The 72,089-nt window shown below is 44.3% G+C and overlaps 1 non-coding gene across 1 annotated transcript; it reads right to left on the bottom strand.

Annotated features, from left to right (window-relative positions):
- Nucleotides 1-21,571: 21,571 nt before the first annotated feature.
- On the bottom strand, nucleotides 21,572-35,053 carry LOC123726706 (uncharacterized). The gene is made up of 7 exons (XR_014380377.1): nucleotides 34,855-35,053; nucleotides 28,548-28,649; nucleotides 28,254-28,286; nucleotides 26,083-26,118; nucleotides 23,586-23,718; nucleotides 23,240-23,481; nucleotides 21,572-21,884 (listed from the first exon to the last, which is right to left on the bottom strand). It is a non-coding gene; the product is annotated as an uncharacterized LOC123726706 (transcript).
- Between the last annotated feature and the right edge of the window lie 37,036 nt (nucleotides 35,054-72,089).

The raw sequence follows: 72,089 nt of genomic DNA, 5'->3' as shown, positions 1-72,089 counted from the left end.
GCATTCAGATTCTAATGATCTTTAATGTCATTGCAGTCACTTACACGCCTGTCTGTTTATGCTTCAAATATACAACATTGCACATATCTGAGTGGACTTTATTTTTCTGGGATACATGTGAAGTGTCCTGGGGTAAGATACTGTATGAAGTGCTCTCCTCAGGTGATAAAGTATATTTCTGTTATATAAACAGGGGATTCCATCAAAGACAGAACAAGGAAATACTGCAGAGAAGGTAAAACAGTTTAAATTCCAAATGAATCATCCTAAATGTTTATTATTATTTTCAGGGCAAAAATGGACACTCAATGGAAAGAGAAATAAAGTTGTCAACATTGCTTCATTTCATTTGTACAGTATGAATTTGGCGATATGATTGCCTTCCCACGTCTACCTGTTCAGACATGCAATGGAAAAAAATATTTATACAAACACTATGCCATTTACGTGGGTGAAATGAAATTCCCTGAAATAAGTAAAGAAGATGATCAGGATATATTTCATATTACAGGTAAAAGTTTATTTTTACAAACAAAGTATTTATATATATACTTTTTGCTGACAGGTTTAGGTCTAGAACCTTTTTCTGAATCTTTTGTTTCCATGTCAATATGAAAAACTCAATTTAACTGATTCCTGGAGTACTAGTGTGAGGTTTTTCCATTCTTAAAAGGGTTATTTTATCATTTGCATATAATTTGCATCGTTATCACAGTTTCTGCTCTGTATTGAAAGCGCTCTTGAAAACTCGACTGCTGACATGCAACATTTTGGGGATTCTATTAAGAGTGGACAAATGAACAAAATGCTAAAAGATCGTGTTTGACTATAATATCCCTTTAACCCTATTTCTTTGACAGCTGTCTTCTTGCAGAATGTTGTGGAGTTTGGCTTCTCTAATTGCATATTTGGCAAGCTAAGTGATGACAAGTCCGAACATTACAAAGAGAATTATCTTGATAATGAGGGCGTTCCAAAGAGGGATGACGCTGAAATAATTAGGGATATTTCAAAACTCTACAACAATTGTGGAAGATGGGATCCTGCAAAAAACAATTGTGAACAAATTTCCACACACCTCCACTATGGTGAAAAACACTTTGAACAGGTAATGTAATTTGATTCCTAATTGAATTCCTAGCATAAGTAATTGCTATTGGAATTAATCATTTCATTATGACAAAAGTACTGTGTTGGGTGGACACAAAATGTGTATACCTGAAGTTGGCAGAGGGGTATTCCAAAACTAGAGATTAGGGACGATTCGAGGAGTCATACAAAAAAAATGTGCCCACCTCCCCAACGTTAAAAATATTCTAGCATGATCCTCCCCTTGAACTGCACATTGTTTTGCATACCCTCCCCCCTCATAGAATGAACTCAAAATATTATTCACGACCACAAATGACAATAACTGTGGCTACCCTGTGTTTATAAAAGTGGATATTGAGTTTACCACTTCAGCATGCTTTTTGTGGCACAGTCGATGCCACGCAGGGCTACAGATCAGAAGGTTGAGGGTTCGCCGACCACCACAGACGAGCTCACTCTCCCTGCCGGTTTCATTACACCACGATCTGCAGGCTGCAGACAATCATCAGCAAGGGAGAAATCAGATTTTCAACATTTTGATACTATATTTATAATTCTATAAAATATAGCCTATGCAACACATTTTCTATCAACAGGTTTCTGTGCCAATAAGCAAATCATTCCGACTTCGTGCTCTTCAATATCATGGTTTGCATTTTCAGCAACACCACAATAGACTGTCAATCTAAACACACAGAAAATACATCCCTCCCTAGCTTGTAGGCCTCCCAAGTATTGAAGGCTTGGCTTGACAATCTCCGAATGTCATTAAACCTTTTGGTGTTTTGTAACAGATGTCTCTTTCTATTCATCAAATAGCTGCTGCACAGTTTGTATTCTGGAATAATATTTTGGACGAACGTGCACAGACCTTTGAAGGAGCATAATCAGATTTAAACATTGACTACCTGGTTGTGTTTGTCACATACAAAAGTTAATACATTTTTAACATTAAATGATAAATATTTAGACTATATTGAAGCGTTAGGTTCTAGGTGCACGAGGAATAGCCGCTTTGCTGAATAACTGTGCCTGCTGGGATCATATGTGGACACATTATTATAGGACGACTTGGGAGAATGATGCTCCACAACAGAAAACACATCTCAGAATCGAAAGTAAAAATACAGCCAGACTGGCCTGCTACTGTCCCTTTCCACCATAGAAACTGTCTCGAGTCGACCCACAACTGATCCAAATGGAATGAATGAAATGAAACATTCAACTCATTGCTTGTCTCACTGTTATTTTCTGCACAATGATGCACCTGGCCTCTCTGCTGCCTATCAGCTATACCTACTGTATTTGTTCTTGTGGATTCATACTGAAAATGTGTGCAGTTTGAAATTATTTGATGTGTGGTATGATTGATTGATTGTTAGACAAACGATCCACCTACCACTACTGTCACTATTAATAGTGGATATAAGGCAGCATAGACAGTTAGACTGGAAGAGTATTGGCCTGTGGTATAGTAATAGTAAGCACTGCGGGAAAAGCGTAGTTCATAAGGGAAGTACCATAACACCTTGATATAGGGGAGGAGCATGCAAGCAGATGAGAAAATGTGGATAGGATAGAATAAATTATATAGTAAAACCTGAAAAGAGCGAATGTAAAACATTGAAACTCACTTCCTCCAAACCTCTCAGATGTTCTCTCTCTCTTCCATCCTCTCTGTCTCTGTATGAAGTGAGTTCTAAACCTCTCAGATATTCTCTCTCTCTTCCATCCTCTCTGTCTCTGTATGAAGTGAGTTCTAAACCTCTCAGATGTTCTCTCTCTCTTCCATCCTCTCTGTCTCTGTATGAAGTGAGGTCTAAACCTCTCAGATGTTCTCTCTCTCTTCCATCCTCTCTGTCTCTGTATGAAGTGAGGTCTAAACCTCTCAGATGTTCTCTCTCTCTTCCATCCTCTCTGTCTCTGTATGAAGTGAGGTCTAAACCTCTCAGATGTTCTCTCTCTCTTCCATCCTCTCTGTCTCTGTATGAAGTGAGGTCTAAACCTCTCAGATGTTCTCTCTCTCTTCCATCCTCTCTGTCTCTGTATGAAGTGAGGTCTAAACCTCTCAGATGTTCTCTCTCTCTTCCATCCTCTCTGTCTCTGTATGAAGTGAGTTCTAAACCTCTCAGATGTTCTCTCTCTCTTCCATCCTCTCTGTCTCTGTATGAAGTGAGTTCTAAACCTCTCAGATGTTCTCTCTCTCTTCCATCCTCTCTGTCTCTGTATGAAGTGAGGTCTAAACCTCTCAGATGTTCTCTCTCTCTTCCATCCTCTCTGTCTCTGTATGAAGTGAGGTCTAAACCTCTCAGATGTTCTCTCTCTCTTCCATCCTCTCTGTCTCTGTATGAAGTGAGTTCTAAACCTCTCAGATGTTCTCTCTCTCTTCCATCCTCTCTGTCTCTGTATGAAGTGAGTTCTAAACCTCTCAGATGTTCTCTCTCTCTTCCATCCTCTCTGTCTCTGTATGAAGTGAGGTCTAAACCTCTCAGATATTCTCTCTCTCTTCCATCCTCTCTGTCTCTGTATGAAGTGAGTTCTAAACCTCTCAGATGTTCTCTCTCTCTTCCATCCTCTCTGTCTCTGTATGAAGTGAGGTCTTCATAATAATAAAACATGAGCAAGAATTCTGTTTTCTGTCTGTTTTATTGTCTGTTGACTGCATCCACACCTATGTTTTAGAGAGAGACTGTACACTGCTGATAGAAGCAGAATATATTAAGGCTTTACTTTAGGGAAGAATCTACTCATAGTCTATAAAGGGTTTGTCAATTAACTGTTAAGCTTTTAGAAATAAGGGGTTATCCAGTGTTACTAAGTTTATGGTCACATCATTTCAGTTGTGAATGTAGAAAGGTTTAGAAAGTACTATATTGGTAATATGGTGTTTCCATAGAAATATAATCAACTAAAACTGACTGGATAATATTTCTATGTGTGTTTTACTGTAAGATGAGGAAATGTTGGTGACTTTACTGTCAGCAGCATGTGGACATGATTATCACTGATGTAATAGTTGAATCCCAACACTAGATGGCAGACAATGTACAACATAAAGACCTTTGGACTAGTCTAGTGTATTACAGTAGCCTACTCCTCTTTAACCTCTCTGGGGTAGGGGGCGGTATTTTGACATCCGGATGAAAAGCGTGCCCAAAGTAAACTGCCTGCTACTCAGGCCCAGAAGCTAGGATATTCATATAATTGGTAGATTTGGATAGAAAACACTAAGTTTCTAAAACTGTTAAAATAATGTCTAGTATAACAGAACTGAAATGGCAGGCGAAACCCCGAGGACAAACCATCCCCCCCAAAAAATTCAGCATAACACTGATTTCAATGGCTGACACTTTTATTATAGGGCGAAATCCTCCCTGATTGCGGTTCCTAGGGCTTCCACTAGATGTCAACAGTCTTGAGAAAGAGTTTCAGGCTGGGGTTTTTTTTAAATGAGGGAGAAGTTGTAGTTTTTCTAAGTGGCTCCCATTTTGGCTGTAGTGTTTCCAAGCGCGTGGAGGAAAGCACATTCTTTGTTATTTATCTCCGGTAATGAACATACTATTCTCTGTCTTAAATTGTATCATTTATTTGCGTATTAAGGTACCTAAGGTTTGATTATAAACATTGATTGCCTTGTTTGGATACGTTTATTGGTAACGTTTGGGATTTATTATATATGCATTTTGAAGAAGGGAAATCGGTGGATTATTGACTGAAGCGCTCCAGCTAAACTGAGTTTTTATGGATATAAAGAAGGACTTTATCGAACAAAAGGACCATTTGTAATGTAACAGACCTTTTGGAGTGCCAACAGAAGAAGATCTTCAAAGGTAAGGCATATATTATATCGCTATTTCTGACTTTCGTGTCACAACTGCCTGGTTGAAAATGATTTGTCATGCATTTGTATGTGGTGCGCTGTCCTCAGATAATCGCATGGTTTGCTTTCGCCGTAAAGCCTTGGCTGGATTAACAAGAAGTTAAGCTTTATTTTGATGTATTGCACTTGTGATTTTATGAAAGTTAAATATTTTTAATACTGTATTTTGAATTTGGCGCTCTGCAATTTCACCGGATGTTGGCCAGGTGGGACGCTACCGTCCCACGTATCCTAGAGAGGTTTTAAAAACCTATTGTCTAGAGTCAGTGCATCAATCTAAGTAACATAATAAAAAATGTCAGTTTTAAACTAGAAATATCAGTAGTTTTGCATGGGCTGCGCCTCAATCTACTGCATCCGCCTATGGCGGCCTTCCACATATGTGTACCAGTCAAAAGTTTAGAACACCTACTCATTCAAGGATTTTTTTTATTGTTATTATATTCTACATTGTAGAATAATAGTGAAGACATCAACTATGAAGTAACACATATGGAATCATGTAGTAACCAAAAAAGTGTTATACAAATAAATATATTTTAGTAGTCACCCCTAGTAGCCACCCTTTGCCTTAATGACAGCTTTGCACACTCTTGGCATTCTCTCAAACAGCTTCATGAGGTAGTCACCTGGAATGCATTTCAATTAACAGGTGTGCCTTGTTAAAAGTTAATTTGTGGAATTTCTTTCCTCTTAATGCGTTTGAGCCAATCAGTTGTGTTGTGACAAGGTAGGGGTGGTATACAGAAGATATCCCTATTTTGTAAAATACCAAGTCCATATTATGGCAAGAACAGCTCAAATAAGCAAAGAGAAACGACAGTCCATCATTACTTTATGACACGAATGTCCGTCAATACGGAAAATTTCAAGAACTTTTAAAGTGCAGTGGCAAAAACCATGAAGCGCTATGATGAAACTGTCTCTCATGAGGACCGCCACAGGAAAGGAAGACCCAGAGTTACCTCTGCTGCAGATAAGTTCATTCGAGTTACCAGCCTCAGAAATTGCAGCCCAAATATATGCTTCACAGAGTTCAAGTAACAGATAAATCTCAACATCAACTGTTTAGAGGATACTGCTAAATCAGGCCTTCATCAAATCAAACCGGTGCAAAGAAACTATTACTAAAGGACACCAATGTCACGAATCCCACCGAAGGTTGCTCCCCTGCCTGCTCGGGCGGCGCTCGGCGGTCGTCGTCACCGGCCTACTAGCCACCACTGATCCCTTTTTCCTTTTCGTTTGGTATGTCTTATTGTTTGCACCTGTTCCTCATTTGGGTCTTTTGATTTTGGTTATTTAAGCCTGGTTAGACCGCCCAAGTTTGTGCGGGATTATTTAGCGTCAGGTTGTGTTTTGTATTTGGATGTGCTGGCGATCTACTATTGTTATATTTTATGCATGCTGTGCACCTGTTCTGGGCACTTTGCATTTTTCCACGCCGGTTGTGTTGGCGTTCGATCGTGTTGTGTTTTATTTAATAAACACACAGTTCTTTACCTCTGCTCTCTGCGCCTGACTCCTACCACCACTCCTAGCAACTATTGACAGAATCCCGCACAAACCTGGGCGGGCTAACCAGGCTTACATAACCAAAATCAAAAGACCCAAATGAGGAACAGGTGCAAACAATAAGACATACCAAACGAAAAGGAAAAAGGGATCAGCGGTGGCTAGTAGGCCGGTGACGACGACTGCCGAGCGCCGCCCGAGCAGGCAGGGGAGCCACCTTCGGTGGGATTCGTGACAACCAATGAGAAGAAGAGACTTGTTTGGGCCAAGAAACATGAGTTATGAACATTAGACTGGTGGAAATCTGTCCTTTTATCTGATTATTCAAATTTGAGATTTTTGATTCCAACCTCCGTGTCTTTGTGAGACGCAGAGTAGGTGAACAGATGATCTCTGCATTTGTGTGGTTCCCACCATGAAGCATGGAGGAGGATGTGTGATTGTGTGGGGGTGCTTTGCTGGTTACACTGTCAGTGATTTATTTCGAATTCAAGGCACACTTAACCAGCATGGCTACCACAGGATTCTGCAGTGATACATCATCCCATCTGGTAACACTTTTTTGGTTACTACATGATTCCATATGTGTTATTTCATAGTTTTGATGTCTTCACTATTGTTCTACAATGTATAAAATAGTCAAAATAAAGAAAAACCCTGGAATGAGTACTGTAGATGTGTCCAAACTTTTAACTGGTACTGTATATATTTATGCCTAAAAGGGTCCTAAATTTCAAAGTTAAATAGCTAAATGATCCATGGAAAACCACATGATAACTATTTCTATGATCTAGGTGCTTTCTGATTCTAAATCAAAACGCTGACCCCTACCTTCCTTTATCCTATTCAATGAAAATACCACCTAGCAGTGGAAAAGATGGAGTTATGACCGTATTGGTTAAAACCACCAATTGTGCACCGCCCTTTGGGACTCCCAATCACAGCAGGTTGTAGGGAGTTTTCTAGGGAGTTTCTCCAGCCACTGTGCTTCTACACCTGCATTGCTTGATGTTTGGGGTTTTAGGCTGGGTTTCTGTACAGCACTTTGTGACATCAGCTGATGTAAGAAGGGCTTTATAAATACATTTGATTGATTGAATTTGATTGATACAGCCTGGGATCAAACCAGGGATTGTAGTGACACCTCTAGCACTGAGATGCAGTGCCTTAGACTGCTGCGCCACTTGGGAGCCCCAGATCAGATGGTGATGTCATGGAATAATCAGATCAGATTGGGATGTCATGCTGTGGGCCAAAAACCCCAACCTACCTGAACAGGCTGAAATTGAAGGGTTAGCAGATGTTACTGTGAGTGTAGCGAAGTGCTTGTGCTTCTAGTTCCGACAGTGCAGTAATATCTAACAAGTAATCTAACAAATTCACAATGACTACCTTATACACACAAATGTAAAGGGATGAATAAGAATATATACATATAAATATATGGTTGAGCGATGGCCGTGCGGCATAGGCAAGATGCAGTAGATGGTATAGAATTATAGAATACAGTATATACATATGAGATGAGTAATATAGTATATGTAGACATTATTAAAGTGGTGTTATTTAAAGTGATTAGTGATACCTTTATTAAATCCATTTATTAAATATATTAAAGTGGGCAGAGATTTGAGTCTGTATGTTGGCAGCAGCCACTCTATGTGCTAGTGATGGCTGTTTAACAGTCTGATGGCCTTGAGACAGAAGCTGTTTTTCAGTCTCTCGGTCACAGCTTTGATGCACATGTACTGACCTCGCGTTATGGATGATAGCGGGGTGAACAGGCAGTGACTCGGGTGGTTGATGTCCTTGATGATCTTTTTGGCCTTCCTGTGACATATCGGGTGCTGTAGGTGTCCTGGAGGGCAAGTAGTTTGCCCCCGGTGATGCGTTGTGCAGACCACACTACAAGGAGAGCCTTGCGGTTGTGGGGGGAGCAATTGCCGTACCAGGCGGTGATACAGCCCAACAGGATGCTTTTGAATGTGTATCTGTAAAAGTTTGAGTGTTTTAGGTGACAAGCCAAATTTTGTTGCGCCTTCTTCACCACGCTGTCTGTGTGGGTGGACTATTTCAGTTTGTCCGTGATGTGTACGCCGAGGAACTTAAAACTTTCCACCTTCTCCACTACTGTCCCGTCGATGTGGATGGGGGGATGCTCCCTCTGCTGTTTCCTGAAGTCCACAATCATCTCCTTTGTTTTGTTGACGTTGAGTGTGAGGATATTAGTGTGAGGTTGATTAGTGTAATGTTAGCTAGCTACATAGCTACATAGTTGTCTCTGTATCAAAGATAAAAGGTAAAGGTTACCGCAGCCACTGCTAGCTAGCCAACTCTACAGCTAGCAGTACTGTATCATTTTTAGTCAATAAGATTTCTGCAATGTAAGCTTAACTTTCTGAACTTTCGAGTTGTGTAGTCCACTTGTGTAGCTAGCAGGACTGACTTTGTGTTAGCTAGCCAACGTTTAATTACTTCTGCGTTATGAAAGGAACTAGACACAGACACAAATGGTCCATTGTTAGTTTGTTGTAACCAAGTATTGGTGCTAACCGTGTGTTATTGGATGCTAGCATGCTAGTTAGCTACGGTGTCATAGGACACGGTGCACTGGGTGGGTTTCACGGAAGAATACTGTACCAAGTTACCTAGCTGAATAAACTAAGTTTGAGCCTATTCCTGGAAACATTGAACCACTGTAGTTTACATCAATTATAATTTCTAAAGTGGAAGTTGGAAAAGTTATATTTGAGTGTTTCAGTGAATGGTTAGTGAGGGAGGCCCTGCTCTCTCGCTTCACCAGTTGTTTAGTTAATTTTCATTCCAATCTCCTTTGCGTTAGCATAGCCTCTCCTGTAGCCTGTCAACTATGTGTCTGTCTATCCCTGTTCTCTCCTCTCTGCACAGGCCACACAAACGCTTCACACCGCATGGCCGCTGCCACTCTAACCTGGTGGTCCCAGCGCGCAGGACCCACGTGGAATTCCAGGTCTCCGGCAGCCTCTGGAACTGCCGGTCTGCGGCCAACAAGGCAGAGTTCATCTCAGCCTATGCTACCCTCCAGTCCCTCGACTTCTTGGCGCTGACGGAAACATGGATTACCACAGAAAACACTGCTACTCATACTGCTCTCTCCTCATCTGACCACGTGTTCTCGCATACCCCGAGAGCATCTGGTCAGCGGGGTGGTGGCACTGGAATCCTCATCTCTCCCAAGTGGACATTCTCTCTTTCTCCCCTGACCCATCTGTCTATCTCCTCCTTTGAATTCCATGGTGTCACAGTCACGAGCCCATTCAAGCTTAACATCCTTATCATGTATCGCTCTCCAGGTTCCCTTGGAGAGTTCATCAATGAGCTTGACGCCTTGATAAGTTCCTTTCCTGAGGATGGCTCACCCCTCACAATTCTGGGTGACTTTAACCTCCCCACATCTACCTTTGACTCATTTCTCTCTGCCTCCTTATTTCCACTCCTCTCCTCTTTTGACCTCACCCTCTCACCTTCCCCCCCTACTCACAAGGCAGGCAATACGCTTGACCTCATCTTTACTAGATGCTGTTCTTCTACTAATCTCACTGCAACTCCCCTCAAAGTCTCCGACCACTACCTTGTATCCTTTTCCCTCTCGCTCTCATCCAACACTACTCACTCTGCCCCTACTCAGATGGTATTGTGCCGTCGCAACCTTTGCTCTCTCTCTCCTGCTGCTCTCTCCTCTTCCATCCTATCATCTCTTCCCTCTGCTCAAACCTTCTCCAACCAATCTCCTGATTCTGCCTCCTCAACCCTCCTCTCCTCCCTTTCTGCATCCTTTGACTCTCTATGTCCCCTATCCTCCCGGCCGGCTCGGTCCTCCCCTCCTGATCCGTGGCTTGACGACTCATTGCGAGCTCACAGAACAGGCCTCCGGGCAGCCGAGCGGAAATGGAGGAAAACTAGCCTCCCTGCGGACCTGGCATCTTTTCACTCCCTCCTATCCACATTTTCTTCCTCTGTTTCTGCTGCTAAAGCCACTTTCTACCACTCTAAATTCCAAGCATCTGCCTCTAACCTTAGGAAGCTCTTTGCCACCTTCTCCTCCCTCCTGAATCCTCCTCCCCCCTCTGCCCCCTCCTCCCTCTCTGCGGATGACTTTGTCAACCATTTTGAAAAGAAGGTTGACAACTTCCGATCCTCATTTGTTAAGTCAAACGACACCACTGGTCCTGCTCACATTGCCCTACCCTATGCTTTGACCTCTTTCTCCCCTCTCTCTCCAGATGAAATCTTGCGACTTGTGACGGCCGGCCGCCCAACAACCTGCCCGCTTGACCCTATCCCCTCCTCTCTTCTCCAGACCATTTCCGGAGACCTTCTCCCTTACCTCACCTCGCTCATTAACTCATCCTTGACCGCTGGCTACGTCCCTTCTGTCTTCAAGAGAGCGAGAGTTGCACCCCTTCTCAAAAAACCTACACTCGGTCCCTCCGATGTCAACAAATACAGACCAGTATCCCTTCTTTCTTTTCTCTCCAAAACTCTTGAGCGTGCCGTCCTTGGCCAGCTCTCTTGCTATCTCTCTCAGAATTACCTTCTTGATCCAAATCAGTCAGGTTTCAAGACTGGTCATTCAACTGAGACTGCTCTTCTCTGTGTCACGGAGGCTCTCCGCACTGCTAAAGCTAACTCTCTCTCCTCTGCTCTCATCCTTCTAGACCTATCTGCTGCCTTTGATACTGTGAACCATCAGATCCTCCTCTCCACCCTCTCCGAGTTGGGCATCTCTGGCGCGGCTCACTCTTGGATTGTGTCCTACCTGACAGGTCGCTCCTACCAGGTGGTGTGGCGAGAATCCGTCTCCGCACCACGTGCTCTCACCACTGGTGTCCCCCAGGGCTCAGTTCTAGGCCCTCTCCTATTCTCGCTATACACCAAGTCACTTGGCTCTGTCATATCCTCACATGGTCTCTCCTATCATTGCTACGCAGACGACACACAATTAATCTTCTCCTTTCCCCCTTCTGATAACCAGGTGGCGAATCGCATCTCTGCATGTCTGGCAGACATATCAGTGTGGATGACGGATCACCACCTCAAGCTGAACCTCGGCAAGACGGAGCTGCTCTTCCTCCCGGGGAAGGACTGCCCGTTCCATGATCTTGCCATCACGGTTGACAACTCCATTGTGTCCTCCTCCCAGAGTGCTAAGAGCCTTGGCGTGACCCTGGACAACACCCTGTCGTTCTCCGCTAACATCAAGGCGGTGACACGATCCTGTAGGTTCATGCTCTACAACATTCGCAGAGTACGACCCTGCCTCACACAGGAAGTGGCGCAGGTCCTAATCCAGGCACTTGTCATCTCCCGTCTGGATTACTGCAACTCGCTGTTGGCGGGGCTCCCTGCCTGTGCCATTAAACCCCTACAACTCATCCAGAACGTCGCAGCCCGTCTGGTGTTCAAACTTCCCAAGTTCTCTCACGTCGCCCCGCTCCTTCGCACACTCCACTGGCTTCCAGTTGAAGCTCGCATCTGCTACAAGACTATGGTGTTTGCCTACGGAGCTGTGAGGGGAACGGCACCTCCGTACCTTCAGGCTCTGATCAGTCCCTACACCCAAAGAAGGGCACTGCGTTCATCCACCTCTGGCCTGCTCGCCTCCCTACCTCTGCGGAAGCACACTTCCCGCTCAGCCCAGTCAAAACTGTTCGCTGCTCTGGGACCCCAATGGTGGAACAAGCTCCCTCACGACGCCAGGACAGCGGAGTCAATCACCACCTTCGTGCGCGCTGGGACCACCAGGTTAGAGTGGCAGCGGCCACGCGGTGTGAAGCGTTTGTATGGCCTGTGCAGAGGGGAGAGAACAGGGATAGACAGACACATAGTTGACAGGCTACTGAAGAGGCTACGTTAATGCAAAGGAGATGTTCAGAACGTTAGCTTACGTTGCAAAAATCTTTTGACTAAAATGATTAAAATGATACAGTACTGCTGGCTGGTGAAGTAGGCTAGCTAGCAGTGGCTGCGTTGTTGACTTTGTTTGAAAGTGTAGCTGGCTAGGTAACCTCGATAGTTTCAGTGCTACACCTTATCATGATACAAAGGCAGCTATGTAGCTAGCTAGCACAACACTAATCAAGACGTTCCTTTGTAATGTATTTAGTTTCTACAATGCTGCTCGTCGGTAATAGTTGGCTAGGTTTGGAAATGGCGTCACGGGGGACGAAAATAGCTGGCCAGCTAACCTCGATAATTACTCTAAACTACACAATTATCAAACTATGACAAACTATGACAAAGACAACTTATTGACTAAAATGACTAAAGTGATACAGTACTGCTGGCTGGTAAAGTAGGCTAGCTAGCAGTGGCCGCGTTGTTGACTTTGTTTGAAAGTGTAGCTGGCCAGGCAACCTCGATAGCTTCAGTGCTACACCTTACAAGGCAACTATGTAGCTAGCTAAACCAAGCCAACCTGGCTAGCTAACCTCGATAATTACTCTAAACTACACAATTATCTTAGATACAAAGACAGCAAAGACAACTATGTAGCTAGCTAACACTACACTAATCAGATCGTTCCGTTGTAATGTATTAGTTTCTACAGTGCTGCTAGTCGGTAGAAGTTGGCTAGCTCGCTAGCAGTTGTTGACTAAGTAGGAGAACGGTGGCGTGGCGGACGAAGATAGCTGGCTAGCTAACCTCGATAATTACTCTAAACTACACAATTATCAAACTATGACAAACTATGACAAAGACAACTTATTGACTAAAATGACTAAAATGATACAGTACTGCTGGCTGGTAAAGTAGGCTAGCTAGCAGTGGCCGCGTTGTTGACTTTGTTTGAAAGTGTAGCTGGCCAGGTAACCTCAATAGCTTCAGTGCTACACCTTACAAGGCAACTATGTAGCTAGCTAACACTAGCTAACCTGGCTAGCTAACCTCGATAATTACTCTAAACTACACAATTATCTTAGATACAAAGACAGCAAAGACAACCATGTAGCTAGGTAACACTACACTAATCAAATCGTTCCGTTGTAATGTATTAGTTTCTCCAGTGCTGCTAGTCGGTAGAAGTTGGCTAGCTCGCTAGCAGTTGTTGACTAAGTAGGAGAACGGTGGCGCGGCGGACGAAGATAGCTAGCCAGCTAACCTCGATAATTACTCTAAACTACACAATTATCTTTGATACAAAGACAGCTAAGTAGCTAGCTAAAAAATTGCTCAGATCAAACAAATCAAACCGTTGTAATGTAGTGTAGTGTAATGTAGTGAGATGTAATATTACCTGCGGGGCGGAATGCAGCACGACCACTCGCACCAAACCCGGAAGCACAATGGACGACAGAGAGAGGGGGACCCTCCACCTCAGTGAAGACCACCAGATGGACGACAGAGAGAGGGGGACCCTCCACCTCAGTGAAGACCCCCAGGAAACAAAATCTCCACTTCACTGACACTCAACACTGGGGCACCACAAGGGTGCGTGCTCAGCCCCTTCCTGTACTCCCTGTACACCCATGACTGCGTGGCAATGAAAAGCCTCCAACTCAATCATCACGTTTGCAGACGACACAACAGTAGTGAGCTTGATTAACAACAACCACGAGACAGCCTACAGGGCGGCGGTGAGGGCACTCGGAGTGTGGTGTCAGCAAAACAACCGCTCACTCAACATCAACAAAACAAAGGAGATGATCGTGGACTTCAGGAAACAGCAGAGGGAGCACCGCCCTATCCACATCGAAGGGACAGTAGTGGAGTAGGTGGAAAGTTGTAAGTTCCTCGGCATACACATCACGGACAAACTGAAATGGTCCACCCACACAGACAGTGTTGTGAAGAAGGTGCAGCAGCGCCTCTTCAACCTCAGGAGGCTGAAGAAATATGTCTTGTCACCTAAAACCCTGACAAACCTTTACAGATGCACAGTCGAGAGCATCCTGTATTGCTTATCACCGCCTGGTACGGAAACTGCACGGCCCTCAACCGCAAGGCTCTCCAGAGGGTAGCTGCCCTCCAGGACACCTACAGCACCCGATGTCACAGGAAGGCCAAAAAGATCATCAAGGACAACAACCACCCGAGCCATTGCCTGTTCAACCCCCTGCCATCCAAAATGCAAGGTCAGAACAGGTGAATCAAAGCTGGGACTGAGAGATTGAAAAACAGCTTATATCTCAAGGCCATCAGACTGCTAAACAGCAATCACTAACACAGAGAGGCTGCTGCCTACATAGAGACTCAAATCACTGGCCACTTTAATAAATGGATCACTAGTCACTTTAATAATGTTAACATATCTTACATTACTCATCTCATATGTACACTATTTTTTTGAAAGAAAAGCACATATTTTGTCCATTAAAATAACATCAAATTGATCAGAAATACAGTGTAGACACTGTTAATGTTGTAAATGACTATTGTAGCTGGAAACGGCAGATTTTTAATGGAATATCTACATAGGCTGTCACGACTTCCACCGAAGGTGGCTCCTCTCCCTGTTCGGGCGGTGCTCGGCAGTCGTCGTCGCCGGCCTACTAGCTGCCACCGATCCATTTTTCCATTTCGTTTGTGTCTGTTTGTTTTGTCACACCTGTGTTCCATTAGTTGATATCGGTGGGTTTATTACCTCCGCTGCCTGCTAGTCTTTGTGCGGGATTGTTTGTAGGTGTTACTTTGTTAGGGGTGCATGTCTGCACCACAGGGTTTTCTTTTCACACAGTAGTTGTACCATTTTGATATTTGTTTAGGAGTAGAGGTTTCTCCTCCGTGTGTTGCGTTACTTTCCCTGTGTGTGGCGACTTTGTTTGAGCGTGTTTCCCCCCATGCTGTTGTTGAGTTGGGACTCCTTTAATAAATGTGTTGTGCCACTGGGACTTCCTTGCTCTCCTGCTCCTGATTCCTGCACCTCCCTCCTACTAGGAGGCTCGTAACATAGGCGTACAAAGGCCCATAATCAACAACCATCACTCCTGTGTTCCAATGGCACGTTGTGTTAGATAATCCAAGTTTATCATTTTAAAAGGCTAACTTTACTTATTAGACTCTAGTTCATCTATGACATCACTATAGGATGTAATATTAGGTAACACTTTACTTGTTGGACTCTAGTTCATCTATGACATCACTATAGGATGTAATATTAGGTAACACTTTACTTGTTGGACTCTAGTTCATCTATGACATCACTATAGGATGTAATATTAGGTAACACTTTACTTGTTGGACTCAAGTTCATCTATGACATCACTATAGAATGTAATATTAGGTAACACTTTACTTGTTGGACTCTAGTTCATCTATGACATCCCTATAGGATGTAATATTAGTTAACACTTTTTTTGTTGGACTCTAGTTCATCTATGACATCACTATAGGATGTAATATTAGGTAACACTTTACTTGTTGGACTCTAGTTCATCTATGACATCACTATATGATGTAATATTAGGTAACACTTTACTTGTTGGACTCTAGTTCATCTATGACATCACTATAGGATGTAATATTAGGTAACACTTTACTTGACACCCAGTGTCATAACACATTGACAGTCATAACTATGTCATAATATATCATAACAGCTGACATAACTTGACATCACTTGCCACAATATGGTCATAACACTATCGTGACACATATATTTAGACTTGTTGTGACAATCTGTATATTGCGTTATTTTATGGCTAGTTATGACACTTACATAAGAGTGTCAAAACCCACAAAACGTACCATGGTAGTTATTTTATGTCGGGCTATGACAACTATCAAATCCATAAAATCCATAGACAGAGCTATGGCTGCAAAGAATGACCATCCATGATATCAAAACTCTATTTTTAGCCTTGTTTTGAGGCTATACAGTGTTTGTTTACAATTGCATTGTTTACAACCATTGGAGTAAAATCAGATTAGGGCTCTATTAAATCCGTATCGCTGAAGCACGAAAGATATTTAAAAGGACATATTCCCGCGTTGGTGGAGACTGCCTGCACGGTAAACGCTGCATAAATCGGCTCAATTGGAAATTATCTCAACATTTCTATTGCACAATCTACAGCCTCATCGCAAGTCAGGCTTCCTTAAAACGGGAATGCCTGGGGAAGATCATTGACGCCTTGCAACACGTAAAACCAATGAAATGCCTTGATTGGGTGGAGCGCCAATAGTGCTCACTAAATGAGTGCCGTAGATGTAAGAGTGAGTGATGAAGCCAGGAAATCTCAGATTAGAACCACATCAAAATATGTTGATGTCTATGTTGTGTATAGAGCACACTTCTGACAAAATAGAATTCAGTTTTTCTTTCAGGTTGTCTTCCATTTTCTGCAATGTTCCAAACTAGCAAACGGAACAACTTTAAAATGTGTCCTTCCCGGTCTGAAAACAATGACTAACACAACATGTAGCACCAATGGGCAAGTGGGGGGAGTGTTCTTGAAATGGAACATCCAATCAGAATCTTGCACGTTTTACTCTAGGGTTAAGAACAGAGGAACTGGTGAGAATCCCTGACTCCTCCCATGGTTGGTCTAATGCCCGCTAGCCACGAAACACGACCAATGAGATGAGAGTGTACATATGCAAATGAGAAACATTACAGTGAATTTTTGAGGATGGATGAGACCACGGGTTTCATAATGGAAGAACTACCATCTAGTGTTGGAGTACAGCCACTACAGTAGTGATATGAGATACTCATGTCTCTGTCTTCCCTGTACTGTCAGACCCTGTATCTGGAGAGAGGAAGGCTGTCTTCCCTTTACTGACAGACCCTGTATGTAGAGAGAGGAAGGCTATGTTCCCTGTACTGTCAGACCCTGTATGTAGAGAGAGGAAGACTGTCTTCCCTGTACTGTCAGACCCTGTATGTGGAGAGAGGAAGGCTGTCTTCCCTGTACTGACAGACCCTGTATCTGGAGAGAGGAAGGCTGTCTTCTCTGTACTGTCAGACCCTGTATGTAGAGAGAGGAAGGCTGTCTTCCCTGTAATGTCAGACCTGTATGTGGAGAGAGGAAGACTGTCTTCCCTGTACTGTCAGACCCTGTATGTGGAGAGAGGAAGGCTGTCTTCCCTGTACTGTCAGACCCTGTATCTGGAGAGAGGAAGGCTGTCTTCTCTGTATTGTCAGACCCTGTATGTAGAGAGAGGAAGGCTGTCTTCCTGTACTGTCAGACCCTGTATGTGGAGAGAGGAAGGCTGTCTTCCCTGTACTGTCAGACCCTGTATCTGGAGAGAGGAAGGCTGTCTTCTCTGTATTGTCAGACCCTGTATGTAGAGAGAGGAAGGCTGTCTTCCTGTACTGTCAGACCCTGTATGTAGAGAGAGGAAGGCTGTCTTCCTGTACTGTCAGACCCTGTATGTGGAGAGAGGAAGGCTGTCTTCCCTGTACTGTCAGACCCTGTATCTGGAGAGAGGAAGGCTGTCTTCTCTGTATTGTCAGACCCTGTATGTAGAGAGAGGAAGGCTGTCTTCCCTGTACTGTCAGACCCTGTATCTGGAGAGAGGAAGGCTGTCTTCTCTGTATTGTCAGACCCTGTATGTAGAGAGAGGAAGGCTGTCTTCCTGTACTGTCAGACATGTATGAGGGGAGAGGAAGGCTGTCTTCCCTGTACTGTCAGACCTGTATGAGGGGAGAGGAAGGCTTCTTCCCTGTACTGTCAGACCCTGTATGTGGAGAGAGGAAGACTGTCTTCCCTGTACTGTCAGACCCTGTATGTGGAGAGAGGAAGGCTGTCTTCCCTGTACTGTCAGACCCTGTATGAGGGGAGAGGAAGGCTGTCTTCCCTGTACTGTCAGACCCTGTATGTAGAGAGAGGAAGGCTATGTTCCCTGTACTGTCAGACCCTGTATGTAGAGAGAGGAAGGCTGTCTTCCCTGTACTGTCAGACCCTGTATGTGGAGAGAGGAAGGCTGTCTTCCCTGTACTGTCAGACCCTGTATCTGGAGAGAGGAAGGCTGTCTTCCCTGTACTGTCAGACCCTGTATCTGGAGAGAGGAAGGCTGTCTTCCTGTACTGTCAGACCCTGTATGTAGAGAGAGGAAGGCTGTCTTCCCTGTACTGTCAGACCCTGTATCTGGAGAGAGGAAGGCTGTCTTCCCTGTACTGTCAGACCCTGTATCTGGAGAGAGGAAGGCTATCTTCCCTGTACTGTCAGACCCTGTATGTAGAGAGAGGAAGGCTGTCTTCCTGTACTGTCAGACCTGTATGAGGGGAGAGGAAGACTGTCTTCCCTGTACTGTCAGACCCTGTATCTGGAGAGAGGAAGGCTGTCTTCCCTGTACTGTCAGACCCTGTATGTGGAGAGAGGAAGGCTATGTTCCCTGTACTGTCAGACCCTGTATGTGGGGAGAGGAAGGCTATGTTCCCTGTACTGTCAGACCCTGTATGTAGAGAGAGGAAGACTGTCTTCCCTGAACTTTCAGACCCTGTATGTGGAGAGAGGAAGGCTGTCTTCCCTGTACTGTCAGACCCTGTATGTAGAGAGAGGAAGGCTGTCTTCCCTGTACTGTCAGACCCTGTATGTGGAGAGAGGAAGACTGTCTTCCCTGTACTGTCAGACCCTGTATGTAGAGAGAGGAAGGCTGTCTTCCCTGTACTGACAGACCCTGTATGTGGAGAGAGGAAGGCTGTCTTCCCTGTACTGTCAGACCCTGTATGTAGAGAGAGGAAGGCTGTCTTCCCTGTACTGTCAAACCCTGTATGTGGAGAGAGGAAGGCTATGTTCCCTGTACTGTCAGACCCTGTATGTGAAGAGAGGAAGGCTATGTTCCCTGTACTGTCAGACCCTGTATGTGAAGAGAGGAAGGCTGTCTTCCTGTACTGTCAGACCCTGTATGTGGAGAGAGGAAGACTGTCTTCCTGTACTGTCAGACCCTGTATGTGGAGAGAGGAAGACTGTCTTCCTGTACTGTCAGACCCTGTATGTAGAGAGAGGAAGGCTGTCTTCCCTGTACTGTCAGACCCTGTATGTAGAGAGAGGAAGGCTATGTTCCCTGAACTGTCAGACCCTGTATGTAGAGAGAGGATGGCTGTCTTCCCTGTACTGTCAGACCCTGTATGTGGAGAGAGGAAGACTATCTTCCCTGTACTGTCAGACCCTGTATGTAGAGAGAGGAAGGCTATGTTCCCTGAACTGTCAGACCCTGTATGTAGAGAGAGGATGGCTGTCTTCCCTGTACTGTCAGACTCTGTATGTGGAGAGAGGAAGGCTATGTTCCCTGTACTGTCAGACCCTGTATGTGGAGAGAGGAAGGCTATGTTCCCTGTACTGTCAGACCCTGTATGTGGAGAGAGGAAGGCTGTCTTCCCTGTACTGTCAGACCCTGTATGTGGAGAGAGGAAGGCTATGTTCCCTGTACTGTCAGACCCTGTATGTGAAGAGAGGAAGGCTATGTTCCCGGAACTGTCAGACCCTGGATGTAGAGAGAGGACGGCTGTCTTCCCTGTACTGTCAGACCCTGTATGTAGAGAGAGGAAGGCTATGTTCCCTGAACTGTCAGACCCTGTATGTAGAGAGAGGACGGCTGTCTTCCCTCTACTGTCAGACCCTGTATGTAGAGAGAAGAAGGCTGTCTTCCCTCTACTGTCAGACCCTGTATGTGGAGAGAGGAAGGCTGTCTTCCCTGTACTGTCAGACCCTGTATGTAGAGAGAGGAAGGCTGTCTTCCCTTTACTGTCAGACCCTGTATGTGGAGAGAGGACGGCTGTCTTCCCTTTACTGTCAGACCCTGTATGAGGAGAGAGGAAGGCTGTCTTCCCTGTACTGTCAGACCCTGTATGTGGAGAGAGGAAGACTAAGTTCCCTGTACTGTCAGACCCTGTATGTGGAGAGAGGAAGGTGGAGGGTTCCCTTCTCTCTACGGTCCACACTCTGTTTCAAAACGTTTTCTCTGTACTGAACACAACCCTGGTTTAGTGTACCCTGTTACTACCCATCACTGTGACCAAAGTTGATGAATTTGCTACCATCTAGCAATGAAGAATGGAAACTACATGAGTGATATTCATGAAGAATATAAATGAATGACACCCTGTCTGCTCTTAAGTAGCAATGAAGAATGGAAACTACATGAGTGATATTCATGAAGAATATAAATGAATGACACCCTGTCTGCTCTTAAGTTGTCATTACCTCTATTGACGAGTAGTATCTCAAAATATTTTAGCCTGCTCATTGAGTAACACAATCCATTTAAGAGATGATTTGGGCATGAAATTAAATAAATGCTAAATGGGGGAGATTTACATTCGGAATTGGTCCCAAAATTCTAATGTTGGTAGTGGCTTGTTTAAGGTAATTAAATTTACAATATCAATCAAGATAATATAAATCATAAGACAGTTATGTATATTCTTCCTAATCCATAGATCGGATAAATATGAGGAAAGAAAATATCTATACATGTAAAATTGCTGAACTAGCCCTTTATAAGAGGCATTCGAAATCAACCACTAGTACATACGCCCATGCATTTCACCTGAAAAGATCTGAAATTATATGATAGTTTAAAGGGGGCAGTGCAGTCAAAAAACATGATTTTCCTTATTTTTTTTCCAAAATTATATTTCCACACCATTATGGTAAAAATAACACTCAGAAATTTTGAAAATTATGATAATGCCATTTTAGTGTGAGCTATAAAAAATACAAATAAAAACTTCTGGAATTTCAGCCTGTTCAGGTGAGATGTGGTTTTTGGCCCACAGCATGACATCACAAGCTGATCTGATTATTCCATGACATCACAATCTGATCTGGGGCTCCCGAGTGGTGAAGCGGTCTAAGGCACTGCATCTCAGTGCTAGAGGTGTCACTACAGAGTCTGGTTCGATCCCGGGTTATATCACAACCAGCCATGATTTGGAGTCCCATAGGGCGGTGCACAATTGGCCCAGCGTCATCAAGGCTACTTTGAAGAATATAAAATATATTTTGATTTGTTTTACACTTTTTTTGGTTACTACATGATTCCATATGTGTTAATTCATAGTTTTGATGTCTTTACTATTAATCTACAATGTAGAAAATAGTCAAAATAAAGAAAAACCCTTGAATGAGTAGGTGTTCTAAAACACAGGAAACAGAATTCTTGCTCATTTTTTATTATTATGAAGACCTCACTTCATACAGAGACAGAGAGGATGGAAGAGAGAGAGAGCATCTGAGAGGTTTAGACCTCACTTCATACAGAGACAGAGAGGATGGAAGAGAGAGAGAACATCTGAGAGGTTTAGAACTCAAGCAGCTGGTGCACCCTGGTTGGCACGTGTTTCATCATGTAGGAGAAGAAGACCTCTTCTGCCACGCCCCCTCTTGTTATTCTTCTTAAGTGATAAAGGGGTCGGTTCCTTACTGCAGTAGTTTACAGCCAAAAATTGGATGAATTTATTGGCACCTTCCTATGGACGGTTGATAAAGAGACAAAATCAGGTGATACACAGTGTCTCCAGAAAATTCCAATCACAATTACAATGTATCCTCCTTTAATGAGGAAACAGAGATTTTCAATTGGAATTGACCAGCAATTTTGAGTGTACCCATTCCAGGAAGAAAAAGCAGGAAGTGTACCCTTCAATCTGTGCTGTGATTAATTGAGTCAACTAAACTGACATTACCACAAATACGTTTGGCTTAAAAAACAAATAGAAAACCATTTTGTATCACAACGCCTCTCATTATTCTAAAGATCTAATTTAACTTTATATAATAATACGGTCTAAGGCACTGCATCTCAGTGCTAGAGGCATCACTACAGACCCTGGTTCGATTCCAGACTGTATCACAACAGGCTGTGATTGGGAGTCCCATAAGCGCACAATTGGCAAAGGTAAAAAAATACATATAAAATATGAAGAGTGTGTAAATAGTATTTTTATTGTCTCTTGGTTTCTTTCCAATGTATAACTCTTAAGTTCGATTGATCTCTTTATCTATGGATAAGGTAAAGGAGTCAATTGAACTCGACCAAAACAATGGAATTGCAATGGAAACTCGTGGGGGAAACATTCCGAATCTCCTCATTGCCCCCCAGCAAAATTTGCCTACATTTAGGCTATTGTTTATATGTGTATTTCACACTATGTTGAGGTACAAATCGGAGTATAATGCTTGTATGGGCATCAACCTTAACACATGTTCATGTCATTGTTACCTATCAACTAAAAACAACTTTGACCACCACCACCTATTTCTGTATGCTAGCTATACTAACCAGCTTATACAAACGAGAGATAGCATTTAGCAGTCACTTCTTCTAAACCTGAAAAGGGGCAACTTCTATTCTACAGCGAAAATAGACAAATATATCCAAGTCGGATTTAAGTAACCACATTGTGGGCCTGTTACAACACATAAATCATGACGGATTTGACAAATATCCACTTTGTTAGATCAGATGTTGATTAGGTGCCAATCTGGTCAATGGAATGTCTGCATTCCAATGACTCCTTTACCGCATCTATTGCGAGTACCCATGGGTTTACCAGTACAATTGCCAGGGTTACAGTAGATCTTCCAAGCCTGTTCTATTCATTCTATTTCTATGGAATTGACTGATTCATGGTTGCTATGGGGTTACCTACATCCACTAACCATCTTGTAACAATTCATATCACATAGCCTGTTTGTATGTTTTTAAATTCCAGTTGATGTTAAAACAATTATCAAAGCCAAATACTTTTGGTGGATTATAATATGGATTTCAAAATTTACGTTGTTGTTAAGTCTCAATGTTGGATTAAAGAAATAAACGTACCTGTTTGCAGGTTGCAGAACCATAGCGAATAACTGTAGCAAGATGCTCACAATTATCAGAAATAGGACCGTATAATCCTTTACATCTGTTGTGCAGAGTTGTAATATCCTGAATCATGTCTTCGACTTTTCTCATTTTCAAATCTGCAGTATCTCTATTTTGTACCTCAGGAGTACTGTTTTCTGTAACATCCTCCAGTTTGGCAAACACACAATTTGCATTTCCTAGATCAGTGATTTCACCTGATAAAGTAAAAAGAAAGTTCTTTGACATGAGTAAGGGAGTAGAAATGTTTAACATAAAGGATTTAAAAGGCTTATGTATTATTGAACTTTTGTAAACTTACCTGAGAAGTGAAAAATGTCCTGTCCAGAAACTTTACCTCTGATATTTTTATCGCCCACGTAAATAGCATAGTGGTTATAGCTTGAAATGCCCAAAGTCGTCCTTGGAAATGTGATGATATCCCCAAATGTAAACTTAAATAAAAACAGTTCAATAGGTGACACATCATTAGTAATTATGAGCATTCCAACATAGTCAAATGGTAATTGCTAATCAAATCTCTATTAATTTATGTAACGTCACACAACACAGAGCATTTAGGGCTGATTTCAAGGTTTTACTGCTAACCTACAAAGCATTACATGGGCTTGCTCCTACCTATCTTTCCGATTTGGTCCTGCCATACATACCTACACGTACGATACGGTCACAAGACGCAGGTCTCCTTATTGTGCCTAGAATTTATAAGCAAACAGCTGGAGGCAGGGCTTTCTCCTATAGAGCTCCATTTTTATGGAATGGTCTGCCTATCCATGTGAGAAACTCAGACTTGGTCTCAACCTTTAAGTCTTTATTGAAGACTCATATCTTCAGTAGGTCCTATGATTGAGTGTAGTCTGGCCCAGGAGTGTGAAGGTGAACGGAAAGGCACTGGAGCAACGAACCGCCCTTGCTGTCTCTGCCTGGCCGGTTCCCCTCTCTCCACTGGGATTCTCTGGCTCTGACCCTATTACGGGGGCTGAGTCACTGGCTAACTGGTGCTCTTCCATGCCATCCCTAGGATGGGTCTGTCACTTGAGTGGGTTGAGTCACTGACGTGATCTTCCTGTCCGGGTTGGTGCCCCCCCTCGGGTTCGTGCTGTGGAGAAGATCTTCGTGGGCTATACTCAGCCTTGTATCAGTGTAGTAAGTTGGTGGTTGAAGATATCCCTCTAGTGGTGTGGGGGCTGTGCTTTGGCAAAGTGGGTGGGGTTATATCCTGCCTGTTTGGCCCTGTCCGGGGGTATCGTCGGACGGGGCCACAGTGTCTCCCAACCCCTCCTGTCTCAGCCTCCAGTATTTATGCCGCAATAGTTTATGTGTCGAGGGGCTAGGGTCAGTCTGCTATATCTGGAGTATTTCTCCTGTCTTATCCGGTGTCCTGTGTAAATTTAAGTATGCTCTCTAATTCTCTCTTTCTCTCTTTCTGTCTTTCTCTCGGAGGACCTGAGCCCTAGGACCATGCCTCAGGACTACCTTGCCTGATGACTCCTTGCTGTCCCCAGTCCACCTGGTCATGCTGCTGCTCCAGTTTCAACTGTTCTGCCTGCGGCTATGGAACCCTGACCTGTTCACCGGACGTGCTACCTTGTCCCAGACCTGCTGTTTTCAACTCTCTAGAGACAGCAGGAGCTCTGAATGATTGGCTATGAAAAGCCAACTGACATTTACTCCTGAAGTGCTGACCGGTTACACCCTTTACAACCACTGTGATTATTATTATCTGACCCTGCTGGTCATCTATGAACATTTGAACATCTTGGCCATGTACTGTTATAATCTCCACCCAGCACAGCCAGAAGAGGACTGGCCACCCCTCATAACCTGGTTTCTGTATAGGTTTCTTCCTAGATTTTGGCCTTTCTAGGGAGTTTTTCATAGCGACTGTGCTTCTACACCTGCATTGCTTGCTGTTTGGGGTTTTAGGCTGGGTTTCTGTACAGCATTTTGTGACATCAGCTGATGTAAGAAGGGCTTTATAAATACATTTGACTTATTGATGAAAATATGGATACAATATGGATAAAGACGTAAAATTAGGACAGGAAATTATTTCACTGGTAGACAACGGTAACCTACTGAAAGTAATTGACATATTGGTTTATCAAGTATGTTTTATATTCATAATAAAAAAGTAACTTCTCAATGACTTTCAGTAAAAATCAATGCTAAATTACTGGTAGTCATGTCCTGCAGATGTCTCCTAAAGTGAATCTATGCTGAATTACTTGTAGTCATGTCCTGTAGATGTCTCCTAAAGTGAATCTATGCTGAATTACTGGTAGTCATGTCCTGTAGATGTCTCCTAAAGTGAATCTATGCTGAATTACTGGTAGTCATGTCCTGTAGATGTCTCCTAAAGTGAATCTATGCTGAATTACTGGTAGTCATGTTCTGTAGATGTCTCCTAAAGTGAATCTATGCTGAATTACTGGTAGTCATATCCTGTAGATGTCTCCTAAAGTGAATCTATGCTGAATTACTGGTAGTCATATCCTGTAGATGTCTCCTAAAGTGAATCTATGCTGAATTACTGGTAGTCATGTTCTGTAGATGTCTCCTAAAGTGAATCTATGCTGAATTACTGGTAGTCATGTCCTGTAGATGTCTCCTAAAGTGAATCTATGCTGAATTACTGGTAGTCATGTTCTGTAGATGTCTCCTAAAGTGAATTGACAGAAGACTAACTACCATAAGGACAGTACAATTAGGTTTTAAATCAGCTGAACCGAATTGTGCTTTCATGTGTCGTTATTCAGGAAACAAATACTCTGATGTTATTGGTGTGTTCTATTTACCGTTCCTGCAGCATTTCCTTGTGCGGCCTGAGCCCCCTGTAAGGACAATAGAAAGATAATGTGGTCAGCTTTAATTAAATGGAAACTCCACACCAGATAATATCAACATATTTCATTGAAATGAAGACTGTTAACTGTCAGTAAAGTTAAGGTAGGCAATGATTTCACAGAATTTGAGAGAATGTATAACACAGTAGGCAAATGTTACAGTAAAAACACACACCATTAAGCATTATTAATGTACTGTAGCTTACACTTCATACAATGTAACTACATAGTAATAACATGTTGTAGTTACATAGGAACTGCTATGCAATTACATGGTAACTAGAGTATAATGGTATGTTATTACACAAGTGAGATAGAGACAGACATTTCTGTGGCCCTGTGCATTATATATATATATATATATATATATATATATATATATATATATATATATATATATATATACTGCTCAAAAAAATAAAGGGAACACTTAAACAACACATCCTAGATCTGAATGAAATAAATAATCTTATTAAATACTTTTTTCTTTACATAGTTGAATGTGCTGACAACAAAATCACACAAAAATAATCAATGGAAATCCAATTTATCAACCCATGGAGGTCTGGATTTGGAGTCACACTCAAAATTAAAGTGGAAAACCACACTACAGGCATATCCAACTTTGATGTAATGTCCTTAAAACAAGTCAAAATGAGGCTCAGTAGTGTGTGTGGCCTCCACATGCCTGTATGACCTCCCTACAACGCCTGGGCATGCTCCTGACGAGGTGGCGGATGGTCTCCTGAGGGATCTCCTCCCAGACCTGAACTAAAGCATCCGCCAACTCCTGGACAGTCTGTGGTGCAACGTGGCGTTGTTGGATGGAGCGAGACATGATGTCCTAGATGTGCTCAATTGGATTCAGGTCTGGGGAACGGGCGGGCCAGTCCATAGCATCAATGCCTTCCTCTTGCAGGAACTGCTGACACACTCCAGCCACATGAGGTCTAGCATTGTCTTGCATTAGGAGGAACCCAGGGCCAACCGCACCAGCATATGGTCTCACAAGGGATCTGAGGATCTCATCTCGGTACCTAATGGCAGTCAGGCTACCTCTGGCGAGCACATGGAGGGCTGTGCGGCCCCCCAAAGAAATGCCACCCCACACCATGACTGACCCACCGCCAAACCGGTCATGCTGGAGGATGTTGCAGGCAGCAGAACATTCTCCACGGCGTCTCCAGACTCTGTCACGTCTGTCACATGTGCTCAGTGTGAACCTGCTTTCATCTGTGAAGAGCACAGGGCGCCAGTGGCGAATTTGCCAATCTTGGTGTTCTCTGGCAAATGCCAAACATCCTCCACGGTGTTGGGCTGTAAACACAACCCCCACCTGTGGACGTCGGGCCCTCATACCACCCTCATGGAGTCTGTTTCTGACCGTTTGAGCAGACACATGCACATTTGTGGCCTGCTGGAGGTCATTTTGCAGGGCTCTGGCAGTGCTTCTCCTGCTCCTCCTTGCACAAAGGCGGAGGTAGCGGTCCTGCTGCTGGGTTGTTGCCCTCCTACAGCCTCCTCCACGTCTCCTGATGTACTGGCCTGTCTCCTGGTAGCGCCTCCATGCTCTGGACACTACGCTGACAGACACAGCAAACCTTCTTGCCACAGCTCGCATTGATGTGCCATCCTGGATGAGCTGCACTACCTGAGCCACTTGTGTAGGTTGTAGACTCCGTCTCATGCTACCACTAGAGTGAAAGCACCGCAAGCATTCAAAAGTGACCAAAACATCAGCCAGGAAGCATAGGAACTGAGAAGTGGTCTGTGGTCTCCACCTGCTGAACCACTCCTTTATTGGGGGTGTCTTGCTAATTGCCTATAATTTCCACCTGTTGTCTATTCCATTTGCACAACAGCATGTGAAATTTATTGTCAATCAGTGTTGCTTCCTAAGTGGACAGTTTGATTTCACAGAAGTGTGATTGTCTTGGAGTTACATTGTGTTGTTTAAGTGTTCCCTTTATTTTTTTGAGCAGTGTATATATATATATATACACACACCAGGTCCTAGGCTAGTTAGACTTTTAGCTCAGGATCCAATTAACTCTGGGATTCCTCTTGTGTAATAATGGCTGAATTCTATTATCATGTCATTTCTGTTGTTAGTTTTGTTTTACCTGTGGTGGAGGCTTTCTTATCCTAATCTCCTGCTGTAAGTAAAACAGAGTTATTCTGTGATCAGTTTTAATAAAATTACAATCTCACCCCATGTGATTTAGGCAAAAGCTTAGTTGCACAATCAACATATTTCATATCAACATATTGAATTTAAATGAAAACTGTCTATTTAGTCAGTAAGGCAGGAAATTATTCAGAGGAATGTGAGACTATGTTTAACACAACAGGCTAATGTAGGCTAACTGATTGACATATTTGCACAACTTTTTCTGTATCATTTAAAACACACTTACATCCGTCTCATTAGAGGTGCCCAGTTGAATGTAAATTGTCAACAAAATGACAAAAATGAACGTCTGCTTCATTCTCATAATCAGGTCAGTCCTGGGGAAATGCTGGAAAGTAAAGTATGCAGTTCATGGTTACAGCAGTGAAGAAGGGATAGCAGGGAAGAAGGGACAGCGGGGAAGAAGGGACAGCAGTGAAGAAGGGACAGCAGTGGAAGACTTATGGCAGGAGTTTTTTGTTGCAGATAATGAATTTTTCCGCACTGCCTTTATAGAAGTGCACCTTGTCCTGGATGGAGAGAATTGACATTTGATTTAGATTTTAAATGGGGGAGGGTCATGTTTTTTACATTTCAGTCAGGGGGATGGTATTGTTTTACTTAGTCCAAGGGAGGGTCACGTAGTTTGTAATTGATTAAATGTCAGTATTTGTCAGCATTTTATTTTTTACTTAGTGAATTCTACTGTGTGTAAGTTTCGTGTACAACCCTGATCTCCCTCTCTCCATCATTCTCCTCGCTGAACCCGCCTGGGTGGGCATTTCGCTGCTACCTTTCCAATGGCTGTTTGATCAGTTCCTCTTTGTGCTTGGCGTATCAGAACGTGGGCATTTAGAGTATCTGGTGAATCAAACAGCTCTTGTAGTGATGAGATGAGCAGCTAGTGCCCCGTTCAAAACAACTGGGAACTCGGAAATCTCCACTTCCGACTTCAGTGCATTCAGGAAAATTGGGAAATATAAAAAATAAATGAGCTCCGACTGGGAAAATTGTTTTGAACGGTCATCCAACTCGGAATTCAAAGTCGGAAACTCCAGCATCTTTCTAGAGCTCCGACTTTCTGACCTGAAGATCACTGATGTCACACCTTGACCTCGTATTTTTACCCCCAGTTGTCGTGAATGCACAAAAAAGTCTGTGGTTTACACAGCAACCAGCATGGCGTCGCACAATGACACAAAGACCACAGCTCCTTTCTAAAGATAGTCTAGAAAAGTTCAACGGAACGTTCAACGGAATTTGGAGTCGAAAGGAGATGTTTCCTAAAATGCAGAAAAAAAGTGAATGGATGCAAATAGTATTGGTAGCCATTTGACTAGATGTTCAGGAGTCTTATGGCTTGGGGTAGAAGCTGTTTAGAAGCCTTTTGGACCTAGACTTGGCGCTCCGGTACCGCTTGCCGTGCGGTAGCAGAAAGAACAGTCTATGACTAGGGTGGCTGGAGTCATAGACAATTTTTAGGGCCTTCTTCTGACACTGCCTGGTATAGAGGTCCTGGATGGCAGGAAGCTTGCCCCCAGTGATGTACTGGGCCGTACGCACTACCCTCTGTAGTGCATTGTGGTCGGAGGCCGAGCAGTTGCCATACCAGGCAGTGATGCAACCAGTCAGGACACTCTCAATGGTGCAGCTGTAGAACCTTTTGAGGATCTGAGGGCCCATGCCAAATCTTTTCTGTCTCCTGAGGGGGAATAGCTTTTGTCGTGCCCTCTTCACGACTGTCTTGTTGTGCTTGGACCATGTTAGTTTGTTGGTGATGTGGACACCAAGGAACTTGAAGCTCTCAACATGCTCCAATACAGCCCAGTTGATGAGAATGGGGGCGTTGTCGTGTCTTTGGCCATCATTAAAACTGAAGACATGTTTATCAAATAACTCTCTATAATTATTATTACGCGATTAAACTGGTTAATCGTGTAACTGTAATTAACTCGAAGGGCGGGGCACCAAGGAAAATATTCAGATTACAAAGTTATAATTTTCCTAATATAACTTTCCAGATATCATAATATCTGACCTATGAGTCTTCTGATTTAATGACTTATTTTTATCTTGCGTCAATCTCATGATTGGAGGATGGAATTATGGTCAGATTTGCCAAATGGAGAGCGAGGGAGAGCTTTGTATGCGTCTCTGTGTGTGGAGCATAGGTGGTCCAGAGTTATTTTCCCTCTGGATGCACATTTAATATACTGATAGAATTTTGGTAAAACTGATTTAAGTTTCCCTGCATTAAAGTCCCCAGCTACTAGTAGCGCCACCTCTGGATGAGCGTTTTCTTGTTTGCTTATGGCAGAATACAGCTTCAATGCTATCTTAGTGCCAGCCTCTGGCTGTGGTGGTATGTAAACAGCTACAAAGAATACAGATGAGCATATCATGAGAAACTCTACCTCAAGCGAGCAATAGCTTGAGACTTCCTTAGATATTGTGCACCAGCTGTATACAAGCCATGTTTATTTATTTTCCCTTTTGTACTTACTATTTTTGTACTTACTATTTGCACATCGTTACAACACTGTATATAGACATAATATGAAATTTGAAATGTATTTTATTATTTTGTAACTTCTGTGAGTGTAATGTTTATTGTAAATTTGTATTGTTTATTTAAATGTTGTTTATTATCTACTTCACTTGCTTTGGCAATGTTAACATATGTTTCCCATTCCAATAAGGTCCTTAAATTGAATTGAATTGAGAGAGAAAGAAACCATATATTGTGTCATGGCCCATAGCTCATGGGAGAGGAAGAGAGAGACTGTAGGTATCTCACCACATCAAGTCAGGAACACAAGCGAAAGAGCAATGAATCTAAGACCCTTTTATAAGCATCTTAATTGTTAACCAATAGTATTAATGTAAAGTTAACTTTCAGTCAGATGTCAGACCTACAGAGCCTCTTCTTCTCAGAGGTGTGACAATGAGGGTTGGCAAGATCAACACAGAGAATGCTGAATTCCTAAGACAACACAGAGGACATTATTGCATACAGTTGATAAGACAAGTCACTTAGGGGGCGGGGCTGTCCTACATCACTCTAAGGTCAAAAACACAGAGCTCCTCCCCTGCTGTTACAGCAGAATCTTTATAAAACCATGAGACATGACCAATGAGATGAGAGTTGATACCAACACATAGCCTGTATGTGGGGAGTAGAAGGTGATCCCCCCCCCCCCCCACTCTGTCGTCCATCTGGGGGTCTACACTGATGTTCAGAGAATAGTTCTTGCAGCAAAATCCACACCTGATAAATGGTTGTATTGGTATAATCCCAGACATTTCCAACAGCACATCTTTAATGTGGTTTCTATCTTTCCTACTAACCCACCAAATAAACACATCTTTAATGTGGTTTCTATCTTTCCTACTAACCCACCAAATAAACACATCTTTAATGTGGTTTCTATCTTTCCTACTAACCCACGAAATAAACACATCTTTAATGTGGTTTCTATCTTTCGTACTAACCCACCAAATAAACACATCTTTAATGTGGTTTCTATCTTTCTTACTAACCCACCAAATAAACACATCTTTACAGTGGTTTCTATCTTTCTTACTAACCCACCAAATAAACACATCTTTAATGTGGTTTCTATCTTTCCTACTAACCCACCAAATAAACATCTTTAATGTGGTTTCTATCTTTCCTACTAACCCACCAAATAAACACACATATTTAAGTCCAATTTTTTGGTAAAAAAGACAATTGTCATCCAGGTGGGTTGTAAACACTCATCTGCTTAGTTTCTAGAAATCGAGTGATGCACGACAACGTCTGTGACCCTCCAGTGAGGTCAACGTACTGCAGCCAAGGCTCCTGTCTTTTTGTATGCAACTTGTCTTTTCTACCATAAATGTGGCTTTAGACAGGGTGACTAACAAGGCATTAGCCATGACCCCACTCCTGTGTGACCATGAACCCTCAGTCTATCTCCAAATGCTCAATCTTCTTCGTCTTCTTCTCCTTTGGTTTTTAAATGGCGGTTGGCAATCACAAGGTGCACTACCGCCACCAACTGGACTGGAGTGTAAATCCATTATACTCTAACCCTACACTCATTAAAACCCCACACCACATTCCACTACTTTAACCCTGTCTGATCCTACCCCAGGCCAACGACCTGACAGGACGGGACAGTACCACTCAACACATGCTGTAACTCTTCTGAAGTCAAATGTTGTACCCCTAAGTTCTTCTCTGCTACTGCCACCACAACATCTATTTTCTGTGATTTACATTCCATTTTTGCAGTAGAGTAGATAACCATTTTTATGAATGCTAAGAAACCAACCTTACTGAAGCATATATCACTCATTGGCCTATCCCACAGATCTACTACTCACAGGGATCCTCTCAGGATCCCTCACCCTTGACCCATCCTCCTTTACTATCTTCACTGTGTCAGCTTACAAACCCTCTGCACTACTCTGACCCTGGCCACCTCAACCTGCCTCTCTTGCACCAGACTCTTTGATGCCCAGCAACATGGGTACTCCTACATTTCACACACAACTTTTTCCACCAAAACTAGACGTTCCTCTGTCCCAAGCCTCCTGCACACTTCCCACATCTTGGAATCTCCCTCCTATAAACAGCTGCGACATGACAATAAATGTGACACCGGAAAAACCTCAGTGGATTCGGCACAAAAGCTCTAACAGGATAAAGTCATGTTAGGATATATGAACTACCAGGTAAAGCGTCTAACTCAAAAGAACTCCTGTTTCACCACGCTCCCCACCAGGTCTGTGTCGCATCAAAGGCGGGCGTCACAAACACCAGGAATCTTCCACTTCAATTGCTCTACCTCCACACTTAACGCTACCCCAGAAATCACTCCTTTCAATGGTGTCCTGCTCCTAAGGGCAAAGCAAGACATCGCTTTTGACCCAAGAAGCTCCCTCTGGGCAGAAGAAAACACAAACAAACATCACAAGACCACCTCGGGTTATCTTCACTGATTCAACTGCACCAAACTCTGTTTCCACCCACTCTGAAAAAACATATGGATGCGCCAAAAGGCAGGGGTTCACCCTCTCCAGAAATCTCACTCCTACCGGACCAGACTCATCTTTATCATGCCCATCAGTGCAAGGCTCGGGCTCTTTTTACTTTCCCTGTCACGACACCTACGGAAGGTGGCGCCCCTCCTCGGCCAGGCGGCGCTCGGCGGTCGTCGTCGCCGGCCTACTAGCTGCCACTGATCTCTGTTTCACGTTCTGTTAGTTAGGTCTAGGTTAGTTACGCACCTGTTTTGTATTAGTTGTTAGTGGGGAGGGGTATTTAGGCTAGCTAGTTAGGTTTGTGGGTGGTGCGGGATTGTTTATTGTCTGGGCTTATGTTGCTTGTGAGGGTCTGTGTTTTTCCACGGAACTATTGTTGGGCTGCGTCCCTAGTTTTCTTTCGTAGATGGTTGTACCTTCGATTTTGCACACCCTGCACTCCGTGCTTGTATTTTCCGTGCCAAAATTTATTAAAAAGTATTGTTCCCGGAATCATCTGTCTCCTGCGCCTGACTCCACCTCTCCTGCTTCCTCAAGCCACCCATTGTGACATTCCCTTTGTCACAGACTCCCTCTTCCTCACTCTCCTCAGATCCCTCAGACGAAACGTGGCTCTACACTTGAACGAACCTTCTCCAATCCTGCTACTCCGCCTCTTATCCTTCTTCCTCTTCATTCCACAACCCAATCAGCCAAATACAAATTGCATGCAGTATGTCCAAAATGGGGTCAACTTTTCACCACCAAAAGGGCGGCTTGCTTTCGAAGTTCCAAAAAGGGACAAACTGGGCGCATTTGAGCGGATCACTTTTGTCAAGTCGGTCAACTCTCTGTCCTCTTCTCAGGTTGACATTTAATGGTGTTAAGCACGTGTCAAACTCATTCCACGGAGAGCCGAGTGTCTGCAGGTTTTCGTTCCTCCCTTGTACTTGATTGATAAATTAAGGTCACTAATTAGTAAGTCACTCCCCTCACATGGTTGTCCAGGGCTTAACTGAAAGGAAAACAGTGAGCATTTCTCCTTTGCCAAGATAACCCATCCACCTGACAGGTGTGGCATATTAAGAAGCTGATTAAACAGCATGATCATTACGCAGGTGCACCTTGTGCTGGGGACAATAAAAGGCCACTCTAAAATGTACAGCTGGTGACCGAAGTCAACGTGCATGCACCCGGTCTGCCACAAGAAGTCCCAGCCAGCCAAACCCTCTGCTAACCCAATTGTGCCAGGTCTCCCGGTCGTGGCCAGCTGTGACACAGCCTGGGTTCGAACCCGGGTCTGTAGTGACTCCTCTAGCACTGCGATGCTTTGCCTTAGACAGCTGCGCCACTCGGGAGACCCCAAGGGGATATATGTAATGTAAGTTTCAAATAGCCTAATATTTATAGTGAATTATTTGAAAACACTTTCAATTATCTTCAAATTGAAGTAGTTGAATTCAGACACATTATATGAAAAAACTCAAACACACAAAAAATTATGATTTAAAATGCAAATACTTAAATACGCAGGTATTTGTTACCTGGTCAGCAGTTAAGACAGGCTGATGAAGAGACCTTTGCGTCCTCTGATAAGTCGTGAAGTTTGACTTTCCTCCGGAGAGAAAGACAAGTGGACCTTGAGTTGAGAGGTGAGAGTGAAGGATCTTCTCTGTGATGGTCAGAGCCTACTGAAGCTGGGAGAGGTGACCCTTTAAATACTGTTCTGACCAGACCCGTGACAATAGAGCCTCAGTCTCGCTTCACCTGCTCTGACCCTAACAACTGTAACACGTGAACTAGTTATCAGCTGCTTTGAATATGTTCTGATATTAGGCCCAGGTGGAGAGATACATGATGGTGCAGGTGGAGGCCCAGGTGGAGAGAGAGATGATGGTGCAGGTGGAGGCCCAGGTGGAGAGAGAGATGATGGTGCAGGTGGAGGCCCAGGTGGAGAGAGACATGATGGTGCAGGTGGAGGCCCAGGTGGAGAGAGACATGATGGTGCAGGTGGAGGCCCAGGTGGAGAGAGAGATGATGGTGCAGGTGGAGGCCCAGGTGGAGAGAGACATGATGGTGCAGGTGGAGGCCCAGGTGGAGAGAGAGAGGAGGATGCAGGTGGAGGCCCAGGTGGAGAGAGACATGATGGTGCAGGTGGAGGCCCAGGTGGAGAGAGAGATGATGGTGCAGGTGGAGGCCCGGGTGGAGAGAGAGATGATGGTGCAGGTGGAGGCCCAAGTGGAGAGAGACATGATGGTGGAGGTACAGAGGGAGAGAGACATAATGGTGCAGTCTAATAAAGAATATATGTTGTCAAAGTCTTGAACTGCAATCACAAAAGAACATGTAATAATGCATCTCTTTAGGAATGATATTTCTTGTCATTATTATGTTGACATTAGTCTTTCACATTCTATATAACTGAACATGTTTCAAGTTTCATTCTTGGGATTAAATAAACAAATTGTGATAAATTATTTTGAAAAAAAACACAAATATTTTCTAAATGGAAGTAATTTTTCTGGTATGTACACTGAACAAAAATATCAATGCAACATGAAAAGTGTTGCTCCCATGTTTTATGAGCTGAAATAAAAGATCCCAGAAATGTTCCATACGCACAAAAAGCTTATTTCTCTCAAACTGTTTTCACACATTTGTTTACATCCCTGTTAGTGAGCAATTATCCTTTGCCATGAAAATCCATCACCTGACAGGTGCGGCATATCAAGAAGCTGATTACACAGCATGATCATACCACAGGTGCACCTTGTGCTGGGGACAATAAAAGGCCACTCTAAAATGTACAGTTTTGTCACATAACACAATGCCTGTCACGTCCTGACCAGTAAAGGGGTTATTTGTTATTGTAGTTTGGTCAGGACATGGCAGGGGGTGTTTGTTTTATGTGGTTCGGGGTTTGTTGGGATATGTATTATGTAAGAGGGGTGTTTGTTTTATGTGTTCCGGGGTTTTTGGGTATTGTTCTATGTTTTGTATTTCTATGGTTTTTCTATGTTGCATATTTCTTTGTTGGCCTGGTATGGCTCTCAATCAGGAACAGCTGTACATCGTTGTTGCTGATTAGGAGCCACACTTTGGTAGCCCGTTTTCCACCTGTCTTTTGTGGGAAGTTGTTTTTGCATAGCTGTGTGTTTAGCCTGCAAGACTGTTTGTCGTTTGTTTGTTTTCTTGTTTTGTTATTAAGTGTCTCAATAAAAGTAAATATGAGCACTCAACCCGCTGCGCCTTGGTCTACTCCATACGATGACCGTTACAATGCCACAGATGTCTCAAGTGTTGCAGGAGCGTGCAATTGGCATGCTGACTGCAGCAATGTCCACCAGAGCTGTTGCCAGAGAACTGAATGTTAATTTCAGTACCATAAGCCACCTCCAATGTCGTTTTAGAGAATTTGGCAGTACATCCAACCGACCTCACAACCGCAGACCACGTGTAACCACGCCAGCCCAGAACCTCCACATCTGGCTTCTTCACCTGCGAGATTGTCTGAGACCAGCCACCCCTACAGCTGAGGAAACTGTGGGTTTGCACAACCCGAAGAATTTCAGCACAAACGTTCAGAAACCGTCTCAGGGAAACTCATCTGCCTGCGCATCATCCCCACCTGGGTCTTGACCTGACTGTAGTTCGGCGTCATAACCGACTTCAGTGGGAAAATGCTCACCTTCAATGGCCACTGGCATGCTGGAGAAGTGTGCTCTTCACAGATGAATCCCAGTTTCAACTGTACCTGGCAGATGGAAGACGGTGTCGTGTGGGCAAGAGATTTGTGAAAATATTCAAGTTAAGCGTGCTGACCTCAAGTTAGAATAGTGTCTTTACAGTACAGACAGAAATGCAGGTTTGACTCATTGTTCAACATTCTGCCTAATGAACACATTTTCATCAAGACACGGCATATATACATATTTACTAATAGACAGGGATGTATTGTTGTATTTCTGGTTGATAGATGTTAGGGCATATTAATACAGTAATATACTGTAGTAGACAGGTTTGTCATGAAATCAAGGAGGGGAGAAGACAGGGTAGATAATAAACATACTTTGCTCATTCTAAGAGGTCACAGCTGATTGGTCTAATGCCAATTTGAGCGGACCAATGAGATGAGATATGATATCCACAGTGTGCATATCCAAATGAGAGTTACTAAACATCTGAATGTAGAATGGAAAATGTCAAGATAACATTATTAAACACTTGTAGTAGTAAAACTCAAAAGACATAAGACACAATACTAGCAAGGTGTTAAATTAATGAACAAAGAGCTTGTATAGACATTTTAATAATATTTATTAAGATCAGACTCGTTGACATAACGAACACAGAACCTTCCATGCCGTATTTGGAGATACACCAGTACATTCTACTGTGGACTGAAGAGGAAGCCATGACATATTTGGAAAAACCTTTTAGTTTGAGGTCTTATTTACATACATGAGTTAATATGTTTATGGTCAAGTGTGGGCTGTTTAGTGTATCAGTTCCTTGTGTTAACCTTCATAGTCCAGGTGAAGAGCTGAAACAGAATCAGACTCTATATACACCATCATACACAGGTTGTCAGTATACAGAACAATAACATGATATGTTACTTTGTGTTCTGTTCATCACCACTTACTAACTCTATTGGACACTGGTGTAGTGATATTGATCTGCACATACTGTCCAGATTAACTTGTTACACATTTCACTCCAGGGTCAAGAACACAGAGGAACTGATGAGATTACCTGACTCCTCCCCAGAAGTCACAGCTGATTGTCTTAATACCCATGAGACATGACAAATTAGATGGGGGTTGATACCCACAGTGTGCATATGTATGCAAATGAGAAACATTACAGTACTGTAAATGTCAGAGTTCCAGGCTGACTACATTGCAGACGCATGACAGATCTCACAACGCTTGGTGTTTAACAAATCAACTACATTATTTTCATACTTTTTTTTAGAGAAGGGCAAAACACAAAGAATGGTACTGTATATTTAGATACAGTTAAAGTCTGACATTTACATACACTTAGGTGTATGTAAGTCATTAAAACTCGTTTTTCAACCACTCCACACATTTCTTGTTAACAAACTATAGTTTTGGCAAGTCGGTTAGGACATCTACTTTGTGCATGACACAAGTCATTTTTCCAACAATTGTTTACAGACAGATTATTTCACTTATAATTCACTGTATCACAATTCCAGTGGGTCAGAAGTTGACTGTGCCTTTAAACAGCTTGGAAAATTCCAGAAAATTATGTCATGGCTTTAGAAGCTTCTGATAGGCTAATTGACATAATTTTTGTCAATTGGAGGTGTACCTGTGGATGTATTTCAAGGCCTACCTTCAAACTCAGTGCTTCTTTGCTTGACATCATGGGAAAATCAAAAGAAATCAGCCAAGATCTCAGAAAAAAATTGTAGAGCTCCACATGTCTGGTTCATCCTTGGGAGCAATTTCCAAATGCCTGAAGGTACCATGTTCATTTGTACAAACAATAGCACGCAAGTATAAACACCATGGGACCACGCAGCCATCATACCGCTCAAGAAGGAGACGCGTTCTGTCTCCTAGAGATGAACGTACTTTGGTGCGAAAAGTGCAAATCAATCCCAGAACAACAGCAAAGGACCTTGTGAAGATGCTGGAGGAAACAGGTACAAAAGTATCTATATCCACAGTAAAACGAGTCCTATATCAACATAACCTGAAAGGCCGCTCTGCAAGGAAGAAGCCACTGCTCCAATACCGCCATTAAAAAAAGCCAGACTACGGTTTGCAACTGCACATGGGGACAAAGATCGTACTTTTTGGAGAAATGTCCTCTGGTCTGATGAAACAAAAATAGAACTGTTTGGCCATAATGACCATCGTTATGTTTGGAGGAAAAAGGGGGAAGCTTGCAAGCCGAAGAACACCATCCCAACCGTGAAGCACGGGGGTGGTAGTATCATGTTGTGGGGGTGCTTTGCTGCAGGAGGGACTGGTGCACGTCACAGAATAGATGGCATCATGAGGAGGAAAATTACGTGGATATATTGAAGCAACATTTCAAGACATCAGTCAGGAAGTTAAAGCTTGGTTGCAAATGGGTCTTCCAAATGGATATTGACCCCAAGCATACTTCCAAAGTTGTGGTAAAATGGCTTAAGGAGAACAAAGTCAAGATATTGGAATGGCCATCACAAGCCCTAACCTCAATTCTATAGAAAATGTGTGGGCAGAACTGAAAAAGCGCATGCGAGCAAGGAGGCCTACAAACCTGACTCAGTTACACCAGCTCTGTCAGGAGGAATGGGACAAAATTCACTTAACTTATTGTGGGAAGCTTGTGGAAGGCTACCTGAAACATTTGACCCAAGTTAAACAATTTAAAGGCAATGCTACCAAACACTAACTGAGTGTATGTAAACTTCTGTCCCACTGGGAATGTTATGAAAGAAGTACAAGCTGAAATAAATAATTCTCTCTACTATTATTCTGACATTTCACATTCTTAAAATAAAGTGGTGATCCTAACTGGCCTAAGACAGGGAATTTTTACTAGGATTAAATGTCAGGAATTGTGAAAAACTGAGTTTAAATGTATTTGGCTAAGGTGTATGTAAACTTCTGACTTCAACTGTATATACTCACATTTAAAATTGTTTGCCACTCATAAAACCAACATTTCTAGTGAGGTGAAAAAGTATGTGAACCACTGCACAGTTTTCCCTTAATTTTGTTGTTTTAGAGTCTGAAATGTGGAAACATTTTATTTATTTATATTTTCTTGTCATCGACCTACTCCACTCTTACCCATGCGGCAGAAAAATCACTTTTTCTGAGGCTGCAATTCTTACATGATCAGATATTGTTTTATACAGTATGTGCCATCCCTATACTATTATGGCTGGTGCACTAAACAATATTTTATAATTATATTTTGCTTTTAGAATTCCATGTTTTATCTCACTACAGTCAGTTGGGATAAAAATGGACGCCTCTATAGATGAAACTGCTTTAGGTTCTCTCATGAGATTCCCGATAGTTGGTTGCATCATATCTAGTCTTCATTGATTCGATTTTTGTTTTTATACTCGTATTTATTAAATTGGTTATTCAACGTGCTTTTCTGCCTCTTTTGTATATTTTATTTTCTTCTTTATCATTCAGTAATTAACGTCACATCATTACATTGAGCTAGAAACCTGACATAGTAACTCTTATAGATGTAATGTAGACCATGGGTCATGAGTACATGCATATTGTTAAACATTCAAATTCAACAGAAAACTGCCACAGAGGAGAGAAGACGTGATAGTGTAATTTTACTATTCCATTTGAAAACTCTTAAAACTAATATAACATAAAATCTAACTATGTATAAACATTCAGATGAGAAATTCTCCAGAAGTATGAATGGTCAGTCAAGGGTGACAAACGGTTTCAGTAGATTGGTGGCTGTAAACCCAACTGAAAAATGATAGCAAATATGCAGGACGGTAAAATTTATAGCTGACAGTAGAAGGTCAAATATAGACAGTTATATTGATAGTGAAATGAATAGCCTTATGGCTCCAAATGACTTCATACACTTGGGCATACAGTATTGTTAAGGGATTTAAATGTTTGAATGTAATGATTAAATAATTCTATCCTGAAACTTAACTATTAGGGATATGGTCTATATGTAGAATGAGTAACTAAAGGGTTAAGCATAAGTCTAACGAGGTTGGACTAGGATAAGAGAGGAATGGGTGTCTGTGTGTTTAAGTAAACACCAAGAACTGTTAAACTGTGGTTGACCTGACCTAGCTAGAACTCTGAGAGTTTATGATATGAGAGGGAGTACCCCTCAAGGTTTCCCTAATCTCAGAAGAATGAAACTGTCGGCTGGGTAAGGATTTACAGTGTTGAGAGTTCTGGGAAAGACGATAATTAACTCTCCTTAATGTTAGTGTGTAATGTGTGTGCGTAAATGAGGAGCCTGGTATATAATAGATGTTTTGTGTATGAACTGCAGAACGTTCTCGTGAATAAACAGTTCTGACTCTTGTAACCTGGGACTCTGTCTGTGTTATTTAACCAGAATCTTACGAATTCCGGGTTGCAGACTGAGTATTTCAATTGAAGTTAACATTGAGAACATAATTCTCATAACAAGTATGTTAGATTTCAGTGTCTTGTATAGTGAGTGCTCTTATCACCTCATGTCACGGGATACTAGGAGTGGTGGTAGGAGTCAGGCGCAGAGATGCAGAGGTAAAGTATAACGTCCTTTATTTCCTCCTGGCACAAACCGGTCACGCCAAAACAGACAGGCACGTAAAACAAACGACCAACCCAGAACAACGGGCAAACAGTCCGGAGAGAGATAACAAGGCGTAAGCCAGCACATCCAAAAATACACAACAGCAAAAGTAATCCCGCACAAACCTGGGCGGGCTAAACAGGCTTAAATAAACACACATCAAGAAACACAATAGGGAACAGGTGCAACCAACAAGACTAAACAAACAGAAAAGGAAAAAGGGATCAGCGGTGGCTAGTAGGCCGGCGACGACGACCGCCGAGCACCGCTCGAGCAGGCAGGGGAGCCACCTTCGGTGGGATTTGTGACAGTACCCCCCCCCCGACGCGCGGCTCCTGCAGCGCGCCGCCACCGGCCTCGAGGGCGACCCGGAGGACGAGGCGCAGGGCGATCCCTATGAAGGCGGTGGAAGTCCCTCAGAAGTGAGGGGTCCAAAATGTCCTTCACCGGTACCCAGCACCTCTCCTCCGGGCCGTACCCCTCCCAGTCCACGAGGTACTGTAGGCCCCCCACCCGACATCTGGAGTCCAGTATGGCGCGTATATTATACGCCGGGGATCCCCCAATGTCCAGAGGGGGTGGAGGGACCTCGGGCCACCTTACCTTCCTGCAGGGGACCAGCCACCTCCGGTCTGAGGAGAGACACGTGAAACGAGGGTTTAATATGGTAGTAAGATGGAAGTTGTAACCGGTAACACACCTCGTTTATCCTCCTCAGGACTTTAAACGGCCCTACACACTGCGGGCCCCAGTTTCCGGCAGGGCAGGCGGAGGGGCAGGTTTCGGGCCGAGAGCCAGACCCGATCCCCTGGTGCAAACACAGGGGTCTCACTGAGGTGCTGGTCAGCGCTCTTCTTCTGCCGTCCACTCGCTTTTGTTAATGCATCCTGGACGGCTCTCCAAGTGTCCTTCGAGCGCTGTGCCCAATCCTCCACCGCAGGAGCCTCGGTCTGGCTCTGGTGCTATGGAGCCAGGACCGGCTGGTAGCCCAACACGCACTGGAATGGTGACATGTTAGCCAATGAGTGACAGAGGGAGTTTTGGGCTACCTCTGCCCATGTGACGTACCTCGCCCATTCCCTGGGCCGGTCCCGGCAATACGTCCATAGAAACCTACCCACATCTTGGTTCACTCTCTCCACCTGCCCATTACTCTCGGGGTGGAAACCCGAGGTCAGGCTGACCGAGACCCCCAACCGTTCCATGAACGCCCTCCAAACTCTGGACATCGATCAGAAACGATGTCCTCGGGCACCCCGTAGTGCCGGAAGACCTGGGTAAACAGGGCCTCCGCAGTCTGCAGAGCCGTAGGGAGACCGGGCAATGGGATGAGACGGCAGGACTTCGAGAACCGATCCACAACGACCAGGATTGTGGTGTTCCCCTGAGATGTGGGAAGGTCGGTGAGAAAGTCCACAGACAAGTGCGACCACGGCCGCTGTGGAACGGGGAGGGGCTGTAATTTCCCTCTAGGCAGGTGTCGAGGAGCCTTGCTCTGAGCGCACACCGAGCAGGAGGAGACATAAAACCTCACGTCCTTAGCCAATGTGGGCCACCAGTACTTTCCCCTAAGACTCCGCACTGTCCTCTCGATCCCAGGGTGACCCGAAGAGGGAAGATTATGGGCCCATCGAATCAATCGATCACGGACACCAAGCGACACGTACTGAGCACCAGCTGGACACTGAGATGGTGCAGGTTCCAACCGTAACGCCCGCTCGATCTCCGCGTCCACCTCCCATACCACCGGTGCTACCAAGCATGACGCTGGGAGGATGGGAGTTGGATCGATGGCCCTGTCATATAGGCAGGACAGCGCGTCGGCCTTCGTGTTTAGGGAGCCTGGCCGATAGGAGATTGTGAAACGAAATCGGGTAAAGAACATGGCCCACCTGGCCTGACGCGGATTCAGTCTCCTAGCTGCCCGGATGTACTCGAGATTACGGTGGTCAGTCCAGATGAGGAAAGGGTGCTTAGCCCCCTCAAGCCAGTGTCTCCACACTTTCAGAGCTTTGACTACAGCTAACAACTCCCAGTCCCCCACGTCATAGTTCTGCTCCGCCGGACCGAGCTTCCTTGAAAAGACAGCGCAAGGGCGGAGTTTTGGTGGCATTCCCGAGCGCTGTGATAGCACGGCCCCCACCCCAGTCTCGGACATGTCCACCTCCACTATGAATGCCAAAGAGGGGTCCAGATGAGCCAGCACGGGAGCGTCGGTAAACAGCTCCTTCAGACGACTGAAAGCTCTGTTCACCTCTGCTGACCAGCGCAAGCGCACCGGCCTCCCCTTCAGCAGTGAGGTAATGGGAGCCACCTGACCAAAGCCCCAGATAAACCTCCGGTAGTAATTGGCAAACCCTAAGAACTGCGACACCTCCTTTATCGTGGTCGGAGTCGGCCAATTACACACGGCCTTAACGCAGTCACACTCCATCACCATCCCCGAGGTGGAAATGCGATAACCCAGGAAGGAAATGGCTCGTTTGGAAAACACACATTTCTCAGCCTTAACGTACAGGTCATGCTCCAGCAGTCGCCCAAGCACCTTGCGCACCAGGGATACATGCGCGGCGCGTGTGGCAGAATAGATCAGGATGTCATCAATATACACCACCACACCCTGCCCGTGCAGGTCCCTGAGAATCTCGTCTACAAAGGATTGAAAAACGTCTGGAGCATTCTTTAACCCATACGGCATGACGAGGTACTCATAGTGGCCCGATGTGGTACTAAACGCGGTTTTCCACTCGTCTCCTCCCCGAATACGCACCAGATTGTACGCGCTCCTGAGGTCCAGTTTCGTGAAAAAACGCGCTCCGTGAAATGATTCCACCGCCGTAGCGATGAGAGGTAGCGGGTAACTAAACCCCACTGTGATGGAATTTAGACCTCGATAATCAATGCACGGACGCAGACCTCCCTCCTTTTTCTTCACGAAAAAGAAACTCGAGGAGACGGGTGACATGGAGGGCCGGATGTACCCCTGTCTCAGAGATTCCATGACATATGTCTCCATAGCCAGCGTTTTCTCTTGTGACAATGGGTACACGTTACTCCTGGGAAGTGCATCATTTACCAGGAGGTTTATCGCGCAATCCCCTCGTCGATGAGGTGGTAATCGGGTCGCCCTCTTCTTACAGAAGGCGATAGCCAAATCGGCATATTCAGAGGGAATGCGCACAGTGGAAACCTGGTCTGGACTCTCCACCGTCGTCGCACCGATGGAAACTCCTTTACACCTGCCTGAACGCTCCTCTGACCACCCTCTGAGAGCCCCCTGTCTCCATGAAATATCAGTATTGTGATTGGCCAGCCAGGGAATCCCTAGCACCACCGGAAACGCAGGCGAATCAATGAGGAAGAGACTAATCCGTTCCCCATGATCCCCCTGCGTTACCATGTCCAGTGGAACCGTGGCCTCCCTGACCAGCCCTGACCCTAATGGTCGGCTATCTAAGGAGTGCACGGGGAAAGGTTGGTCCAACGACACCAGGGGAATCCCTAGCCTTAATGCTAGCCCACGATCCATAAAGTTTCCAGCTGCGCCTGAATCGACTAGCGCCTTATGCTGAAAAGAGGGAGAAAACTCAGGAAAAGTTATTAGCACAAACATATGGCCAACAGGGAGCTCTGGGTGAGGCTGGTGCTTACTCACCTGGGGTGAACGAGGAGTGCTCTGCCTGCCATCCCGATTCCCAGAGGAGCTCCTCCAGCACCGGTCGGCAGTGTGTCCTCTCCGACCACACCGGGTACAGGAGGAGCCTCCTCCTCTGGTCCCCCTTGATGTGGCCCCCCCTAGCTCCATGGGGATGGGAGCTGGAGGGCCTGGAGGTGGAACCAACAGGGCCCGTTCTGGACGCCTGCGGGCAGCCGGCAGATTGTCGAGACGAATGGACATGTCAATGAGTTCGTTTATTTCCTCCTGGCACAAACCGGTCACGCCAAAACAGACAGGCGCGTAAAACAAACGACCAACCCAGAACAACGGGCAAACAGTCCGGAGAGAGATAACAAGGCGTAAGCCAGCACATCCAAAAATACACAACAGCAAAAGTAATCCCGCACAAACCTGGGCGGGCTAAACAGGCTTAAATAAACACAAATCAAGAAACACAATAGGGAATAGGTGCAACCAACAAGACTAAACAAACAGAAAAGGAAAAAGGGATCAGCGGTGGCTAGTAGGCCGGCGACGACGACCGCCGAGCGCCGCTCGAGCAGGCAGGGGAGCAACCTTCGGTGGGATTCGTGACACCTCAATTACTGTATGTCTTCTGTTTATCAGCTCATTGTCCTATAGCCTGAGAGCCAGACTGTTTCTGCTCTCTTGACAACTCTTCATGGAATTTTTTGGGGCTTGACAGTGACAAGAAACCTCAACAGACCGGGAAACAGGCTAAACAATCCTAGCACATAAGGCAGGAAGGAAGTCCTCAGTGCATCAACACGTAACAGTAACAAATTAGTATCACAACTACATGGAGGGTGTTGACTTTGATTATGTTGGGTATACCTTTCAGAAAATAGCTAAAGCAGACTGAGAGAGAAGGGTACCCATATGCCATAACCCACTCACTCACACACACACACACACACACACACACACACACACACACACACACACACACACACACACACACACACACACACACACTATCTCTCTTTCACTCTCTCTCTCTTTCATTATTTCTCCCGCTCTCTCTTTCTCCCTCTCTCCCTCTTTCTCTCTCTCTCTCATTTTCACTCTCTCTCTTTCACTCTCTCTCTTTCACTCTCTCTCTTTCACTCTCTCAATTCAATTCAATTCAATTTTCAATTCAATTCAATTTGCTTTATTGGCATGACGTAACAATATACCTATTGCCAAAGCTGACTTGGGATATTTACAATATGAAAATAATAAGAATCAAAATTGTCACTGGGACAACAGTAACAACAATAACCAAGGGTCAAAATAACCATGCATTGAATAATAACAATAAGCATACAGTAGAGGACATGGGCAGGTTGATTGGTCTGTCAGACACTGTCCCGCATCTTATGGCAGGCAGCAATGTAGTGCGCTGCCAACCCACAGCTCTCTGTGTCCTCCCCCAACAGGACGGGTAGCCTATCCTCATCAGAGAGGTCTTTGAAATCTTGAGTAAGGGTTTCAAATTTGGGGAAATGACGAGGATAAAGTCTACTTCTGGAGAAACCCTGACAGAGGAGGTCCTGCTCCTCCTCTCCATGACAGACGCAGGAGGAATGACGCTTACTTCCATCCACCGCCGTCTGACCAACACTTTACAACCAGCGCCTCATCGGCTTCCAGTGGCAGTTTTTTACTCAACGAGAGACTGGGCCGACGGAAGGGCGGAGGTGGCCGCAGTCACGCACATCGACGAGATGCCGCACCCGACGGGGTAAGAAGAAACAACTATCAGAGGCAGAGGAGACCGTTCACACGGTCCCAGAACCCACGGGACTGAGTCTCTTTAATTTATCAAGCAAGATACTGAGCCCTGCCCATGTCTCTTTGCTTAATAAAGGGTTATCTTTTGTGCCTACAACACAGTGTAACGATTTTGATGTTAAGGTAAACATGTTTAAGTTTTTTAGAAGCATCCGTTTAAGGGAATAGTTTATCTCCTCTAATCCTGATGTTTCTATTGAACCAGTAGGTTACTCACCTGCACAAACTCCGACTCCTTTTAGAAGCAAGAGTTATTTTATACCTCCAGCCAATCGCAATCACTCTATGGAAACATATTGCAGACTTGTTGAAAAAGATGTTGCTCATCTCCTTAAGAACAAACAGGAGCCCAAATCTTTTCATAATTTACCTCAGGAGGAAAAACAGGATTTGCTTGATTTACAATCTGATACGTCAGTCCTTACCCGCCCTGCTGATAAGGGTGGGTCGGTTGTACTCATGGACAGGACAGCTTATGTAAATGAGTGTCATAGACAACGACTTGACAACACCTTTTACAAGAAACTCAGAAATGACCCCACTTCCCAATTTCAGAATACTATCTTTACTGTCCTAGATGGGTATTTAAGTTCTGGTCAGATAACCGGCCCCTATTGTAGAGGGCATTGATGCAGTAACGGCCCCTATTGTAGCGGGCATTGATGCAGTAACGGCCCCTTTTGTAGAGGGCATTGATGCAGTAACGTTCCTTATTGTAGAGGGCATTGATGCAGTAACGGTCCTTATTGTAGTGGGCATTGATGCAGTAACGGCCCCTATTGTAGCGGGCATTGACGGAGTAACGGTCCTTATTGTAGCGGGCATTGATGCAGTAACGGCCCCTATTGTAGCGGGCATTGATGCAGTAACGGCCCCTTTTGTAGTGGGCATTGATGCAGTTACGGTCCTTATTGTAGCGGGCATTGATGCAGTAACGGCCCCTATTGTAGCGGGCATTGATGCAGTAACGGTCCTTATTGTAGCGAGCATTGATGCAGTAACGGCCCTTATTGTAGAGGGCATTGATGCAGTAACGGTCCTTATTGTAGAGGGCATTGATGCAGTAACGGTCCTTATTGTAGTGGGCATTGATGCAGTAACGGTCCTTATTGTAGTGGGCATTGATGCAGTAACGGCCCCTATTGTAGCGGGCATTGATGCAGTAACGGCCCCTTTTGTAGTGGGCATTGATGCAGTAACGGCCCTTATTGTAGTGGGCATTGATGCAGTAATGGTCCTTATTGTAGCGGGCATTGATGCAGTAACGGCCCTTATTGTAGAGGGCATTGATGCAGTAACGGTCCTTATTGTAGAGGGCATTGATGCAGTAACGGTCCTTATTGTAGTGGGCATTGATGCAGTAACGGTCCTTATTGTAGTGGGCATTGATGCAGTAACGGCCCCTATTGTAGCGGGCATTGATGCAGTAACGGTCCTTATTGTAGCGGGCATTGATGCAGTAACGGCCCCTATTGTAGCGGGCATTGATGCAGTAACGGTCCTTATTGTAGCGGGCATTGATGCAGTAACGGCCCCTATTGTAGCGGGCATTGATGCAGTAACGGCCCTTATTGTAGCGGGCATTGATGCAGTAACGGTCCTTATTGTAGCGGGCATTGATGCAGTAACGGCCCCTATTGTAGCGGGCATTGATGCAGTAACGGTCCTTATTGTAGCGGGCATTGATGCAGTAACGGCCCCTATTGTAGCGGGCATTGATGCAGTAACGGCCCTTATTGTAGCGGGCATTGATGCAGTAACGGTCCTTATTGTAGCGGGCATTGATGCAGTAACGGCCCCTATTGTAGCGGGCATTGATGCAGTAACGGTCCTTATTGTATCGGGCATTGATGCAGTAACGGCCCCTATTGTAGCGGGCATTGATGCAGTAACGGTCCTTATTGTAGCGAGCATTGATGCAGTAACGGTCCTTATTGTAGTGGGCATTGATGCAGTAACGGCCCCTATTGTAGCGGGCATTGATGCAGTAACGGCCCCTATTGTAGTGGGCATTGATGCAGTAATGGTCCTTATTGTAGCGGGCATTGATGCAGTAACGGCCCCTATTGTAGCGGGCATTGATGCAGTAACGGCCCCTATTGTAGTGGGCATTGATGAAGTAACGGCCCCTATTGTAGCGGGCATTGATGCAGTAACGGTCCTTATTGTAGCGGGCATTGATGCAGTAACGGCCCCTATTGTAGTGGGCATTGATGCAGTAACGGCCACTATTGTAGAGGGCATTGATGCAGTAACGGTCCTTATTGTAGAGGGCATTGATGCAGTAACGGCCCCTATTGTAGCGGGCATTGATGCAGTAACGGTCCTTATTGTAGTGGGCATTGATGCAGTAACGGCCCCTATTGTAGTGGGCATTGATGCAGTAACGGTCCTTATTGTAGCGGGCATTGATGCAGTAACGGCCACTATTGTAGAGGGCATTGATGCAGTAACGGTCCTTATTGTAGAGGGCATTGATGCAGTAACAGTCCTTATTGTAGCGGGCATTGATGCAGTAACGGTCCTTATTGTAGTGGGCATTGATGCAGTAACGGCCCCTATATCTACTTTTGTTGACTTTTTTATTAGAACACTCTCAGAACAGCTCCCCTCCTTTGTAAAGGACACCAGCAGTATGATCTCAGAACAGCTCCCCTCCTTTGTAAAGGACACCAGCAGTATGATCTCAGAACAGCTCCCCTCCTTTGTAAAGGACACCAGCAGTATGATCTCAGAACAGCTCCCCTCCTTTATAAAGGACTCCAGCAGTATGATCTCAGAACAGCTCCCCTCCTTTGTAAAGGACACCAGCAGTATGATCTCAGAACAGCTCCCCTCCTTTGTAAAGGACACCAGCAGTATGATCTCAGAACAGCTCCCCTCCTTTATAAAGGACTCCAGCAGTATGATCTCAGAACAGCTCCCCTCCTTTGTAAAGGACTCCAGCAGTATGATCTCAGAACAGCTCCCCTCCTTTGTAAAGGACTCCAGCAGTATGATCTCAGAACAGCTCCCCTCCTTTGTAAAGGACACCAGCAGTATGATCTCAGAACAGCTCCCCTCCTTTGTAAAGGACACCAGCAGTATGATCTCAGAACAGCTCCCCTCCTTTGTAAAGGACTCCAGCAGTATGATCTCAGAACAGCTCCCCTCCTTTGTAAAGGACTCCAGCAGTATGATCTCAGAACAGCTCCCCTCCTTTGTAAAGGACACCAGCAGTATGGTCTCAGAACAGCTCCCCTCCTTTGTAAAGGACACCAGCAGTATAATCTCAGAACAGCTCCCCTCCTTTGTAAAGGACACCAGCAGTATGATCTCAGAACAGCTCCCCTCCTTTGTAAAGGACACCAGCAGTATGGTCTCAGAACAGCTCCCCTCCTTTGTAAAGGACACCAGCAGTATAATCTCAGAACAGCTCCCCTCCTTTGTAAAGGACACCAGCAGTATGATCTCAGAACAGCTCCCCTCCTTTGTAAAGGACTCCAGCAGTATGATCTCAGAACAGCTCCCCTCTTTTGTAAAGGACACCAGCAGTATGGTCTCAGAACAGCTCCCCTCCTTTGTAAAGGACACCAGCAGTATAATCTCAGAACAGCTCCCCTCCTTTGTAAAGGACACCAGCAGTATGGTCTCAGAACAGCTCCCCTCCTTTGTAAAGGACTCCAGCAGTATGATCTCAGAACAGCTGCCCTCCTTTGTAAAGGACACCAGCAGTATGATCTCTATCATTGAATCTCTTGATAGTCTCCCTGAGAATACTTTGTTAGTTACTTTTGATGTTGAGTCGTTATACACAAATATTCCACATGAGGGCAGTATTGAAGCTATGGAACATTTTCTTCTGCAACGTAACCCTTATGAACTACCTTCCAGTGCCTGCATTATAACTTTGGCTGAAATAGTACTCACACCCAACTACTTCATGTTTCTAAATGATTTCTTTATTCAGACGAAGGGTACTGCTATGGGATCCCCCATGGCTCCTAACTATGCTCATTTGTATGTAGGTTACATGGAGAAACAGTCTATTTTCAATCCTCTCAAAAATGTTTTCTTGCCTAACATCATTATTTGGAAATGGTATATTGATGATATTTTTGTTCTATGGAGGGGTGATGCAAAACAGCTCCAGGCGTTTTAATCTTTTCTTAACTCAGTATGATCCAGCAGTATGATCTCAGAACAGCTCCCCTCCTTTGTAAAGGACACCAGCAGTATAATCTCAGAACAGCTCCCCTCCTTTGTAAAGGACACCAGCAGTATGATCTCAGAACAGCTCCCCTCCTTTGTAAAGGACACCAGCACTATGGTCTCAGAACAGCTCCCCTGCTTTGTAAAGGACACCAGCAGTATGATCTCAGAACAGCTCCCCTGCTTTGTAAAGGACACCAGCAGTATGATCTTTTGTAAAGATTTTCTGAACATTTGAGATTTGAGATGTTTGAGATGTTCTGAACATTTGAGATTTACTATGCAATCTGATACACGTCAAATCAGTTTTCTTGATCTTCTGATCTTGTGTGAAAATAATGTTCTATACACTGATCTTTACAGGAAACCTACTGATCGTAACAGTTTGTTGAGGGCTGATAGTTGTCACCCACTTCCCTTGAAAAACAGTTTGCCCTACAGCCAATTCTGTCCAATCAAAAGAATTTGCAAAAAACAATCAGATTTCGACAGAAATATGGCTGAGACGCAAAGAAAATTCAAGGAGAGGTGGTACAAAAATGGTCAGATTAATATTGCCATTGAGAAAATCCAAAACAAAACGAGACATGACCTTTTTCAAGGTCAGTCTCGCAAAAATAAGCTTTCTTGCGTTCTAACTACCCGCTATTCAAAGTGCTCTGAACAAATTAAGGGAATCGTTCACAAACATTGGCACATTCTAAAATACGATGATAGTCTCGGTAATGTGTTTTGTCGTAATTGGTCGTATTCTCGCGGGGCAGAAACCTCAGAGATCAACTGGTAAACTCTGATTTACCACCCCAAGATATCCCTGAACAACGTCTATTTGCGCCCCTACTGGATGGAAACTACAAGTGTAATGGCTGTGCTCAATGCAATGGCACTTACAAATGTAGATCCTTCAAACACCCACAAACAGGGAAACAGATCCCAATCAAAGGTGTTATTACGTGTTCCACTAAGGCAGTTATTTATCTTATAACTTGTCCTTGTGGTAAAAACGATGTGGGTAAAACAAAGCGTGAATTAAAAGTACGTATCTCAGAGCATCGTAGCACCATTAGGTGATAAAACCTGACTTACCCAGTTGGGGCCCACTTTCTGGAAGAAAACCACTCGATTTCATCTCTACGTTATATTGGCATCGAACATGTCACTCTCCCTAGGAGAGGGGGTGACCTTGATAATTTATTGTTAAAACAAGAGGCTGCCTGGATCTTTAACTTAAAGACCCTTGCACCCTTCGGTCTCAACATAGACTTTGATCTGAAGCTGTTCTTGTGATTATTGTGACTTTGCTATTGTAATTGTTTGTAAGCTTGTGTAGTCTAAAATGAATCTATGATCGTATGCTATCCATTCGTTTTTTGTATGCTGTTCTTTGTATGTCATTTTAATATTTGAGAATTAACCAATGATATCAGGCCACACCCAGCCATGATTACAGACACCTGTGTGTCTTTTGACACTATATAAACGAGTCATCTCGCAGTGTTTGTGATCATACCCTGATGAAGACAGCTTGGCTGTCGAAACGTTGGATATTACATTTTTGCATCTGAGCTCCTAGAGTGTGTGGCTCTCCTATATTTTCAAGTTTTCTACTCCGCTAGCCAGCACCTCGCCTTAATAGGTGTGCGTTTCTTTTTCTTCCAGGTTGATTGGTCTGTCAGACACTGTCCCGCATCTTATGGCAGGCAGCAATGTAGTGCGCTGCCAACCCACAGCTCTCTGTGTCCTCCCCCAACAGGACGGGTAGCCTATCCTCATCAGAGAGGTCTTTGAAATCTTGAGTAAGGGTTTCAAATTTGGGGAAATGACGAGGATAAAGTCTACTTCTGGAGAAACCCTGACAGAGGAGGTCCTGCTCCTCCTCTCCATGACAGACGCAGGAGGAATGACGCTTACTTCCATCCACCGCCGTCTGACCAACACTTTACAACCAGCGCCTCATCGGCTTCCAGTGGCAGTTTTTTACTCAACGAGAGACTGGGCCGACGGAAGGGCGGAGGTGGCCGCAGTCACGCACATCGACGAGATGCCGCACCCGACGGGGTAAGAAGAAACAACTATCAGAGGCAGAGGAGACCGTTCACACGGTCCCAGAACCCACGGGACTGAGTCTCTTTAATTTATCAAGCAAGATACTGAGCCCTGCCCATGTCTCTTTGCTTAATAAAGGGTTATCTTTTGTGCCTACAACACAGTGTAACGATTTTGATGTTAAGGTAAACATGTTTAAGTTTTTTAGAAGCATCCGTTTAAGGGAATAGTTTATCTCCTCTAATCCTGATGTTTCTATTGAACCAGTAGGTTACTCACCTGCACAAACTCCGACTCCTTTTAGAAGCAAGAGTTATTTTATACCTCCAGCCAATCGCAATCACTCTATGGAAACATATTGCAGACTTGTTGAAAAAGATGTTGCTCATCTCCTTAAGAACAAACAGGAGCCCAAATCTTTTCATAATTTACCTCAGGAGGAAAAACAGGATTTGCTTGATTTACAATCTGATACGTCAGTCCTTACCCGCCCTGCTGATAAGGGTGGGTCGGTTGTACTCATGGACAGGACAGCTTATGTAAATGAGTGTCATAGACAACGACTTGACAACACCTTTTACAAGAAACTCAGAAATGACCCCACTTCCCAATTTCAGAATACTATCTTTACTGTCCTAGATGGGTATTTAAGTTCTGGTCAGATAACCGGCCCCTATTGTAGAGGGCATTGATGCAGTAACGGCCCCTATTGTAGCGGGCATTGATGCAGTAACGGCCCCTTTTGTAGAGGGCATTGATGCAGTAACGTTCCTTATTGTAGAGGGCATTGATGCAGTAACGGTCCTTATTGTAGTGGGCATTGATGCAGTAACGGCCCCTATTGTAGCGGGCATTGACGGAGTAACGGTCCTTATTGTAGCGGGCATTGATGCAGTAACGGCCCCTATTGTAGCGGGCATTGATGCAGTAACGGCCCTTATTGTAGCGGGCATTGATGCAGTAACGGTCCTTATTGTAGCGGGCATTGATGCAGTAACGGCCCCTATTGTAGCGGGCATTGATGCAGTAACGGTCCTTATTGTAGCGGGCATTGATGCAGTAACGGCCCCTATTGTAGCGGGCATTGATGCAGTAACGGTCCTTATTGTATCGGGCATTGATGCAGTAACGGCCCCTATTGTAGCGGGCATTGATGCAGTAACGGTCCTTATTGTAGCGAGCATTGATGCAGTAACGGTCCTTATTGTAGTGGGCATTGATGCAGTAACGGCCCCTATTGTAGCGGGCATTGATGCAGTAACGGCCCCTATTGTAGTGGGCATTGATGCAGTAATGGTCCTTATTGTAGCGGGCATTGATGCAGTAACGGCCCCTATTGTAGCGGGCATTGATGCAGTAACGGCCCCTATTGTAGTGGGCATTGATGAAGTAACGGCCCCTATTGTAGCGGGCATTGATGCAGTAACGGTCCTTATTGTAGCGGGCATTGATGCAGTAACGGCCCCTATTGTAGTGGGCATTGATGCAGTAACGGCCACTATTGTAGAGGGCATTGATGCAGTAACGGTCCTTATTGTAGAGGGCATTGATGCAGTAACGGCCCCTATTGTATTTGGCATTGATGCAGTAACGGTCCTTATTGTAGCGGGCATTGATGCAGTAACGGCCCCTATTGTAGTGGGCATTGATGCAGTAACGGTCCTTATTGTAGCGGGCATTGATGCAGTAACGGCCACTATTGTAGAGGGCATTGATGCAGTAACGGTCCTTATTGTAGAGGGCATTGATGCAGTAACAGTCCTTATTGTAGCGGGCATTGATGCAGTAACGGTCCTTATTGTAGTGGGCATTGATGCAGTAACGGCCCCTATATCTACTTTTGTTGACTTTTTTATTAGAACACTCTCAGAACAGCTCCCCTACTTTGTAAAGGACACCAGCAGTATGATCTCAGAACAGCTCCCCTCCTTTGTAAAGGACACCAGCAGTATGATCTCAGAACAGCTCCCCTCCTTTATAAAGGACTCCAGCAGTATGATCTCAGAACAGCTCCCCTCCTTTGTAAAGGACTCCAGCAGTATGATCTCAGAACAGCTCCCCTCCTTTGTAAAGGACTCCAGCAGTATGATCTCAGAACAGCTCCCCTCCTTTGTAAAGGACACCAGCAGTATGATCTCAGAACAGCTCCCCTCCTTTGTAAAGGACACCAGCAGTATGATCTCAGAACAGCTCCCCTCCTTTGTAAAGGACTCCAGCAGTATGATCTCAGAACAGCTCCCCTCCTTTGTAAAGGACACCAGCAGTATGGTCTCAGAACAGCTCCCCTCCTTTGTAAAGGACTCCAGCAGTATGGTCTCAGAACAGTTCCCCTCCTTTGTAAAGGACACCAGCAGTATGATCTCAGAACAGCTCCCCTCCTTTGTAAAGGACACCAGCAGTATGATCTCAGAACAGCTCCCCTCCTTTGTAAAGGACTCCAGCAGTATGATCTCAGAACAGCTCCCCTCCTTTGTAAAGGACTCCAGCAGTATGATCTCAGAACAGCTCCCCTCCTTTGTAAAGGACTCCAGCAGTATGATCTCAGAACAGCTCCCCTACTTTGTAAAGGACACCAGCAGTATGGTCTCAGAACAGCTCCCCTCCTTTGTAAAGGACACCAGCAGTATAATCTCAGAACAGCTCCCCTCCTTTGTAAAGGACACCAGCAGTATGATCTCAGAACAGCTCCCCTCCTTTGTAAAGGGCACCAGCAGTATGATCTCAGAACAGCTCCCCTCCTTTGTAAAGGACTCCAGCAGTATGATCTCAGAACAGCTCCCCTCCTTTGTAAAGGACACCAGCAGTATGGTCTCAGAACAGCTCCCCTCCTTTGTAAAGGACACCAGCAGTATAATCTCAGAACAGCTCCCCTCCTTTGTAAAGGACTCCAGCAGTATGATCTCAGAACAGCTCCCCTCCTTTGTAAAGGACTCCAGCAGTATGATCTCAGAACAGCTCCCCTCCTTTGTAAAGGACACCAGCAGTATGGTCTCAGAACAGCTCCCCTCCTTTGTAAAGGACACCAGCAGTATAATCTCAGAACAGCTCCCCTCCTTTGTAAAGGACACCAGCAGTATGGTCTCAGAACAGCTCCCCTCCTTTGTAAAGGACTCCAGCAGTATGATCTCAGAACAGCTCCCCTCCTTTGTAAAGGACACCAGCAGTATAATCTCAGAACAGCTCCCCTCCTTTGTAAAGGACACCAGCAGTATGGTCTCAGAACAGCTCCCCTCCTTTGTAAAGGACACCAGCACTATGGTCTCAGAACAGCTCCCCTCCTTTGTAAAGGACTCCAGCAGTATGATCTCAGAACAGCTCCCCTGCTTTGTAAAGGACACCAGCAGTATGATCTTTTGTAAAGATGTTCTGAACATTTGAGATTTGAGATGTTTGAGATGTTCTGAACATTTGAGATTTACTATGCAATCTGATACACGTCAAATCAGTTTTCTTGATCTTCTGATCTTGTGTGAAAATAATGTTCTATACACTGATCTTTACAGGAAACCTACTGATCGTAACAGTTTGTTGAGGGCTGATAGTTGTCACCCACTTCCCTTGAAAAACAGTTTGCCCTACAGCCAATTCTGTCCAATCAAAAGAATTTGCAAAAAACAATCAGATTTCGACAGAAATATGGCTGAGACGCAAAGAAAATTCAAGGAGAGGTGGTACAAAAATGGTCAGATTAATATTGCCATTGAGAAAATCCAAAACAAAACGAGACATGACCTTTTTCAAGGTCAGTCTCGCAAAAATAAGCTTTCTTGCGTTCTAACTACCCGCTATTCAAAGTGCTCTGAACAAATTAAGGGAATCGTTCACAAACATTGGCACATTCTAAAATACGATGATAGTCTCGGTAATGTGTTTTGTCGTAATTGGTCGTATTCTCGCGGGGCAGAAACCTCAGAGATCAACTGGTAAACTCTGATTTACCACCCCAAGATATCCCTGAACAACGTCTATTTGCGCCCCTACTGGATGGAAACTACAAGTGTAATGGCTGTGCTCAATGCAATGGCACTTACAAATGTAGATCCTTCAAACACCCACAAACAGGGAAACAGATCCCAATCAAAGGTGTTATTACGTGTTCCACTAAGGCAGTTATTTATCTTATAACTTGTCCTTGTGGTAAAAACGATGTGGGTAAAACAAAGCGTGAATTAAAAGTACGTATCTCAGAGCATCGTAGCACCATTAGGTGATAAAACCTGACTTACCCAGTTGGGGCCCACTTTCTGGAAGAAAACCACTCGATTTCATCTCTACGTTATATTGGCATCGAACATGTCACTCTCCCTAGGAGAGGGGGTGACCTTGATAATTTATTGTTAAAACAAGAGGCTGCCTGGATCTTTAACTTAAAGACCCTTGCACCCTTCGGTCTCAACATAGACTTTGATCTGAAGCTGTTCTTGTGATTATTGTGACTTTGCTATTGTAATTGTTTGTAAGCTTGTGTAGTCTAAAATGAATCTATGATCGTATGCTATCCATTCGTTTTTTGTATGCTGTTCTTTGTATGTCATTTTAATATTTGAGAATTAACCAATGATATCAGGCCACACCCAGCCATGATTACAGACACCTGTGTGTCTTTTGACACTATATAAACGAGTCATCTCGCAGTGTTTGTGATCATACCCTGATGAAGACAGCTTGGCTGTCGAAACGTTGGATATTACATTTTTGCATCTGAGCTCCTAGAGTGTGTGGCTCTCCTATATTTTCAAGTTTTCTACTCCGCTAGCCAGCACCTCGCCTTAATAGGTGTGCGTTTCTTTTTCTTCCAGGTTGATTGGTCTGTCAGACACTGTCCCGCATCTTATGGCAGGCAGCAATGTAGTGCGCTGCCAACCCACAGCTCTCTGTGTCCTCCCCCAACAGGACGGGTAGCCTATCCTCATCAGAGAGGTCTTTGAAATCTTGAGTAAGGGTTTCAAATTTGGGGAAATGACGAGGATAAAGTCTACTTCTGGAGAAACCCTGACAGAGGAGGTCCTGCTCCTCCTCTCCATGACAGACGCAGGAGGAATGACGCTTACTTCCATCCACCGCCGTCTGACCAACACTTTACAACCAGCGCCTCATCGGCTTCCAGTGGCAGTTTTTTACTCAACGAGAGACTGGGCCGACGGAAGGGCGGAGGTGGCCGCAGTCACGCACATCGACGAGATGCCGCACCCGACGGGGTAAGAAGAAACAACTATCAGAGGCAGAGGAGACCGTTCACACGGTCCCAGAACCCACGGGACTGAGTCTCTTTAATTTATCAAGCAAGATACTGAGCCCTGCCCATGTCTCTTTGCTTAATAAAGGGTTATCTTTTGTGCCTACAACACAGTGTAACGATTTTGATGTTAAGGTAAACATGTTTAAGTTTTTTAGAAGCATCCGTTTAAGGGAATAGTTTATCTCCTCTAATCCTGATGTTTCTATTGAACCAGTAGGTTACTCACCTGCACAAACTCCGACTCCTTTTAGAAGCAAGAGTTATTTTATACCTCCAGCCAATCGCAATCACTCTATGGAAACATATTGCAGACTTGTTGAAAAAGATGTTGCTCATCTCCTTAAGAACAAACAGGAGCCCAAATCTTTTCATAATTTACCTCAGGAGGAAAAACAGGATTTGCTTGATTTACAATCTGATACGTCAGTCCTTACCCGCCCTGCTGATAAGGGTGGGTCGGTTGTACTCATGGACAGGACAGCTTATGTAAATGAGTGTCATAGACAACGACTTGACAACACCTTTTACAAGAAACTCAGAAATGACCCCACTTCCCAATTTCAGAATACTATCTTTACTGTCCTAGATGGGTATTTAAGTTCTGGTCAGATAACCGGCCCCTATTGTAGAGGGCATTGATGCAGTAACGGCCCCTATTGTAGCGGGCATTGATGCAGTAACGGCCCCTTTTGTAGTGGGCATTGATGCAGTAACGGCCCTTATTGTAGTGGGCATTGATGCAGTAACGGTCCTTATTGTAGCGGGCATTGATGCAGTAACGGCCCCTATTGTAGCGGGCATTGATGCAGTAACGGTCCTTATTGTAGCGAGCATTGATGCAGTAACGGCCCTTATTGTAGAGGGCATTGATGCAGTAACGTTCCTTATTGTAGAGGGCATTGATGCAGTAACGGTCCTTATTGTAGTGGGCATTGATGCAGTAACGGCCCCTATTGTAGCGGGCATTGATGCAGTAACGGCCCTTATTGTAGCGGGCATTGATGCAGTAACGGTCCTTATTGTAGCGGGCATTGATGCAGTAACGGCCCCTATTGTAGCGGGCATTGATGCAGTAACGGCCCTTATTGTAGCGGGCATTGATGCAGTAACGGTCCTTATTGTAGCGGGCATTGATGCAGTAACGGCCCCTATTGTAGCGGGCATTGATGCAGTAACGGTCCTTATTGTAGCGGGCATTGATGCAGTAACGGCCCCTATTGTAGCGGGCATTGATGCAGTAACGGTCCTTATTGTATCGGGCATTGATGCAGTAACGGCCCCTATTGTAGCGGGCATTGATGCAGTAACGGTCCTTATTGTAGCGAGCATTGATGCAGTAACGGTCCTTATTGTAGTGGGCATTGATGCAGTAACGGCCCCTATTGTAGCGGGCATTGATGCAGTAACGGCCCCTATTGTAGTGGGCATTGATGCAGTAATGGTCCTTATTGTAGCGGGCATTGATGCAGTAACGGCCCCTATTGTAGCGGGCATTGATGCAGTAACGGCCCCTATTGTAGTGGGCATTGATGAAGTAACGGCCCCTATTGTAGCGGGCATTGATGCAGTAACGGTCCTTATTGTAGCGGGCATTGATGCAGTAACGGCCCCTATTGTAGTGGGCATTGATGCAGTAACGGCCACTATTGTAGAGGGCATTGATGCAGTAACGGTCCTTATTGTAGAGGGCATTGATGCAGTAACGGCCCCTATTGTATTTGGCATTGATGCAGTAACGGTCCTTATTGTAGCGGGCATTGATGCAGTAACGGCCCCTATTGTAGTGGGCATTGATGCAGTAACGGTCCTTATTGTAGCGGGCGTTGATGCAGTAACGGCCACTATTGTAGAGGGCATTGATGCAGTAACGGTCCTTATTGTAGAGGGCATTGATGCAGTAACAGTCCTTATTGTAGCGGGCATTGATGCAGTAACGGTCCTTATTGTAGTGGGCATTGATGCAGTAACGGCCCCTATATCTACTTTTGTTGACTTTTTTATTAGAACACTCTCAGAACAGCTCCCCTCCTTTGTAAAGGACACCAGCAGTATGATCTCAGAACAGCTCCCCTCCTTTGTAAAGGACACCAGCAGTATGATCTCAGAACAGCTCCCCTCCTTTATAAAGGACTCCAGCAGTATGATCTCAGAACAGCTCCCCTCCTTTGTAAAGGACTCCAGCAGTATGATCTCAGAACAGCTCCCCTCCTTTGTAAAGGACTCCAGCAGTATGATCTCAGAACAGCTCCCCTCCTTTATAAAGGACTCCAGCAGTATGATCTCAGAACAGCTCCCCTCCTTTGTAAAGGACACCAGCAGTATGATCTCAGAACAGCTCCCCTCCTTTGTAAAGGACACCAGCAGTATGATCTCAGAACAGCTCCCCTCCTTTATAAAAGACTCCAGCAGTATGATCTCAGAACAGCTCCCCTCCTTTGTAAAGGACTCCAGCAGTATGATCTCAGAACAGCTCCCCTCCTTTGTAAAGGACTCCAGCAGTATGATCTCAGAACAGCTCCCCTCCTTTGTAAAGGACACCAGCAGTATGATCTCAGAACAGCTCCCCTCCTTTGTAAAGGACACCAGCAGTATGATCTCAGAACAGCTCCCCTCCTTTGTAAAGGACTCCAGCAGTATGATCTCAGAACAGCTCCCCTCCTTTGTAAAGGACACCAGCAGTATGGTCTCAGAACAGCTCCCCTCCTTTGTAAAGGACTCCAGCAGTATGGTCTCAGAACAGCTCCCCTCCTTTGTAAAGGACACCAGCAGTATGATCTCAGAACAGCTCCCCTCCTTTGTAAAGGACACCAGCAGTATGATCTCAGAACAGCTCCCCTCCTTTGTAAAGGACTCCAGCAGTATGATCTCAGAACAGCTCCCCTCCTTTGTAAAGGACTCCAGCAGTATGATCTCAGAACAGCTCCCCTCCTTTGTAAAGGACACCAGCAGTATGGTCTCAGAACAGCTCCCCTCCTTTGTAAAGGACACCAGCAGTATGATCTCAGAACAGCTCCCCTCCTTTGTAAAGGACACCAGCAGTATAATCTCAGAACAGCTCCCCTCCTTTGTAAAGGACACCAGCACTATGGTCTCAGAACAGCTCCCCTGCTTTGTAAAGGACACCAGCAGTATGATCTCAGAACAGCTCCCCTGCTTTGTAAAGGACACCAGCAGTATGATCTTTTGTAAAGATTTTCTGAACATTTGAGATTTGAGATGTTTGAGATGTTCTGAACATTTGAGATTTACTATGCAATCTGATACACGTCAAATCAGTTTTCTTGATCTTCTGATCTTGTGTGAAAATAATGTTCTATACACTGATCTTTACAGGAAACCTACTGATCGTAACAGTTTGTTGAGGGCTGATAGTTGTCACCCACTTCCCTTGAAAAACAGTTTGCCCTACAGCCAATTCTGTCCAATCAAAAGAATTTGCAAAAAACAATCAGATTTCGACAGAAATATGGCTGAGACGCAAAGAAAATTCAAGGAGAGGTGGTACAAAAATGGTCAGATTAATATTGCCATTGAGAAAATCCAAAACAAAACGAGACATGACCTTTTTCAAGGTCAGTCTCGCAAAAATAAGCTTTCTTGCGTTCTAACTACCCGCTATTCAAAGTGCTCTGAACAAATTAAGGGAATCGTTCACAAACATTGGCACATTCTAAAATACGATGATAGTCTCGGTAATGTGTTTTGTCGTAATTGGTCGTATTCTCGCGGGGCAGAAACCTCAGAGATCAACTGGTAAACTCTGATTTACCACCCCAAGATATCCCTGAACAACGTCTATTTGCGCCCCTACTGGATGGAAACTACAAGTGTAATGGCTGTGCTCAATGCAATGGCACTTACAAATGTAGATCCTTCAAACACCCACAAACAGGGAAACAGATCCCAATCAAAGGTGTTATTACGTGTTCCACTAAGGCAGTTATTTATCTTATAACTTGTCCTTGTGGTAAAAACGATGTGGGTAAAACAAAGCGTGAATTAAAAGTACGTATCTCAGAGCATCGTAGCACCATTAGGTGATAAAACCTGACTTACCCAGTTGGGGCCCACTTTCTGGAAGAAAACCACTCGATTTCATCTCTACGTTATATTGGCATCGAACATGTCACTCTCCCTAGGAGAGGGGGTGACCTTGATAATTTATTGTTAAAACAAGAGGCTGCCTGGATCTTTAACTTAAAGACCCTTGCACCCTTCGGTCTCAACATAGACTTTGATCTGAAGCTGTTCTTGTGATTATTGTGACTTTGCTATTGTAATTGTTTGTAAGCTTGTGTAGTCTAAAATGAATCTATGATCGTATGCTATCCATTTGTTTTTTGTATGCTGTTCTTTGTATGTCATTTTAATATTTGAGAATTAACCAATGATATCAGGCCACACTTGGCCATGATTACAGACACCTGTGTGTCTTTTGACACTATATAAACGAGTCATCTCGCAGTGTTTGTGATCATACCCTGATGAAGACAGCTTGGCTGTGGAAACGTTGGATATTGCATTTTTGCATCTGAGCTCCTAGAGTGTGTGGCTCTCCTATATTTTCACGTTTTCTACTCCGCTAGCCAGCACCTCTCCTTAATAGGTGTGCGTTTCTTTTTCTTCCAGGTTGATTGGTCTGTCAGACACTGTCCCTCAACTTATGGCAGGCAGCAATGTAGTGCGCTGCCAGCCCACAGCTCTCTGCGTCCTCCCCCAACAGGACGGGTAGCCTATCCTCATCAGAGAGGTCTTTGAAACCTTGAGTAAGGGTTTCAAATTTGGGGAAATGACACTCTCTAAATGCAGCTCTGTCTCAGGTTCTGCTGTGGTGCAGTGGTTGCACAGCCTTTCCTCTACAGGGAGCCAGGTTTTCCTGTGTCTGCCTTTCTCATTGTCAAGGTTTTTCTAAGGTTTTGATCAGTAACCATGGTCTCTCTCTCTCTCTCTCTCTCTCTCTCTCTCTCTCTCACTCTGTCTCTCTCTCTCTTTCACTCTCTCACTCTCTCTCACTATATCTCTCAGGTTTCATATGGATAATATACTGTGATGTGTGTGGGAGCAGAGCGATGTTCTGTGTCTGCATGTTTAGCGAGTCCTCCCACTCAGCACAGACTAGAGTTAGAGGTATAGACACAGAGCGCTCCAGTCTATTTCAGGCTCTGGATGTGCGACCTGCGCAGCACTGAGACCAGAGTGACTCACCCACTCCTCCACACAATCATACTGCTGCAGGCACCCAGAGGAAGGCAGAAATCACACTATAAACCTCCACTATTCTCTCTCTCTCCATCTTTCTCTTTCGCTCTCTCTGTGTATCTCTGTCTCTGTCTCTGTCTCTGTCTCTCTCTCTCTCTCTGTCTCTCTCTCTCTCTCTCTCTCTCTCTGTCTCTGTCTCTGTCTCTGTCTCTCTCTCTCTCTCTCTCTCTCACTGTCTCTCTCACTGTCTCTCTCTCTCCTTCCCTCTGTCTCTTCCTCTCCCCCTTCCCACTTACTCTCTTTCTGCCTCTCTCTCTCTGTCTCTCTGTTTCCCTCTCTGTCTCTCTCTCTCTGTTTCTCTCTCTCTCGTCTCTTTGACTCCCTATATCTCTCTCTCTTTGTCTCTCTCTCTTTGTCTCTCTCTCCTTCCCTCTCTCTCTTCCTCTCCCCCTTTCACACTTAATCTCTTTCTGCCTCTCTCTCCATTCTTTTTGTAAGAAACATTAGGAACTAAAGAGGTCTAAATGCATTTTAAAGAAACATTGAAATAGTTTCAGAGCTAACTCAGGGTCTGAGGCTCGACCATGTCTGCTTTACTAAAACTATACGTAAAGGTCAGGGTCCTCACTAGGGAACAGGATTTTAACCTTTATGTAAAGCGTTTTCATCAAGTTGTCCCCTTTTGTTTATGGCAGATGGTCCAGCACCATCCTATGACAATTTATTACATTTTTGGTGCAATTCTCATTTCTGGAAAAGGCTTCAAATACAGGATCCAATCTTGCAAAGTCACATTAGATAGATTAGATATTTCTTATTGTCAGATTTTTACAGATATTTGCTTTACGTACAAGAAAATGCACTGCGATACGGTGAGAGACTTGGGTCAAACATCAAAAAACAAAGCTAGAATGACAGTCTAAGGACTCTTATCTCCCCCCCCCCTCCATATTCTCAATATTACACAATTATACATCCCCTTAATGTCTGAGGTCCCTGAGTGTTGTATATAATGTTATTATACATCCCCTTAATGTCTGAGGTCCCTGAGTGTTGTACATAATGTTATTATACATCCCCTTAATGTCTGAGGTCCCTGAGTGTTGTACATAATGTTATTATACATCCCCTTAATGTCTGAGGTCCCTGAGTGTTGTACATAATGTTATAACACATCCCCTTAATGTCTGAGGTCCCTGAGTGTTGTACATAATGTTATAACACATCCCCTTAATGTCTGAGGTCCCTGAGTGTTATACATAATGTTATAACACATCTCCTTAATGTCTGAGGTCCCTGAGTGTTGTACATAATGTTATTATACATCCCCTTAATGTCTGAGGTCCCTGAGTGTTGTACATAATGTTATTATACATCCCCTTAATGTCTGAGGTCCCTGAGTGTTATACATAATGTTATTATACATCCCCTTAATGTCTGAGGTCCCTGAGTGTTGTACATAATGTTATTATACATCCCCTTAATGTCTGAGGTCCCTGAGTGTTGTACATAATGTTATTATACATCCCCTTAATGTCTGAGGTCCCTGAGGGTTGTACATAATGTTTTTACACACTCATTTTAATATCCATGATTGCATGATTATTTTACACAGTTAGTTACATTTCACATATCACTTTTCACTATTGCACATTTCCAGAATGAGTGAGTCCATCCCCATGCCCTTAACTCTTCAGTGCGATAAGAGGACAGAAACTACATGACATCAAATGAAATGTATCTATACAGCCCTTCTTACGTCAGCTGATATCGCAAAGTGCTGTATAGAAACCCAGCCTAAAACCCCAAACAGCAAGCAATGCAGGTGTAGAAGCACGGTGGCTAGGAAAAACTCCCTAGAAAGGCCAAAACCTAGGAAGAAACCTAGAGAGGAACCAGGCTATGAGGGGTGGCCAGTCCTCTTCTGGCTGTGTCGGGTGGAGGTTATAACAGAACATGGCCAAGATGTTTAAATGTTCATAGATGACCAGCAGGGTCAAATAATAATAATAATCACAGTGGTTGTAGAGGGTGCAACAGGTCAGAATCTCAGGAGTAAATGTCAGTTGTCAGTTGGCCGATCATTGAGAGTATCTCTACCGCTCCTGCTGTCTCTAGAGAGTTGAAAACAGCAGGTCTGGGACAGGTAGCACGTCCTGTGAACAGGACAGGGTTCCATAGCCGCAGGCAGAACAGTTGAAACTGGAGCAGCAGCACGGCCAGGGGGACTGGGGACAGCAAGGAGTCATCATGCCAGGTAGTCCTGAGGCATGGTCCTACGGCTCAGGTCCTCCAAGAGAAAGAAAGGAAGAAAGAGAGAAAGTGGGAATTAGAGAGAGCAACATTTACATGGGGCAACGACAAACACGTCTGCACTGCACGGCTTAGGTCCTCCCAGAGTAAGAGACAGAGAAAGAGAGAGAGAATTAGAGGGAGCATACTTAAATTCACACAGGACAACGGATAAGACAGGATAAATACTCTGTAACGGCCGTCGTAGTGAATGGACCAAGGCGCAGCGGGTTTAGTGCTCATATTTAACTTTTAATGTGAACACTTAATAAACAAAACAAGAAAAACGAACGGACGACAAACAGTTATGCAAAAAAACAACCTCCCACAATACCCATGACAAACACACTCCTAATTATAGGACCTTCAATCAGAGGCAACGATAAACAGCTGCCTCTAATTCAAGGCCCCAATCCCAATTACCTAAACATAGAAATAGAAACGACTAGACGGAACATAGAAATACACTAACATAGAACAAAGACCAAAACCCCGGAATACATAAATCAAACACCCTTCTACATACACACACACCCCGAACCATATAAAACAATTACCCCCTGCCACGTCCTGACCAAACTATAATAACAAATAACCCCTTTACTGGTCAGGACGTGACATACTCCAGATAAAACAGACTGACCCTAGCCCCCCAACACATAAACTACTGCAGCATAAATACTGGAGGCTGAGGCAGGAGGGGTCAGGAGACACTGTGGCCCCATACGATGATACCCCCGGACAGGGCCAAACAGGCAGGATATAACCCCACCCACTTTGCCAAAGCACAGCCCCCACACCACTAGAGGGATATCTTCAACCACCAACTTACCATCCTGAGACAAGGCCGAGTATAGCCCACAAAGATCTCCGCCACAGCACAACCTAAGGGGGGGCGCCAACATCAAAGGACTCCTGGTGGAACACCCACCCATCTACAGCTGCAAACTAATATGACCCCATAACTATCATGAACACGATGGTGTTCTCCATTTTGCTCTAAGACCCCCACAAGTATCACGGGACTCTTCTGAAGGTACCCATACAAATTACTGGAAGAATGGAGGTCATTTTGTGACAACAAAAATAAGGGGTTAAATAGCTGTCAAAAAACTCAAATATTTCCTGTGCTTTATTATGTATGACAGTATTGCTGAACATAGGCATGTGACCTTTCTCTTGATGAAGAATCTTTCCTCCACCGACATAGTGACATGGATCCTTCAGGTATCCTGACTTATTAATCTTGGGGCTAGGTGGGACGCTAGCGTGCCACCCGTGGTGCACTCCATCAACAGCAGGTGCATTTCAAGAGCGGCAAATTTGAATCCAAATAAATGTCAAAATTCAAATTTTTCAAAAATACAACTATGTTACACCATTTGAAAGATAAACATCTCCTTAATCTAACCACGTTTTACGATTTCAAAAAGGTTTTACGGCGAAAGCATAAATTTAGAGTATGTTAGGACAGTACATTTACAAGAGTTGTGTGTAATGTTTTGTCAAGTCAAAGACAGGGTCACCAAAACCATAAAACCAGCTAAAATGATACACTAACCTTTTACAATCTCCATCAGATGACACTCCTAGGACATTATGTTAGACAATGCATGCATTTTTAGTTCTATCAAGTTCATATTTATATACAAAAACAGCGTTTTACTATGGCATTGATGTTGAGGAAATCGTTTCCCTCCAATAACCGGCAGTCAAGTCAGCGTCACAAATTAAATAATTAAAATTAGAAAACATTGGTAAAATATTATATTGTCATTTAAAGAATTATAGATTTACATCTTTTGAACGCAATCAACTTGCCAGATTTAAAAATAACCTTACTGGGAAATCACACTTTGCAATAATCTGAGCACTGTGCCCAGAAAAATACGCGTTGCGATACAGACTAGACGTCATGTTGGGGAGATCTAAAATCGAAAATACTATGTAAATAATCCATTACCTTTGATTCTCTTCATCAGATGTCACTTCCAGGTATCACAGGTCCATAACGAATGTAGTTTTGTTCAAAAAAGCTCATCATTTATGTCCAAAAATCTCCGTCTCGTTAGCACATGATGTAAGCCAGCCGGACTTCTCGTCATGAACGAGGGGAAAAAATATATTTCCGTTCGTTCAAACATGTCAAACGTTGTATAGCATAAATCATTAGGGCCTTTTTTAACCAGAACATGAATAATATTCAAGGTGGACGAATGCATAGCCTTTTATAACGTATTGGAACGAGGGTACCCAACATGAAGTAGCGCGCCAGGTGTCTAATGGGACATCACCGTTCCATGGCTCTTGTTCGGTCAGATCTCCCTCCAGAAGACTCAAAACACTTTGTAAAGGCTGGTGACATCTAGTGGAAGCAATAGGAAGTGCCAAAATATTCCTAAACCCCTGTGTTTTTCAATGGGATAGGTTTAAACTCAATACAACACATCAGGTATCCACTTCCTGTCAGAAAATGTCTCAGGGTTTTGCCTGCCAAATGAGTTCTGTTATACTCACAGACACCATTCAAACAGTTTTGGAAACTTTAGAGTGTTTTCTATCCATATATAATAAGTATATGCATATTCTAGTTACTGGGTAGGATTAGTAACCAGATTAAATCGGGTACATTTTTTTTATCCAGACGTGCAAATGCTGCCCCCTAGACCCAACAGGTTAAGATGTGTGCGCTTTTCACATAAATCATTCAATGACAGAATTGTGGAAAAAATTATGTTAAGCATGCTGATCTCAAATTAGAGTACTGTCGTTAATGTACAGACAAAAATGCAGGTTTGACTCTTGGTTCAAGTTTAGGCCTAATGAACACATTACATTGTCATCAATACATGGCATAGGGAGGAGTTCAGAGACCTGGCCGTGTGCTGCCAGGACAACAACCTCTCCCTCAACGTGATCAAGACTAAGGGGATGATTGTGGACTACAGGAACAAGGAGGACCGAGCACGCCCCCCTTCTCATTGACGGGGCTGTAGTGGAGCAGGTTGAGAGCTTCAAGTTCCTTTGTGTCCACATCACCAACAAACTAACATGGTCCAAGCACACCAAGACAGTTTTGAAGAGGGCACGACAAAACCTATTCCCCCTCAAGAGACTGAAAAGATTTGGCATGGGTCCTCAGATCCTCAAAAGGTTCTACAGCTGCACCATCAAGAGCATCCTGACTGGTTGCATCACTGCCTGGTATGGCAACTGCTCGGCCTCCGACCACAAGGCACTACAGAAGGTAGTGCTTGCGGCCCAGTACATCACTGGGGCCAAGCTTCCTGCCATCCAGGACCTCTATACCAGGCGGTGTCAGAGGAAGGCCCTAAACATTGTCAAAGACTCCAGCCACCCTAGTCATCGACTGTTTCCTTTGCTACCGCACGGCAGCAGTACCGGAGCACCAAGAGTAGGTCCAAGAGGCTTCTAAACAGCTTCTACCCCCAAGCCATAAGACTCCTGAACAGCTAATCAAATGGCTACGTAGACTACTTGCTCTACCCCCCCCCCACCCCTTATTTTACGCTGCTTCTACTCTCTGTTATTATCTATGCATAAGTCATTTTAATAACTCCAGCCACATGTATATATTACCTCAATTACCTCGACTAACCGTTGCCCCGCACATTGACTTTGTACCGATACCCGCTGTATATAGGCTCGCTATTGTTATTTTACTGCTGTTTTTTTTTTATTTGTTCCTTTATTTCTTATTTTTTGGGGTAAATTTCTTAAAACTGCGTTGTTGGTTAAGGGCTTGTAAGTAAGTATTTCACTGTAAGGTCTACACCTGCTGTATTCAGCGCATGTGACAAATTCAATTTGATTTCGGAAAATTCTGAAAATATTCAGGCCCCTTGACTTTTTCCACATTTTGTTACGTCACAGCTTTGTTCTAAAATTGAATAAATAAATACAAATTCTCATCAATCTACACTCAATACCCCATAACGACAATGTGAAAACAGGTTTTTAGATTTTTTTGCAAATCTATTAAATACAAAAGCAGATACCTTATTTACATAAGTATTCAGACCCTTCTCCATGAGATTTGAAATTGAGCTCAGATGCATCCTGTTTCCATTGATCATCCTTGAGATGTTTCTACAACTTGATTGAAGTCGATCTGTGGTAAATTCAATTGATTGGACATTGATTTGGAAAGGCAAACACGTCAATAAAAGGTCCCACATTTGACAGTGCATGTCAGAGCAAAAACCAAGCCATGAGGTCAAAGGATTTTTCCATAGAGCTCTGAGACAGGATTGTGCCGAGGCACAGATCTGGGAAAGGGTACCAAAACATTTCTGCAGCATTGAAGGTCCCCAAGAACACAGTGGCCTCCATAATACTTACATGGAAGAAGTTTGGAACCACCAAGACTCTTCCTAGAGCTGGCTGCCCAGCCAATCTGAGCAATTGGGGGAGAAGAGCCTTGGTCAAGGAGGTGACCAAGAAACCGATGGTCACTCTGAGAGAGCTCCAGAGTTCCTCTGTGGAGATTGAAAAACCTTCCAGAAGGACAACCATCTCTGCAGAACTCCACCAATCAGACCTTTATGGTAGAGTGGCCAGATGGAAGCCACTCTTCAGTATAATGCACATGACAGCCCGCTTGGAGTTTGCCAAAAGGCACCAAAAGACTCTCAGAAACAAGATTCTCTGGTCTGATGAAACCAAGATAGAACTCTTTGGCCTGAATGCAAGCGTCTCATCTGGAGGAGGCCTGCACCATCCCTATGATGAAGCATGGTTGTGGCAGCATCATGCTGTGGGGATGTTTTTCATTGACAGGGAGACAAGTCAGGATTGACCAGGTAAGTTGACTGAGAACACATTCTCATTTACAGCAACAACCTGGGGAAAAGTTACAGGGGATGAATGAGCCAATTGTAAACTGGGGATGATTAGGTGGCCATGATGGTATGAGGGTCAGATTGGGAATTTAGCCAGGACACCAGAGTTACCATGGGATCTTTAGTGACCACAGAGAGTAAGGACACACATTTAACATCCCATCCGAAAGATGGCACCCTGCACAGGGCAATGTCCCCAATCACTGCCCTGGGGCATTGGATATTTTTTTTAGACCTGAGGAAAGGGTGTCTCCTACTGGCCCTTCACCACCACTTCCAGCAGCATCTGGTCTCCCATTCAGGGACTGACCAGGTGTCACGGTTGTCGTAGGGTTTAGACCAAGACGCAGCGGGAAAATGTATACTCATCTTCTTTTATTAAAGGATAAAGAAGGAAAAACCAAAACAAACACGTATACAAAAAACACGACGACAAAGAACAGGCCGTTAAGGCACAACGCTATACACAGCAACAATCTCCCACAAAATCCCATGACAAAACACATACCTATTTATAGGACCTTCAGAGGCAACGATAGACAGCTGCCTCCAACTGAAGGCCCCAACACCAATGAACTAAACATAGAAATATTAACGACTAGACTGAACATAGAACTAAACTAACATAGAACAATAACCAAAACCCTGGACTAATAAATCAAATACCCCTCTACATAAACAACCACCCCAAACCATATAAACCAAATACCCCCTCTACATAAACACATACACAAACATACCCACCCATACACAAACACACCACATAAAACAAAACCCCCCTGCCACGTCCTGACCAAACTACAATAACAAAATAACCCCTATTACTCGTCAGGACGTGACACCAGGACCAACCCTGCTTAGCTTCAGAAGCAAGCCAGCAGTGGGATGTAGGGTGGTATGCTGCTGGCCAAGATGAACAGAGCAAAGTACAGAGAAATCCTTGATGAAAACCTGCTCCAGAGCGCTCAGGACCTCAAACTGGGGTGAAGGTTCACCTTCCAACAGGACAGCGACCCTAAGCACACAGCCAAGACAACGCAGGAGTGGCTTCAGGACAAGTCTCTGAATGTCCTTGAGTGGCCCAGCCAGAGCCCGGACTTGAACCCAATCGAACATCTCTGGAGAGGCCTGAAAATAGCTGTGCAAGAAAACTCGAGGCTGTAATCACTCCCAAAGTTTCTT

Source organism: Salmo salar, chromosome 14 (assembly GCF_965601325.2).
Source record: "Salmo salar chromosome 14, fSalSal1, whole genome shotgun sequence".
Taxonomy (NCBI): Eukaryota; Metazoa; Chordata; class Actinopteri; order Salmoniformes; family Salmonidae; genus Salmo; species Salmo salar.
Note: the sequence above shows the minus strand (reverse complement) of the source record. Positions and strands in the feature narration are given on the sequence as shown.